Source organism: Nuphar pumila, chromosome 14, assembly GCF_984573655.1.
Source record: "Nuphar pumila chromosome 14, dmNupPumi1.hap1.1, whole genome shotgun sequence".
NCBI lineage: Eukaryota > Viridiplantae > Streptophyta > Magnoliopsida > Nymphaeales > Nymphaeaceae > Nuphar > Nuphar pumila.
Window position 1 is genome coordinate 72,230,261 of NC_143262.1, and position 72,089 is coordinate 72,302,349.

General features: G+C 37.6%; 2 protein-coding genes across 6 annotated transcripts; one reads left to right on the plus strand and one right to left on the minus strand.

Annotated features, from left to right (window-relative positions):
• Positions 1-13,695: 13,695 nt before the first annotated feature.
• LOC149816952 (phytosulfokine receptor 2-like) lies at positions 13,696-15,971 on the plus strand. The gene is made up of 2 exons (XM_089987443.1): positions 13,696-14,107; positions 15,073-15,971. Exons 1-2 carry the CDS (start codon positions 13,757-13,759, stop codon positions 15,817-15,819), a joined length of 1,098 nt encoding a protein of 365 aa, XP_089843569.1. The 5' UTR covers positions 13,696-13,756; the 3' UTR covers positions 15,820-15,971.
• Positions 15,972-20,701: 4,730 nt separating this feature from the next.
• On the minus strand, positions 20,702-52,093 carry UBP27 (ubiquitin-specific protease 27). Of its 5 annotated transcripts, none has more exons than XM_089987626.1 (11): positions 51,697-52,093; positions 51,338-51,461; positions 49,160-49,260; positions 48,833-49,066; positions 48,168-48,236; positions 47,925-48,056; positions 47,634-47,771; positions 47,428-47,490; positions 47,154-47,331; positions 46,905-47,035; positions 20,702-21,338 (listed from the first exon to the last, which is right to left on the minus strand). In XM_089987626.1, exons 1-11 carry the CDS (start codon positions 52,012-52,014, stop codon positions 21,054-21,056), a joined length of 1,773 nt encoding a protein of 590 aa, XP_089843752.1. In that variant the 5' UTR covers positions 52,015-52,093; the 3' UTR covers positions 20,702-21,053. The 5 variants fall into 5 exon arrangements, with proteins under 5 accessions (XP_089843752.1, XP_089843750.1, XP_089843751.1 ...); XM_089987624.1 differs by having other exon boundaries at positions 20,702-20,880; positions 21,029-21,338; positions 48,833-49,260; XM_089987625.1 differs by having other exon boundaries at positions 46,905-47,029; positions 48,833-49,260.
• Positions 52,094-72,089: the final 19,996 nt, after the last annotated feature.

The following is a 72,089-nucleotide window of genomic DNA, read 5'->3' on the forward strand; positions in this document are numbered from 1 at the left end:
TTTCATGGTTCAGTAAGAAACAAAACTGTGTATCATTATCTACTACTGAAGCTGAATACATAGCTGCTAGCCTAGCATGTACACAGGTCATCTGGATGAAACAAACTTTGAAAGATTTTTGTTTGAAATTCGAAAATACAACTATTTTATGTGATAACACAAGTGCAATAAATTTATCAAAAAATCCTATTTTACACTCTCGAACTAAACACATTCAAATTAGACATCACTTTCTAATAGAACAAGTCCTAAACAATATAATCAAACTAGAATTTATACCCACTAATAAACAATTAGCAGACATTTTCACTAAACCTTTAAAAAATGAAGACTTTATAAGAATTAGGAGAGAATTAAGGATATGTAAATTAAGTGATTTATAAAATCAATTCATATGACTAATTAAAATTTAGAAAGTTTAGTCTACTCGAGTTCACCTTTACAAAATATTAAAATATAATCCATACGTGACAAAATTTGTCTTAACCAAAGAATAACAAATAAAAATGATAAAACCATTTTATGTGAAATACTGTTTTGCAAATTTGTGTAATAATCGAGTGTTTGCTTTTTGTACTATTTTTATTTTGTCATCATTCCATTCACCACCTTTTTCAAAGTTGAAAAAGAGTCTTTCATATTTCACGTACATTTTTACTATTTAATGCTTTATGTCATCTTTTATATCATATCTCAAGTACAATCTACTTTTTGTCCTATCATCTTTCACACTTTTTTATGAAAAATTATTATAAGGACTCATTCTCGATAACTTGTCCTTCATTTTTTTAATTATTATATGTACTATTAGTACCATCTTTTTCTCTCTCTATCATATGAATTAAGCCTCCATTCTTGACTTTGACTCCTTTACACATTTTTTTTTAAAACTATGGACTCCCTCCAATCGAGTTTCTCTACAAACATCGATTCATGTCAATCATGACATTGCTTTATGTCACTCATCTCATATCAAGCATCAAGTTTTTTTTGTCCTTTTTTATCTCACCCTAAATTCGTATAGAACATCACCCTTTCTTTATGTCTATTCTCACTCCTTCCACGCATATCCATAAAATACTTCTTATATAAGAAATCATTACTCCTCACTCATGTATGTCTTTTGTCTTCTTCTAAATTTATCTTTCACGAATTTAGAATACTTTCTCATAAAGTAAAAGATCATTTAAAGTTGCTTGTTTTATTAGGCCATTATTCATCTCACATGATATGGATCTATAATACTTCTACACCTTCTTTTCATGAATTGCCTTTACTCATCACAACATCCCGTGGATATCTTCAAAATCTATCAAAGAACACTCCTCTTTAGGCTTACTCTTTCATCCCATCTTATTCTCATTTTTTTACTACTTCCAATAAAACACTCCATACTCAAGTTGTGTCTCACATTACAACATCAACAGACTCTCACACTATAAAAATTTCCCTAAGTAGAAAAATAATGTTTAAAATTATTCTATCAACACTATCCTCCAAATAATGATTTGATCTATCATTCACATGAGCTTTAAGTTACAACTCATGTATTCTCTTTTCAACTAAAATCTAAAATTCAAATGTCACTCATAATTATTTTCTTCTTTCTATTTAATAGATCGATTCATCCCTCACCAATTTACTCGAAAATCTCTATCATCCTTCAAGCCTTTACCCTCTCCAAGTCCTTATTTTCTTTCAAAAGCTTTCATTCTCTCAAACCCTTTGAAAATGACCTCCTTTTCAAGATCATCCGACATCAACATGATTGAAGCTTCGGATCTGAGATTTCCATATCTCATTCACACATATCATTCCATTAGCACCATGCCCATCCAAACCGGCAAGTTAGTTCATCTTGAAGCTTTTCCATCATTTGATCTACAAACTTCAATTTCCGAATTTATTCATGTCCTAGCCTCTCCCCAATCTATGACCATTTATCCACATCTCATCAAAGTTTTCTACACAAATCTTTCAGTCGACCACGACCACTCCACTATCACTTCCATGATTCATGGAAAAGTCATCTCCTTCAACATTTTCAGTTAGGCTGCATTCTAAATATCTCTTCCTACGACATTGAGCTCTCTAACATAGTTCCTATCGACCGAACTGTGTTTAAGAAAATCCTCCTCTCCACTCGCTCAACCCATCTTCCGTGGCACATAAGCAACTTGAAGTCTCATGCTCTGTTGTTGTCATAGATCCTTTCTTCAAATGTAGTCCCTAAGTTGCCTTCTAAGGGATTTATTGCCAATGAAATCTCACTCCTTCTCTATGCAATCTTCTGTGCCTTTCCAATAAACTGGTCCAGTGTAATCTTTAATAACATGATTAACTTTCGATCTTTTCGCTCTCTTCCTTTCAGGTACCTCATCACCCTTATCCTTCAATACTTCCAAATACATCTTGAAACCGATGTCGTCTACTACTCCAACCGCACTTTTGATGACTCCTCCCTCCCTGAGGAAGAGTCCCCTCAACTCAACTCTGACGACGAAGGCCTTCAAGAAGCAGATCCAGCAGCAACTTCTGAACTCGACATCTTTTCAGCAATTGTCGATGTACAGAACACCCAGGATCTCCTTCTGAAGAGTCAAACATCTCTGCATCAAGCCTTCGAATCTCTGAAAATCGGCCAAGATGCATTGCTTCAGAAGTTTCACCCCTCATCCGGCTCAGAATGAACTGTTTTATTTATTGGTCTGTAATAACCTTTATAATCTGATCTCCTCCTTTTTGTCCATGACAAAGGGGGAGAAAAACCAGTCTCCAATATTGGAGAAAAGTACTCTGACATTTTCTATATTTTTTATGCATGTTTTATGATATTATTACTATGCATAATGGCATTTTTGACAGAGGGAGCATATTTTGTCATCATCAAAAAGGGGGAGAATGTTGAGAAATTATATTTTGATGACACACAATATGATACACTATCATATGATAATATGCCTTCATGAATAATGTTATATTATGACTGGATATGATTTGTCATGTATTTAACGAGTATTTGATGCAAGGTTAATTCACCCAAAAAGGATGGAGACCTCTTGCTCAAGTACAACCTTGGTGCAATCATACTCTGAAGAAAAAGCTTGATGGGCCATTCATTCTTAAAGATCATCTAAAGAGATCGGCTACTTCAAAGATGAAGATTTTTTTCTTCTTTAGAGTCATATGTAACAGAACCTTCAGAAGCATGCATATTGCATATTACATGCTTTTATCATACAAGTCACTCTTTCACAAAAGCTATGTTTCATAAAAGCATACGACATTTTCAAAAAGCACCTTTTTGAAATCTAATCATCGTACCTTCTTACAAACTTTTATGAAAATGGTATTTTGACAAGATATAATAGCTCATGATTTCAAAAGCATTAATTGTACTTTCTATCATGTACAAGACAACTTGAAAAGAAATAAAAAGTAATGATTTCAAGTATGTAAGGAAAAGACAATCATAAAAATCGGTTAGTTGAACTAAATAAAGAAAACTAATATTATTATAATATGTTTAGAAAAAACTTTAGTTACTTTATACAACTCAAGAAAGTCGACTTACTTAAAGTTATCATTCTTTCTGTAAAACATTAAATACCACCTCAAAAACTTTTTAGAAATGACTATCTTAACCCCACTCAAGAATGTTGACTTGCTTAAAGTCCTCATTCTCTCTGTAGACATTAAATAGCACATCATAAAGTATTTTTTAGATATGACTATTTACAAAATAAAGAACTCAAAGCATTTATTGTACTTACACCCATTTAAGTAAAGAAGTGACGATTTCTAAATAAAATACTAAAGTACTACAAATCATTAATTTGAATAAAGATAAAACTACATGATGATTTACAATCCAACGTTCAATGTACTACACATCATTTATTATGAAAATAGACTTTTTACATAAAATATATCATACCTAAAATACTACAACGAATAGTGTACCCCAAATACTACACTTATAGAAAGAAGACTTTTTCAAAAAATACATAAAGTTGTTTTTGAAAATGACTTGACATCTCACATCCCAAAAAGACATTCATTTCAAAAAGGCAATGACTATTTTTTGACGGCTATATAAACACAAACAAAATAGTTCTTCAAACAAGGACATGTAAGCTTACAACGAGAAAAATTCCTATTCGATATTTGAAAAAGAGAGCCTAGAAAAAGAAAGAGAAAAAGTCAAGAATAACTCTTTGACAAAGAGAATTATCTAAGTGAAAAGAACAGAACATTCTGAGAATCCTTCATTCGTGCATTCATATCATTCTGAAGGTTCTATAGGAAGTATTGTAACTTTCTGTTATTCACTGTATTCCTTATTTGTTGAAAGAAGAAGACCTCTGTGGAAGAGGATTTTTCCCTTCTCTGTTGAGAGAAGAAGACCTCTGTGGAAGAGGGTGTTCCCCTTCTCTGTTGAGAGAAGAAGACCTCTGAGGAAGAGGGTGTTCCCCTTCTCTGTTGAGAGAAGAAGACCTCTGAGGAAGAGGGTGTTGTACTATTTATCCGGTAACTCGGATGTTATAGTGAAAAGCTCAAGTGTTTTGCTTGGGGACTGGATGTAGGTCAGTGACTCGACTGAACCAGTATAAATCTTGTGTTTTATGTGTTGTGCCTTATTGCATTTATTTTTTAATTTATCGATCTATTTCATATTTCACTATTCCCACCTCTAGTGGAATTTCATATATCATAGCTATGATTAATATCAGTTCACTTATGGCTTTTCAACTTCATTGAATTTTTCCTTCGCTAATCATATCGAGGATTTTTCTTCCTCCTTTTGGTTGACCAACAGAAAAAACTTGAATTTTCTTCTTTCGCAAAAGCTTTACCCTTTTGGAAGGAATACTGAAGGTAATATGAGGTAAAATTTTGTGCAATAAAGATTTTGAGATCAACAATTATTTTTTATAGCAAATTGACAAAATATCTTGAAATCCTTGGTGAAAGAAAGTGCTTGTCAATCGATTGACATATCCGTGGCTAGATTCTCCCTTGAAAATACTCGGCATTTGATAAAAGATCAACTCGAAAGTTGAATTCTAAAAGACCAGCACCAGACTGGATTTGGTGAGAGGACCAGCACACCGACTAGATTTGGTAAAAAGGACCAACATGAAGCTGGATTTGATGGAAGGACCAACTTGAAAGCTGGATTTTGTAAAAGGACAAACGCGAAGCTGGATTTTGTAAAAGGACCAATGTGAAACTGGATTTGATGGAAGGACCAACTCAAAAGCTGGATTTTGTAAAAGGACCAACGCAAAACAGGATTTGGTAGGATCAATTCAAAAATTGGATTTTGAAGGACCAGGGTAAACTAGATTTGGCAGAACCAATTCGAAAATTGGATTTTGAAGACCAAGGTAAACTGGATTTGGAATGACCAATTCGAAAATTGGATTTGATTGAAGGACCAACTCGAAAGTTGGATTTTGAAGGACCAGTGCTAAACTGGGTTTGGAAGGACCAATTCAAAAATTGGATTTGATTGACTTGGCTTGTGCGAAGATTAAATTTTGGAGTAGTTCGACCAGTGTAAAACTGAATTTAGGATAGGCTTAACTTGAAGGTTAATTTTGATATGACTGGCAAAAAAATGATTTCGATAAAAGACTCGACCTGAAGGTTGAATTTAAAAAAGATTGGTGTTTTGAAAGTGCCTGATGATTGTAATGAAAGATTTTCATTCTTCACCCTCACGATGACTTGGGTAACTACCAGGAGTCTTAGGATTATCCCTTATCATGAATGGGTAATGAATTTGATGCAAATAAATGTGAATGAATGCAAATAAATACAAAAAATACAAATAAATGCAAATGAATGCAAATGAGTGCAAATAAATGTAAATGAATGCAAATGAATAGTGAAAGACTTTGTTAGATCCTGTCTGTATATAAGACGTTTTGAGGTAAAAACAAATTTTCAAAAAAAAAATGTCCCAGTATAACTAGGGAGTAAGATATTGAACGAAAGGATAAATAATTGATATTTGACGAACACTCTCTGAAGATAAAAAGGAAAAGATTGACGATGTGCTTCTTGATTGATTCAGGAGGCACTTTGAAAGAGGTCACTCCTCGCAAGAAGATATTTTACAAAAATAATAAAGAAGATAACACCAAGCTATAAGGAAAATTGATAAATTTATTGATGCATTGAAGAGACATGATAAATCAAGGAAAGAATTGGGACTACATCATCTTTTCAAAATGACAAAAGCAAAATAAAAGAAAGGAGAAGATATTGGCATTGTCATTTTCTTGAGTGATCAAGGAAAGGTTTGGTTAAGATGGTCGACTGGTCCTCTTCTTTGTCTGCCACAAGAAGTTTTTCGTCTATGCAGTCTTGAATGATGTTCTTGAGGATGAAGCAACATTTAGTATCATGCCCCATTGTTCGGTGGAACTTGCAGAAATGATCTTTTCATTTTTCTAGGGTGACTGGAGGATCAACAACTCTTGGAAGTTTGATCATATCTTTTTTGAGCAGGTATTCAAGAATTTCTTCAAGCGGTTGATCTAAAGGAGTGAACTCGCAGTCATAACCCCAACCATCACACTTTATCTTTTCTCGAGTGCTTGGTTTTTGTGAGGAGCTAGAAGACTTGTTATCATGCTTGAGGGCATCACCCTTTTTGCCTTTCATGCTGCTGCTACTGTTTTGGCCCATGGTGTTGGTTGCGTAAGTGGCTCACACTTTTTCCTTAACGTCTGAGCTATTCTTTGAGAGCGCGAGGCTCTCATATACACTATTTTCTATCCCCATTTCGAGTCATTCGGCTTGTTCTATTAATTCGACAAAGGATCACGTCGGGGAGATAGAGATCAGGCCCCTCAGAGGTTGGAAGAAATTATTAAGGATCACTGATAATCCATGCCCTTCTGATATTGGATCCCTCATTCGATTGCAAGTGGATCTCCATTTGTGAATGAAGTCTTTGGCCTTTTCGTCTTCTTTCTGTTTCAGGCCGCAGAGATGGTTCAATGTGGGCAAGGCCTCAGTATTGAATAAGAATCATTCGATAAAAAGGTTGACCACCTTATCAAACTCTCGCAACTCGATTGGATTGATGTGCTCAGAATACCATTTGGTTGTTGTGCCTTCCAAGTGTAAAAGTATCTTCATCCAAGCTGCGTGGAAAATATTTGAACAAAGCTTGATTGTCTCTCTTGAATCGGTTGCACTCCACAAAGAACATGGCTAGATGAGCCTTGGAATTGCCAGTCCCATCGAATTTGACAAATTTGTGGGGGAGATCTTTCAGACTATCATCCCCTTCTAGGTCATCATAGAAATCATCACTGTTGTAGACTTTCTTGCCCTTATCACAAGCCTGCAGGTCCTTGACCATCTTGGTCATTTCCTTCAGCTGAAGATAGATCGGATCATCGACTGTTGGGGTCTGCTTCTTCAACTGGTTAATAGATTCAGGCTCTTGAATGAACAACTCTTGTACTTCTTTAGAATCTTCTTTCGCTGAACATGCCCCTTCAAACTCGCTATCCTACTGAATCTTCTTTCGAGCGAATTTGATATGTTTCCTTATGGTTTTGCCATTAGTCTTTTTCCTGGATGACACCTTTCCTGAGCTAGACTTAGCTTGCTCTGATTGCATCTTAGCCATCATCTTCTGGAATAAGGTATACATGGCGGGATTGATGTCATTGCCACCTTGTTGACCCTGTCCTCTAGCCGAACTTGGGGAACTCATCCTTTATTGCTTGCTGCTAATATTGCTGATGCGCTGATATGGTACAATCTTCTTGCCTAATCTGGTCTGAACCACTCAACAATGTCGATACTCTCTGTATGACAAAGGGGATGGTTAGAATGAGGAAATTTTTTTAGGGCAATAATTTGAATGAAAAGGATAAGAGAAAAATCTGACGATCAGGTTGACAATTTGAAAGAATATCCCATTACCAGAGATTGGGTCGTCATTGATATTATGACAATTGCGTTGTTACTCCGACGAAGGAAGTACACAACTAAGGTAAACCCAAAAGGGAAGGTGGGCAGATAATTTTCTACTGCTATGATCAGAGAATTCACTTGAAAATAAGATGAAGAGATTTTGAAAACGAATAACAAGATTGAAATCCATAAGAAAACACACGATTTTTCTTGAGGAAAATAGCAGGCAGGATCAAAATAAAGCTGAAGATTCAAGATTTAGAAGAAAGGAATGATGGAAAATCTCTTGGAGCTTTTGAAGAATAGAGAATTTGAAAAATCATCCAGAGTTTTATAAAATCCTTATAAAAATAAAAGAGAATGCAAGAAATAAGTGGAAAATAAGAAACTTTGAAAATTGTCCAGGATTTTTAGAAAAATTATTGAAAAATATAAGAAAATAAAGGAAAATAAATTCAATCACATCCTGCACAAACAAGTATGTGTATACAACATTTTCTAAAAAGTTGACTCTAAATGCACAAAATTTTGAAATAGCTGTAGGACCCTAATCCTAACTCTAAAGCTCAGATCATCTGTGTCCAATCATGCTATGCTGATATACTTGAGCCGAGGCTCGATGTACGTGGCATAAAAAGAATTTCTCTAATTCTAGGCTCATATTTTCCAGCATCCTTGAGCATCTGCTGATATACTTTGGACTATGGCCCTCGGTACGTGGTAGGGGGAATCAACCCAAGTAGGTGGCCCAATTGTGAGGCTTTGTCCCAAACTATGGTTCTAGAAGAAAGCTCAGCAACGTGGTATGATCAACATGCAAGAAAACAGAAGGCTCTAGTGACCTAAAGAAGTAGAATTTTAAAGATTTTTTAGAAGCAAACATTGTTTTCAATCAGATCCTAGATTGAGGAGGATTGTATTAGACCTAGGTCTAATTGAGCATGAATAATGCCTCCTCAATCAATCCTACCAAACCATGCCTAAGTCTATATGAAATCCATGTCAGTTGGGTTTGATTCTAGGCTCCTAGGTTCACATGAAATAAAGCTAATATTATAGAACACAATTTTGACAAGTTGAATAAAGCAAAGCACTCGATTGATCACGCAAAGACATGTCCCATCACGATCTCCAAACTTGTTATCATTGCAAAATTTTACTTTTGCAAGTCAAACTGACATTTTGAAAATAACTCGCCTCCGTTTTAAAATGCGAGAAAATTGTGAGGAATGGGACTTGCCTGTCGGTACGAGGTTCAACCGTTCCAGGTGCCATAACCAAGGGTAATCAAACCAAGGGTCAACCTTATGCTTTGCTTTGCTCAACTGTCTAAATCGATGTTCTATTCCTAAATGCATGAAGAATCAAGCATGTGCTATGACTTAGAAAAATGCAGATTGAAAACCTAATGCATGCTTCGAAGATTTGGAAAATATCAAGAAAAAGTGGACACTTTGAAAATCATGAATTACATTGAGAGAGTGCTTTGAAGAGGAGGAAAATCGATTTCTTAAAAGATCCTGATGTTTTGAGAAAATCGATTTTTGAAGAAAATCCAAGTGTTTTTAAGAAAATCAGTTTTTCTCATATTTGAACTTTTGAATTAATCAAAAGAATGGGTGTGTGGCCCTATGAAATCCTTTCAAGATGCAGTCTAAACCTAAATGATGCATGAAATGCATTTTTAGAACATATTTTTTAAAGAATTTTTTGAGAAAATCATTGAGAAAAAGGATTTTTGTGCCTTATAGAATTTAGATGAAATAAATTCATTACATATCTTTGACTATGGCCACGAATGTGTATTGAATATATCTCATTTGATTATAAAAGGAAAAATACTTAGAAAACTTTTGAAAATATGCCATGATTTCTGAAAATAGCTTAAGAGTATAGGCCGTTTGTGGCTTAAAAGAAGATGATAAATCTGGATATTGTTCGTATTCTGACTATACCACAAATACGAACTCATCGAGTTTATTAACTCCTTAGAAGCGAGTGCATGTGCCATTGGTGTAGACCATTGTGAATTTGAATATGCATGAATTATCATCCATCACGCATTGGTATCATTAAAAAAAAATAAACTATATGCAATGTAGCCCTAATCTAAGCAGAAAAGGAAATTTTTATTCAAGGGTTACAATTGAATTTACATCAATAATAAATTAAAGAGAAGAAAAGATAAATAAAGAAAAATCTAATATTAAACCTCCCTATAAAATTAGCAAACTTATTCGTGAAAATATGTCAACTTTTCAGGATTTATCCAACAATATCTCAAATTGAAGGATTTATCCAGATATAAGCCTTTTTCCATGCTTCCCTTGTGGCTGCAACAATGGAGGAAGAAGGAGCTTGAGAGAGAGGCTGCTAGAGGAGAGAGAGGGAGCAAGAAAGAAGCCAGAACACAATGAGGGGGTCGACCCTTATGGCCCCCTTTTTATAGAGTTTCCAACTCTTAATTAAAGAGTTGGAATTTTTCAAAATTCTTTAATTAATTAAGATAGGCCAAGTAAGGGGGCGATTTTTGGTAGAGTTTTAACCTATCAAGGTACTACCTAATTAACATTAGTTAAGCCTAACTAATACTCCTAGTGGTTTAAGAAAAATCTCAAATGTGGCACCACTTATGCGGGCCCACATTTGTTTTTTAAAGCTTTATTTACAAGTTAAAACCAAGGTTTAAAATACTGGGGTGAAAATGGGATTTAAAATCAATTTTAACTTTTTTCAAAGTTCTAACCTGAGTAGGACACTAACTAAACTTAAACTGACCTAAACACTTTCAAATGTGGTGCCACCTAGTGTGGGCCCCACTTGTTTTTTAAAAAAAATGGTTTTGACAATAAAGGTTTTCAACAGAGGTTAAAAATGAAAGATGAGTTTAAAATCAAAAGTTTTAAATCAACTAGAGTTTTGAATGAGTTGACACTTTTTCGATTGTGGTGCCAACTGTGTGGGCCCCACTTCTGAGTTTTTGAAAAGGTTAGAATAAAGATTTAAAAAGAGTTTTTAAAACAGGTGAAAATAAAAGCAAAGAATAAATTTGAGAAAGTTAAAGTCCTGAACCAACTGAAACTCTGACTAGAGTCCTGAAATTTTGAAACTCTTAAATTTGGGTTTTTGAAAGACAAACAAAGACGTTTTGAAAGATCTTTTTCAGAGAATAATGAAAATAAATAAAAGATGAAATCAGGGTTAGAATCCTAATCAACTGGAACTCTGGAATAAAGTCCTAAAATTTTAAAACTCTGAGAATTTGATCTGTTTTCGAAAAATAAGTAAAATATGAGTAAAAGAATGAAATCAGAGTAAAGTTCTGAACTAACTGAAACTCTGGGGCAGAGTCCTAAAATTTTGAAACTCTAAAATAAAGTCCTGAAATTTTGAAATTTGATTTTTTGAAAGATAGATGAAGAAATTTTTGAAAGATTTTCCCAAAAATGAAGTCAGGGTTAGAATCCTAATCCAACTGAAACTCTGGAACAGAGTCCTGCTTGGACTAAAACTCTAATTTTTTTGTTTCTTTTGAAAGATTTTCTTGAAAACAGGTTAAAATAGAAATAAAAGATAGCGTCCTAATTCGACTGAAACTCCGGAATAGACTCCTAGTTTGACTGAAACTCTAAAATTTTGGCCAAAATAAAAGAAATGGGCAAGGGGTAAGGCTACCTCTGATTTAAAACCAATAAAATGAAAGTTTGAAAATGTTTAAAAGGTAAAAAGACAGAGTCCTAAATCAACTAAAACTCTGAAATAATAAAAATTTGATAAATAAAATAAGTGATCCAGAAAAGACACCACCTAGATAGGTCCCATCCGAGAATTAAGATTAGCTAAAAATTGAGTTTAAAACGAATCTAGATCGCTTTCTAAGGAAATTGTTTTGAAATAAAGGAATCTAAGATCCTGGGAGTTGATAAATGACAAATATCGATCTAAAACCCAAGTTTTTGAAATTGATTTCGAAAGAAAATTTTTAAAATCGAATATGGATTGAAGATTTTGAAAACGAGAATGCTGGATCTAAAAAATGATATGCAATATCATGCAATACAATAAAATGATATGAAATGACATGCAATGATACGAAAAATGCAAAACCCTAGATAATGGATTTGAAACCCCCAGATCCCTGGCAAAAAAGAGGAATTAAAAATTCTCATGTGAGGATGATAATTGATAACTGAATTTGAGCCAAAATAAAGATTAAATTTTAAAATATTTGAATTTGGGGCAAAATTCGAGCTCTGAATAGCCTTGGCTCAGATGTCGACCAATTGATTCCCTCAAGGATTTAGAGAGCGGGCCCCAGTGGCAAGCGGAAAGGATTTGTGAGCGAATGTGAAAAAATTGGGGTGTTTACAGTGGGCCAGGTTCAAATCTGTCTGTGGGCTATCGGGCCGTTCTGACGAGGCTGCACTATTTATTAGTTTATTAATTTTTTAATAATATAAAAATTAAATAAATTGATTAATTACATAGTAACTTGGTAACTATTATTATTTACCTAATTAGTTGCATTAATTTTATGAAAACTAGAAAGATAATTAGTTGAGTACACTGGAACTTGTTAATTATTTACTATTTACCTTGCACTAATTTTAAGAGAAAAAGAAAAAGAAAGCTAATTTTATGGGACTGGATTTATTTAGGAATTAGGTTTTCTTGAATTTTTTCTGTCACCTTCATCGTGTAAACTGTAAGTCCTCGGTCAAGTAACCAACAACCACATCCCTGAGAACCGATGGAGCAAGTGGAAATGGTTGCAAGCATACTTGAGCATGAGTAACTATATTAATGAGGCATAAAGCTAGAGATATTGTCAAAAGGTTGGTGAACATGTTCTTTTTGGTCGTGTAGTATCATGTTCTTAATAGTTTCAACGTATATAATGGTTTTGTTTCAAAAGTATTGGCACAAGCAACAGATGTCACGTGTAATTGTGAAAGAGTTGTTCATGAAAAATAAAGGAAAAAAAAAGTACTCATGGAAATATGCTCCTACCATATGAGCGGGTTCCTTGTAGGCCAAGTGTCTTTGTTCAATAGAAACCAAGAGTCATGTTTGTCTCTTAAGATTGTGGTCTGTTAGTGGTTTATGTTTGTTACATATAAATATATGGAACATGTTTGTCATTGTTTTGATTGGTTTTTTCTTATAGATTTTAATGAGGTATATTTGCCTTTTATTTTATAACGGGGATATCACTAGTGTCCATAATAGCGATAGCTCATCGGATAAAGAAAATGATAAATCTAAAAGAAAAAAGAACTTCTAATTGTTGAGAGCAAGATCATGCCCAAATGTTGTATTGCATAGTTGGACTAGAAATCAAGATCGTGTTCTATGTTATTTTGAAAAATTGGTGTTGATTTATTAGTTCAAATATTATGCAGTAGAAGAAATATTTTTATGAACTTTTGATTTGGATACTTTGACAGATGTGAAAATTTGAATTATATATTTTTTTATTAATTGTTTTTGCATTTTAAAAAATAAATTATTAATTTTATTAAAAATAACCTACAAATGAGTTTAGGCTGGGTCACGGGCTGCTCTTCAAACCCAAGCCGTATTGACTGGACCTGTGTCATCATTATCATAATATGTGCGACCAAAGACAGAGAAAAGCAGAGAGAGAGAGAGAGAGAGAGAGGAAACGACAACAACAACGACTCTCGAAGACCCAGAAATATCAGCAGGGTTTACTTCCCCTCGTATCGAACACGAGAGAGAGAGAAAGAAAAGAACGTCTCTCTCTCTCTCTCTCAGAGTGCAGAGAAGGAAGAAGGGAGTAGGGCGTGCCATGGTGAGGCTGGCCCAATTGAGCCCGCTACTGCTGACCGTCGTCACCGTTGCCGGTGGCTTGGCGGGTGTGGCCGTCGTCTATGTCGTCCTGCTCCTCCTCCGCTTCTTCTGCTGGAAGAAGTCTGCCAATTCTCGGAGTCTGCTGCCGCAATCGGCCACGGAATTCGGGAGCACAACCTACTTCGATGGGTCACTCCACCGGATCTCGATGCCGGACCTGATCGCTGCCACCAACAACTTCGACAGATCCGGCGTCATCGGCGACGGCGGCTTTGGCCTCGTCTACAAGACCCGGCTCGCCGACGGCCAGCTCGTCGCCGTCAAGAAGCTGGGCAGCGACTGCTTCCAGGTAGAGTCCCCGTTATATTCATTCTATCCCGTTTTTCACGGGTCATTTTAAAATTCGGCACTTGATATTGGTTATAAATAAAAGGCTTTCTTGGTGAAACAAATGATAATGGCCAATGTCTAACCTTTCGCTTCTAAAATTTCTCAGAAATATAACCCGTTATTTACAGTGAGTCGTTCTTGGTAGAGTCGCTCCTTGGAACATTAGGCAAAGAGTTTGGTTAAAAGCGATTGAACGAACTCATTAGAAAATTATTTTTCAACGGCCACTTTGACGCCTGATCAAACAACGAATGTTATTTTCGAGCCATTCTTACTTTATCTATTTCTAGAATTACCAACATATATTTTCTTGGATAAATCTAGAATCTAAAAATTTGCGGGACAAAAAGAAAAACATGCCTTTGATCTTTGTATAGAGTTAGCATTAAGCGCTTCTTTTTGTAATATAATCCTTCAAGTAATATTGATTACCATCGAAAATTGGGGTAGAACACTCAGACCACATGGACTTGATTATCCAAAAAGAGAAATGGTGCTTTGCATCTAGAGTTTTGTAACTTGGGACTATGGCACCCCCAACATCACCGTATAATTGGAGAACCATATTACCAATGGGGGCTCGGCTCCAACCATCTGGTATGGGACCAAGTTTCACTATTGAGCTTTAGTACCGTTCTTTCTTTCTTTTCTTGATAGGCAACCTGCAGACCCTCACCAGTTATACAATCATACCATTAGGATTTGAACTTGCAACGTCCCAACACAAAGTGACGTGCACTAACTGTTCCTAGCCCCCGTCGGTTTAATACTGTTCTTTTAGGCAATACCAACCAATGGCTTTGTTACTCTGAAATCTCTTGCTTGGCACTTTCAATTATCAGGCAGCTTTTAATATGAAAGATCTCTCTCTCTCTCTCTCTCTCTCTCTCATGTACATTGAGTCCCATGCTTATAACTTGTTAGGGCCGGCGTGAATTTGAAGCTGAGATGGAAACTCTGGGCCGAGTCAGCCATGACAACATAGTCAAGATCCTTGGCTACTGCAAGGACGGGCCGGACCTAATCCTTATCTACGAGTACGTAGCCAATGGCAGCCTTGACCAGTGGCTCCACACCGAACCACCAGATTCGTTATCGGCCAGACTCACTTGGCCCATCAGGGTCAAGATCATCAAAGGCGTTGCGGCCGGGCTTGCCTTTCTACACGATGCGTGTCACCCAAGGATCATACATCGCGATATCAAGGCCAGCAATGTGCTTCTTGATGAGGAGTTCCAAGCTCACATTGCTGACTTTGGGTTGGCTCGGAGGATCAACCCAAGTCACTCTCATGTATCAACCCAAGGGGCCGGCACAATGGGCTATATGCCGCCGGAGTACAAGGAAGGATTGGTGGCGACCATGAAAGGTGATGTGTACAGCTTTGGAGTGCTGATGTTCGAAGTGGCCACAAAGAAGAGGTCAAATCTTGCTGTGGAGGAGGTGGTGGAGAATGGGAGGGTGAAGTTGGTGTGGCTAGTGAACTGGGCTAAGCGATTGGTGGATGAGAAGAGGGAAATGGATGCCATTGATCAAGTCCTCAGAGACGATGCCTTAGAAGCCAGTGTCAAAGAGTTCTTCAGGATTGCTTCTATGTGTACCAATGATGACCCTAGAGGGCGACCTCTAATGGCTGAGGTTGTGTCTATGCTGGATCAAATGCAGATATGAACACGTCCCCCTTGATGAGGGATTTAATGCATTATCAAATGCATCCGTCACTATTTATTTACTCTCTCTCTCTCTCTCTCTCTCTCTCTCTCTCTCTTACAAATTAACTGATTGAGAGAATCATAGCTGAAATAAAACTATATTTCCTAGAACCTAGCAGGCTACATGGTGAGCAACAAAAGGGTTTTAACCGCTTGAGAGTGGGCCATACAGCATAAATCGCACCTAGACCCAACCACCTGAACTGGGATTTCCCCTTGACAATATATATATATATATATATATATATATATATATATATAGAAAACCCTGTTTCTTAAAAACATCGAGAGATACTGAAGCTGACAAGGTGAAGCCACTCTCTACTCTGGTAACTTTTATTATTCTCTAGTCTAGGCCATCCCAACATGCTATATACAAATGCTACATCTATCACTTGACAAATACCGGTGTGCACTGCACAGCAATGACCGCATGCAGTTCGGTCTGTTCAGACCAGGGCTACCAGAAACTCCACAAAAATGTGGGGAACTTGTTTACTGGGAAACTATTTTAGAAACAGGAAATCATGTGTTTCAGAAACTTGTGGAAAAAAAAAACATAGGAAACCAGTTTCCATCCTGTGAGAAACCTATTTCACATCACATGGGAAACCTACTAATTTTATATGGGAAACTTATTTCCCTTGTTTGGGAAACATGTTTCCCTTATTTTTTCTGCGAGCTTTTCTTAAATAAGATTTTTTTTCAATGAAAAAGTTGACGTGTGTTATTCAAAATTTTAATTACTAATTTTAGTTGCAATCAATATAATAATATATTTTATAAAAATTATTAATCTTTATTAGTTATCGTAATATTAGTAAAAAAAAGTAAAGTTTACATAAACTTATAATATTCTTCATCCATATTGTCCACATTTGCACTTTTACTCCACACATACAATATATATATATATATATATATATATATATATAATGTTACTTGGATACATGCCCGCCGCTGATCGCGCACACAATCAGTTAAAGGGTAAAGTACCCATTTAGCAGTAGTTATATATCACATTTCTTGTTTCACATGAACTTTAAAATCTTGCTTCCAGTTTCCAGTTTCTGTTTCCCAACATGTTTATTATTCTGTTCCCTTCCTGGCAACCTTTGTTCAGACTTTTGTTCATGTTCCTACAGAATAACCCTGGGGCCAAGTGGCACATCATAGGTTTACATAACCGGGACAGCAACCATAAGTACGGCAGGCATAGCCAGCGCAACTAGGTCTCTATTATGGGGTTGGTTTCCCTGTTCCTCGAGGAAAAACTTAAGGGCACTTCAGCATGTGAAGTAGCTAAATAATAGAGCCACATCTTTTCAAGAATTTGTCGTGTGGAGAAGGTTGGACACTTTCGCTTGCTTTTGACCATGAGCTGTATATTCCTAAGCATTGCAACATTGAGCTAGCTGTGCCTGTGAGGTTATATGTCAAATGATAAAGATCTCATTTCCATGCCTTTGCAACGTTGGGTCCTACCCACTTGAAAACACAATGGAACCCACAATTCGGTTTAAGTGCAATAGTAGGTCCTACCCACTTGCATTCATGATGGAAACTCTTGCTTGAAGGCCGACAGAATGATTTACAAGATGATGCATGTTTGCATGGTCAAGATTGCAGATGATTATGATCACAATTGCAACCAGTTTTGGAATTCGTGATCCTAGTCAAGTTTCATGAGAGAGCATCCAACACGCCCTATGTATCATCTGTAACATTAAATGCACATGATCAAGACCATAAACCCCTCAAGATCATCATATCCAAGAAGAAGGGCCAAACTGCTTGTCAATGTTTGGACTCAGACAACTACACAGCAGCAAGAATCCACTCCCTTCTACATCCAGCACACAATAGAGGTCTGTACATGTTAAGATCCGAAAGTTGCACATTTATTGATTGTAAAAGGAAACTGTAAAAATGTTGGCCCTGTTCATATTTTATCTGTAATACAATGATGGAGCCACCACCTAGCTGGATGGCTGTTGTAGCAGGCCAAGTAAACCTTAGAGACTATGTCTGATCTAGTGGTCCAGGAAAATAGCATAGTTTTTTCATATTTTACACAGGGAAACCACAGCCTGAGGTATGGAGACTTAGTCGCCGTCCCCAGGGGCTTAAAACACCATGGTATGCCAGCCAAGGCCCACTCCAACTACGCTAACCCTTGAAATTCAAGTGCAAGTGGTTACCAATGGGAACTTATAAATAACCCATTTGAAACAATTTTAACAAATTATGAGGCCTCTTTAACACCTATAAATTTATATTTAACAGGTTAGTAACAGCTACACCAACCAACTGTTTGTTATGACAGTGGAAGAGTGACATGGTATTCAGAAAAAAAGATGATTCTTAGTAGCATCCTTTGACTTTAAATATAAAAAACACGTTTGAGAACCTTACTAGCTTTAGAGAAAATTCTGGTCGGTTATTTTGAAGCTTTCACAAGTTCTGAGGAGCAATATCTACAAAATGCTTCTTTGAGAAAGGCACCACCGAATCAAATTTGATCCATGAAAGACAGAAACAACAAGAATTCTTGATCTCTCAATAAGAAAAGATAGAATTTGATTGATGTTGTATCATTTTTCTGATGGCAGAAGCTGTTTCATTGATTTTTCCTAAGCAAAAGATTTTATTTTAGTTGAAATTCAGTTAAAGACAACCATTTGTTGATGACAAATCCATGGCTAAGTGATTAAAGCACCCAACTAATAATTACCCAACTAATAATTGGCAAATCACAATGGTTCAATTCCTGTTGAATGGGCGCAGATTAGAATATTGAATAATAGAATCCACTCCATATCAACCATGAGCTTTCTTATTTGAAAATTTTATGGATTGAAGGAAAAAAAAAAACCGTAGCAATCAGTTGCATTTTCCAGCTTCTACTTAATATCTTTATCAATTGTTGTACTTATTCCTTCATTCAACAAGTACTAATGTTTGTTCTATGAATTTTGCAAGATTTAGCCCTACAGCTTCTTGCACTAACAAACCATGTTACTATAAATATCTAAACTTAAAATTTCTTTTCTTTTACTAACATCAAGAACATCCCATAGCAATAAAAAGTCAGTATAATAACTTCCATTCTTCCCGTTATCATAGTTCAAGTGATCTTGCTAGTAACGAGGTACACGCACGCGCACACACACATACGCACAGACAGAGAGGTTACATTAAAAAGTAGATCAAACAAGACAAACATGATCTACTTTAGTAAAGAAAAATGCAACATGGTGATCTGGGCAGTTTATATCGATTGTTTGAGTGATGGTCGGGGAGATCTCGACCCAGATTTTGCAATTCATAAATATAATATAGTTTGTACCATTGATTCATTGAAAGATGCAGTCCATATCGCATGACAAGATGAACAAATTTATAAGAACGGAAAAAGCACCAAGCATAAAATCTTTTGGTCACATGCAGCTTTGTTGTTGCCTATGTCACATGGGTGCGGGGATGCGGCACTTTAAAAAACCTTGGGTGTGGGGGTGCGGCAGGGCAAAAATGTAAAAAATTATATATATAATTTTGAAGTTTTAACAGTCCAAATCCATTCATTTGATCAAGCTCCACAAAATCCATTTTATTTTTTAGCATAGAATCAAAAGCCCCAAAATCAAATAGTCAAAGATACCCAAAAACTAAATACAAATTTCATTAACTATTATACCTCTATAGCATCATCAATTCATCGAGAAATTTCGAAATGCCCCAAACCCCCAAATAACATTATTGAAAAATTTTCGGAATGCCCAAAACCCCCAAATAACATTATTGAAATTTTTTTGAAATGTCCAAAAAATTTATTAATAAAAACCCTAAATCATGCTAATGACACACGTATAATACAAATCAGAGAGAAGAGAGACTGTGAGAGTGACGGAGAGCGAGAGAGAGTGAGAAAAAGAGCGACTGAGAGTGAGAGAGAGATAGTGAGAGTGACAGAGAGAAGAGAGAATGTGAGAGTGACGGAGAGCTAGTGAAAGTGACAGAGAGAAGAGAGAGAGAGAGAGAGAGTGAGAAGAGAAATTGTGAGTGATGGAGAGCGAGTGAGAGAGAGAGAGAGAGAATCAGAAGGAGAGAGGAGGAGCGGCCGGAAGGAGTCGGAGACCATCGGCGTCGGAGACGATGTCGGCGTCGGCTTCAGGAGGGAGGCTCGGGAGGATTAGGGCACCTCCTCTTAACCAATAAAACATCGGGCGATTTTTTTTTCAGTCCTAAATTTAGACACAAATGACCCTGGGTGCATTGACCACACCCAAGGTCTGGTTGACCGCACCCGCACATGCACCCGCGTCGCATCGTGTCGATGCGGGTGCGGCACCCGGTTGGCCGAATCCCTGTGACTTAGGTTGTTGCTAAAGTAGATCTAATCCACAGGATGTGTAATTAGTGATTATGTAATCATGGTTTCAAAGTGATGTTTCCCAGCAGTTTTGTGAGAAAAAAATAAATGAGGTGACATTTTCATCTTCTCTGTTGAAATATGTAATCATGGTTTCAAGTAATGTTTCCCAGCAGTTTTGTGAGAAAAAAATAAATGGAGGTGACGTTTTCATCTTCTCTGTTGAAAAAACTAAAATCACTCATAAATTGAGAAAAAAGCAAATTCATGAATCCCCACAAATGTAGATCCAAAGAACAAATCCTGCAAGACCACAAACTTCCACTGTAGGAGGGACATAACTACATTCAAGCCTCGACATATACATTTTTCAACAATGCAGGTTGACAATCATCAATCAACCTAAAGGTGTTTCCTAAACAACTATGTCAGTTGAAATGGAATCCAAAAGATTTGGAGCCATCAAAATGCAAAACTGGAACTTAATCTCTATTAAACATGCACTTTGGTACATCAATCTCTGTGCACAAGAGATGATGAAAAAATTATTCATACAACTTGAAAGATTTAGAGATGAAGTGTGCAAACCATGGGCAAACCGCATGACTTCAGCCTATGAGCTCAAAGAACCTTCCATAACTAGCTAAACTGTCAGAATTTGTGAGCTTAGATTCAGCTGATGTGGCTCAAATTATCGGGTAAGTGTGCCATAAGTGTTGCAGCAGTCAACCACTTTCACCTAGCAGAATGACCAGCTAAAACTTTTACAAAATAACAGAGAGAGAGAGAGAGATACCAGTAGTTGAGATTTTACAGCAGATTTATACTGTCCCATTGAGTCGCTCATAGAAGAGTAAGCTTGCTTCTGATGCAAGAACAATTTCTTCTGGCACCATTGAAACATAAGAATCTGAAATTCTGAGCCACGTTGTCTTTAAACGACCACCATTCCTCAAAGTATCAAATGAAAGGTCATTGCAGATTGATTCTACTTTTACTCTCCTATAGACTGTGAAATGGCCACTACCGGATCTTCCATGGTGTTGTACAACAGAAACAAGACTATAGATACAGCTTTCTTTACCCATATAAGAGCTATCGCTTCTCTGCATCCAATCCAGGAAATATATCAAAAGGCACATTTATAAGAGGAAATGCCTCAACATGAACTCTAGGATCATGCAGATTGCCTAACAGGCACTGGATCCATTCTAAATGTATCCTCGTACCATTCTTGGTGATATCTTGGAGGCAATTTGTTGAGATACAGCAGGTTTTCTATAATCTCCACAAATCTTTTGCAGAAAGAAAATAAAGACGACATAAATAAAAAATTGCTAACAGTATTTTTTTTAATAACATAAAAAGATGAATAAAAGTCTTGAAATATAAAGGAATAAGGAATGAGAAAAGGAACCATGTTTAATTTAAAGAGGCAACTGAAAAGCACAAAAAATATCAAGAAAATACAAATTTTTAAAAAGGCAACTTGGGATTTGGGAATATCATGATATTTTACCTTGCCACAATATCATGTTATATTCAGGATAACACTGATATTTGTGAACTATGGAGGAAGACATATCTGGTGCTCGAAGTGAATTCACACACTTCCAATCAACTATGGGCAAGATCCCTAACAACAATTTCTTGAAAATTATGCCACAGGTATGAGTGTTACTACATGGTATAGCGCAGATATGACTCGTACAACATGGTTCTTTTCTAAAATAAGGGTGCAGGGATGCGGTTTTGTGTAAATTGCAAAACATACATGCACCTGCAAATGGGAAGCCATTCTTTGTATGTTTTTTGGAACATTTCTTCTATAATAATTATAATTTCATTTACGAGACTCTCTCTCTTGTTGCATGTGTTATTGTCCTTAGTGGCTTCATGTATTGCCCTAGTGGCTTGTATTTGGGCCTAGTGCCTATTCTTATTTCTTGTATTGTTCCTTGTTTCATTACATGGTATCAGAGGTGGGCAATCATATTACTCGACTGTTCATATTAGTGCATCTCTTGCTTAGAGTACTTGCCAGAGCCTCAAGTATCTCTCACTCCTCTTCAAGCCATCCTTCCTTCTGCTTACTGTGGAGAAAGAATTTGTGTTTGTCATGCCCATCAAATTGAATGGGTCCAGTTACTTGACTTGGGCTACCACCATAGAGAATCATATTTTGTCCAAAGGATTGATCAAATACATTAAAGATTGTCCGGAACCTCAACTCTCCTTCACCAAGATAGTGAATGGGAACATAAAATCTTTACATGAAAAGAGAAAATTGTGGCTACTCTTGAATATGAGAAAAGACATGAATAATGCGAAAATTTTTATTTGGATTGAGCAGTGTGAATTCTTTCATTCTTAATAGTGCGGTTAGATTCAAGATAGCCAAAGAAACATGAGATTTCCTGAGAGACATACACTTTAAAAGACATTGCCCATTGGTAGAATCTACACAAAATAATTATCTCCATAAAGCAACGGGACAAGACTGTTCGGGAATACTACACGAGCAGAAGTTCAGTGGGGCTCTATTATGGAGAGAATTAGCCATCTTGAAACCTAAATGGGAGGCGTCTGGAGAACTTCGTCTTCGGCAAGAGCAAGTCGAGAGAACAATTTTTTACATTCCACAACAGCTTGAGACCCGAATTTGAAGCGGTAAGAATGATGCTCCCTTATAGATAATTCATTCCTACCCTTCATGAGACTCCCACCGAGTTGAGTATTGGGGAAGAAAGATTGAGGGAAACAAGGAGAATAAACTCAACGACTTTGTGCTTGCAGACTCCAAACCTGGGACCTCTACCAAGACATATAGGCCTCCACATTTCAACAAAAATAATAGTGGAGGCCCTTAAAGGTGAAATCAGTGATATTAGACCAGAATGCCCCCAAACTTAAAAAGGGCAAGTATGTAGTTGGAACAAGCCAAGAGGAATCCAAGAAATCCATTGGAGAATGGAGCATGGCCAAATTAACTGAGGCTATTCATCAAGTAATGAAAGAATCCACTGTCTCGAGAGCAACAGTCTCAACTAAAACTATTTCAGGTATAGACAAATGGCTTCTTGATTCTGGTGCCTCCTTCCACATGACACCTAACTCCTCTTACTTATCCAAGTGTAAACCAATTTCAAACCCTTCTTTTGTTTCTATCGTGGATGGAACCATTTTAAACATCAAATGAAAGGAGAATTTTGAAAAAATAATTGAAAACAATAAAAAAATTGATTTCAAATATTAGATTTATTTCAAAATTGAGCTTCAACCTTCTTTCTGTTTCTCAAATTTGTGGTCATGGGTATGTTGTCGCCTTCTTATCTAAATCTTGTTGGGTGTATAATCACCAGTTAGGGAAGCCAACTGGGAAGGGCATAAAGAAGGATTACATTACATGGGACTTTTTTAGTGTACCTACAAATGTAACATGTAGTGCTTTTGAAAAGGACTTGTACTTATGACATAAAAGACTTGGACATCCTTTTGCACCCAAAATGAAACTCATTCTTATTTTTGGAAAATTTTGTAATTTAAAAGAATTTTCTTGTAATGAATGCATTCTTGGCAAAATTAAAGCCTTTCCCTTCAATGATAGAACTTTCCTTCCTACAAAACCTTTTAAGTTGGTTTACTCGGATGTATGGGGCCTTCTTTTAAGGTATATATATATATATATATATATATATATATATAGAGAGAGAGAGAGAGAGAGAGAGAGTAATGGGTCTGTGCTAAATGAGTTTTTCAGATTTTTTTTGTTTTATTTTTAAATTTTGACTATACATATGTGATTTATGTACTTGATTTTATATGGATCAGCTCTTGAAGTGTTTGATTCCGACACATGGGTGGGTTTTTATAACGTTCGAAAACTCAACGTTCCAAAATCTTTGTAAATTTTTGAGGCTCCAAATATCATTTTTTCATCCAAAACACATGATCGAGGTGTGGATTCCTCGTAAATCGATCATGCCCAACACATTTATGGGGTCAGAACTGCGAAAAAACCACCAAAAGAGCAGAAAAACCCATTTAGCACGGACCCATTTCTCTCTCTCTCTCTCTCTCTCTCTCTCTCTCTCTCTCTCTCTCTTATATATATATATATATATATATATATATCTTGATATAATATGTAATAAGTAAAACCCATTAGGGGTATTTTAGTATTTTTTTATTATGTAATTAGTTGTGTTCATTAGGGGCACTTTAGGTTTTTTTGTTTTTTTAATTTATTATTTTTATCAAGGGCATTATAGTCCTTATAATGCTCTTGAAATAGAGATGTTGGGAGTGCTCCTAACAACTATATTTTTAGTTGTTAGGAAGTGCTCTAAACAACTACAATGGCTCTTTTTTGCTTCCTTTTGTGTATAAATAGGCAACCCCTCTTGTATGTTAAGCTTGTTCTCAAGCATTCTCTTAATAAGATCTTATACTTTTTTTATGTTTGTGTTTGGCCCATAAGTGGCTTATGTGATTGTAATCTTGTGTTGACCCATAAGACGTCATTGTATCATTTGTTATTATGTTACTTTGTCCATTTCATTACATGGTATAAGAGCATTGCTCTTGAGTTGTAACGTGTACATAAATATCAAGAAGAAGATCGTGAGGTTGGTAGAGCATTAGTTCGTTGGTTTGTTGTCTCGAGAAGTATGACATTAAACTTCTTCAACATATTTCTTGCAATCTTCGTCTCTTCTCTCTATCTATTCTCTTCCCCTACTCTTTCTTTTCTTAGAACAATGGCAAAAAAAGTAGTTACGGTTGTTCCCATCAAATTTGATGGAAAAAACTATAACATGTAGGTCTTGCTATGAAAAGAATTTTGGTGGGCAAAGATTTGTGCGACTATGTTGATGGCTTCATATCGAAACCTCAACCTATTCTCATAAAATCCATTTGTGGGGAGGATGGTGTTACAAAAGAGGAATCTCTTAAAGACAAAGAGAGAGAAAAGGCTACTCTTAGATTACAAAAAGGTCATTAAGGCAAGGGATGTGGGACATGCCAAGGTTTTATCCCTATCTATGGGGAGTATGTGAAAAGAAGTCGTACGGTACATGGGTTTCGATCTAAGACCCAATGTTGTTTGACGCACTGTTTATTGTTATCTTGTAATTCTGTTTTTTATCCGAGGGTATTTTCATACCCTAATTATTATAACCCCTAAATATATATTTCTGAATGTCACATTATGATAGTTCTGAACGTGACTTTCTGCAACCCCTTCTCTCTGTTGTTCTTCTTCCCTGCACAGGTGAATCTGGACGGCAAATTTTAACATGGTATCAGAGCAGTGTTAAAGTTGGACCTGGGATTGTTTTTCCAAAAGGTATATATACAAGGAGATGATCTTAGATTCCAAGTTAAGATTGTTTTTCGATCCTTGATTCTTTGTCTCTTTCTACTTTCTCTTGTTTCTTTCAAACCTGGTCTTCTTCTTCTCTAAAGAAACTGCTTAAAGTTGTTTTTCTTCATAATCGTCTTTTCTTGTCATCAATCTGAAACTTATTTGTCTTGAAATATCGTTTCTTCATCTGATTTTTTGTCGTCAATCTGAAACCTCTTTTTGTTTTGAAATAACGTCAAGAGTTGTGTTCCTTTTTTCTCTATATTCAATATCTTTGTTGTTTCAAACTGAAAAATTCTTTGACGTCTTTGCAATCTGAGTTTTTTTTTTAATCCAGTCCCTTGACGTCTTTGTCTTCTTGACCTGATATTATTTTTTTGTTCAACAAGGGATTTAATCCAATACCTTGATGTCTTTGCAATCTGAGTTTTTTTTTAATCCATTCCCTTGACGTCTTTGTCGTCTTGACCTGATGTTATTATTTTTCTGAATTGAGCTGCTTATAACATGTGATGCTTGTTGAGACCTCTTAAACTTATATTTGATTTGATTTATGTTAATTTCCTTACTGTTAGACTTTGAGAGGGTCTTGTACGAGAACTTCGGTCATTACCCCATTTTTAAAAATGTTTTTCGGGTACTAAGGCTCAATGATGAAGGTACCGGCTTGTTGGAGAGAGCGACAATTATAATATGATAACTCAGGTTTGATTTATTCTATGTGTTGGATTGTGTATATTAAATCTGTAATGTGTCTCGGGTCCCTGGGATATCTTTCTGTAATATTTTAAAATAATTTATTCGTTAAAAAATAATTCCACAAAATTTTCGAAGGTCAATTCGGGGTCGTTACACTATAGGATGCCGCTTGTGGGCTTTACAAATACACAAAAGTGTACACAACAAAAGATCACTTATGGGTCAAGATCAGGGTTATCGAAAATGCTATAGGGGAAGTGTGAAACATGTCGCCTTCGAAACGTGCATAGAAGTGACCTTTTTAAATGGGAAGCATGCTTACCATTCGTTTCCCACTCGCTTCCCAATATCATGAAGTAAGTTTTTTTGTTTTTTTGTATTTTTTTTTTTTTTGGGGGGGGGGGGGGCTTGGAGCCTTTAACAAATTTTATTTTGCCTAATATCAAGAAAACTCGATTCCTATTTGCTTTCCACTCGAATCCTAGATCGTTTCCCCTTCGCTTCCCTTTTCACTTCCGAGACGATTCCAGGTACTTCCTAAAGTTTTAGAAGTGCCTCGCTTTCCGCTTTTGCTTCCTGAATCACTTCCCGCTCCCACTTCCTCGACTGGTCACTCTAGTCAAGATACAAACACAAACACAAAACCCACTAGTGGACAAGAGAGAGAACATAAAAAATATAGGATCTTTATTTCAATAAGTGTTTGAGACAAGCATACATACAAGAGGGGATTCATCCTCTATTTATACGCAATAGAGGGACCCAAAGGGCCATTGGGACTGCTCCCAACGGCTATATTTCTAGTCATTGGGAGCACCCCCAATGGCGCTTTGGATCAAGGGCATTATAAAGACAATAATGCCCTTGATAAAAAGTAAAAAATAAAAAATAAAATCCGTAAAGTGTCCCTAGTGAACACAACTAATTACAATTAGTAAAAAGACAAAAAATACCCCTAATAGGTATTACCTATTACATCAATAGAAATATATATACTATAACGCAGACTTGTTCCAACCTTTATTTAACATCACTTTTATTTGGATCCTTAGCTGCCCCAAAATCCTCTAATTCCAACACAGTTTGATTATTTAAACCCTATGTCACATGGGTGCAGGTACGGGTACGGGTACGGGTGTGACACGGGTGCAGAGCAATTTCAAAAATTTTGGACACGAAGACACGACTATATATATATATATATATAACAATAATAAGATTGTAAATTTTAAAGCAAAAATAAAAAAATAATTCTACTAAAGTAACAACACAAACTTACCAAAATATTGTGAAAATATCTCAAGAGAGATAGGGTGCTAAATACGCACAACCACCACAAAGGGAAAGGTGCACAAAGGCACAAGAACATTTAGAACAATGTACACAAAGGTACAAAAGAGAACTTAAATGCAAAAATATAAAGAGCTTTATTGAATAAATTGGAGAACAATGCTCCAAGCAATGGACTATCTTTCCAATGGGGGTTCACCCCTTTATATAGAAAGAGGGAAGCCTTGGAGGGGCTCCCACTAGTCGTTGGAGCCCCTCCAACGGTTAGAAATCTAACCGTTGGAGGGGTCCAACGACTAGTGTTGGACCCCCCTCCAAGCTTGATTTAGTCAACACAATAAAAAGAAAAAAAAGAAAAGAGAAAAAGAAAAAGAAGAAAAAAGAAAGAGAAAATAAATTACAAACATATTTACAAATGTAAATATGCGTAAAATAGAGCAAAAGACAAAACTATCCCTAGGGGTTACATAAAGGAAAAATATATTTTTATACATATATAACAATAGATACATATACATATATGTATCATACATATATGTATATGTATTTGTCATTATATACATATAAAAATATATGTACATAGGAGATACATTTTAACACCCGCCCTCAAACTTAGGGCGAAATGACCGAGAGTTTGCCAAGAAAAAGTTGAATCGGGGAGAGCATAAAGCCTTGGTGAAGAAGTCTGTCAATTGATATTCGGAGGTCACGTATGGAAGATCGATAATCCTTTGCAAGTATGCTTCTCTAACGTAGTGGCAGTCCATCTCGATATGCTTTGTGCGTTCATGAAATGTGTGATTTTTTGTAATGTAGATTGCACTCTTATTATCACAACATAACTTAGTGGGTCCTTGAACCTGAATCCCCATGTCCTGTAACAGTTGATGAATCCACAGAATTTCCATGGTTGTGGAAGTCATGGCTTGATATTCTGCTTCTGTGGATGACAAAGACACCTTCTGTTGTTTCTTGCATCTCCATGAGATTAGGGATTCACCTAAAAACATACAAAAGCCTGTAGTGGAGTGACGATTATTTGAGTCACCTCCCCAATCAGAATCAGTATATGTAATCAAATTTAATTCAGAAGATGAGGAAAGAAAAACTCCCTTGTTGATAGTTCCTCTTATGTATCTGACAACTCGGAGAATAACCCCCATATGAACAGATGTAGGAGCATGTTGGAACTGGCTTATAGTGTGCACGACATATAAGATGTCTGGCCTTGTGATACTAAGATACATTAGAGACCCCACAAGTTGTCGGTAGGGAGTAGGATCTTTCAAGGGAATCCCATCATCGATTTTCATCATTGATCCCACAACTTCAGGAGTTTCACAAGTTTTATCATCAGTTATGTCAGATTTGTCAAGAATCTCACATGCAAGTTTAGTTTGAGACAAAAAGTAGCCTCTATGAGAATAGGCTACCTCAATACCAAAAAAATAAGTTAGATACCCCAAATCTGACATTTCAAACCTTTCTTTCAAAGTGTTTTTAATACCTTTGATGCCTTTTGTGTCACTACCTGTTATCAACATATCATCAACATATAGCAGTAAAATCACAATACCTGCATCAGACTTTTTAACAAACAGAGCAGTGTCAGTGTAACCTGAAACAAAATCATTTTGAACCATTACTTCATTAAATCGATCATACCAAGCCTTAGGAGCTTGTTTTAAACCATAAAGAGCCTTTTGTAAACAAAGGACTTTTCCCTTTGGAACATCCAAGCCGAGAGGAGTATCCATATATACTTCTTCATTAAGGTCCCCGTTTAAAAAAACATTTTTGACATCCATTTGATAAATGTTTCAGTTTTTAATGGAGGCAATAATGATCAAACACCTAACAGTGATCATTCGTGCAACAGGGGCAAAGGTTTCTTCATAATCAATCCCATATTCTTGACTATATCCTTTAGCGACAAGGCGGGTTTTATATCTCTCAAGAGTGTCATCACTCTTGGTTTTGACTTTATAAACCCATCTACATCTTATTGATTTCTTTCTTTTTGGTAGATCTTGAAAAACCCAAGTTTTTGCTTTGTTTAGAACTATAAGCTCGTTATCCATGGCATCCCACTCTATTCTTTCCTTAGCTTCTCCAAAAATTTTAGGCTCTTGGTAGGAGTGAATGGCACTAAGACATGCTCTATGCTTTGGAGAAAAAGACTCATAGGAAATAAATCTAAAAGGGTTTTTCCTAGATCTTTCGATTCTTCGAGATTGTTTAGAAAAATCACTAGGACCACTATATTTTTCTATTGCACTTCTAAAGGTACTTTTATCTCTATGTGCATAGATGATTGGTTCATTTATCATTTTTTTCTTCATGGTGGACGGGTTGTGGATTACTTACACTTCTATCCTCTTCCTCATTTACTTCATCATCACTAAAAAAATCTTCATTTCTAGATAATAGTTCAAATAAAAAAGAGTAATCGGCATTATCTTCATGAGTTTTGTGTTCTTTAAAACCACTTATGTTTTTCAAAAAGGTCACGTTTCTTGAAACATATAGTTTGTCATTTTTAATATCATAACACCAAAATCTTTTTTGTGTTTCCGAATATCCTAAAAAAGCACAAGGAATAGCTTTAGGAGATAATTTATCATTTTTGTCGGTGAGGACAAAACATTTACAACAAAAAATTCTTAGTCTATTGTAGTCGGGTTCCTTTTTATATAAGGTTTCAAAAGGGGTTATTTGGTTCAAATTTTTGGATGGAAGTCGATTTATGAGGTAAACCGAAGCAAGAGCCGCTTCGGCCCAAAATCTTTTTAGAATTTTTTGAGAAATGAGTAAGGTTCTTGTAGTTTCTATTATATGTCTATGTTTTCGTTCGGCTAATCCATTTTGTTGAGGAGTCTTAAGACAAGACCTTTGATGAATAATTCCATTATTTTCAATATAACTTTTAAAATCATTTGAAAGATATTCTCCCTCAGAATCGGTTCTAAAAATTTGTAATTTACTATTAAATTGGTTTTGTATCATATGGAAAACCTTAAAGGTAGCGAACACCTCATGTTTATGCTTGAGGAAATAGATCCAACTATATCTTGAAAAATCATCAACATAAATAACATAATATGAAAACCCTCCCTTAGACACAACGGGTGCCAGTCCCCATACATCCGAATGCATAATTTCAAAAGGCTTAGTTGAAAACATAGTTCTTTGACCAAAAGGTAAGCTTCTCATTTTACCAAGAATACAATCATTACAATTGAAGTTGTCTTTACATAAAGTTTTGGTAAAATGCAAATAAGAAAGCTTGACAATATTTGGATGCCCAAGGCGTTTATGCCAAACATTTATATCCTTATGTTGGGCAACATTACAAAAAGAGTGTTTTGGAACCTGAAGAAATTCCATAAAGTATAGATCTCTCTTTCTAGAGTCTTCCCCAATCAACTTCCCGGACCGATGATCCTTATCCAACATTTACTTGATGAAAATTTGATATCACACCCATGATCCGATAGTTGAGAGACGGAAAGCAAATTTAAATTTAGTTTTGGAATAAGTCTAACTTTAGGAACAAAAAAACCTTGACTTTCAAAATCTCCAATTCCTTTTATTTCAAGAGAGGCCTCATCCGCCGTAGAGACAAAAGAGTGTGACAAATTTTTTGAGTATTTAGAAAGAGCAAAAACATTTGGAGTCATATGGAAGGATGCACCCGAGTCTAAGAGCCAAAGAATCTTACCGGAATGAGAGAAGGTGGACATGGCGGCTCCGGAAATAGATCCCTTAAGGAGAGGTTGAAGAGCTTCAATTATTTGATTTAGAGACAATGTAGCATTGTTGGAAGTTGATTTCAATTATTTGATTTAGAGACAATGTAGCATTGTTGGAAGTTGATGGTCCCTCCTCCTTGAATTGTTGGAAAGTTGTAGACATAGCCATCTTTTTCCATTTAGGACAAACTGGTTTAATATGACCCGGTTCTTTGCAAAAGTTACATATGATCTTGCTATAATCTCTTCTTCCATATTGTCCACCATTTTCTCTTCCTCCTTGATTTTTGTTGAAGTGAGGGGGGTTTATATGTTTTAACATTATTCCTCGCTCTAGATACGGCATATGCACCCTCATCTTCATCTTTAGAGGGAACGACCAACACATTTTGATTGGTTTTATTCATTCCCAATCTAGTTTCTTCTCCACTTAGCTTGGTAAGAACATCTTCCAACGGAGGATAAGAGAAAGAAGACAAGAGAGAGGACCTAGCTTGCTCGAATTTGGGTCTAAGCCCGTTTAAAAAGTTGAAGAAGTGATCTTCTTCAAGTTGTTTGGTCCTTAATTCAATAGTCTCTCCACTCCATTTAGATTCTTGAAGAGAAAGTTCATCCCAAATGGCGGATAGCTCGGCAAAATATTCTCTAATGAACATTTCTCCTTGTTGAAGGGCTAATGCCTTCTTTTGGAGGTAATATTTATGGGACAAATCTCTCGAAGTATACATTCTTTCGAGATATTCTCATACTTGAAAGGCTTTCTTGAACTTCAAAATATTGGCATTTATTTTCGTTTCAACGGAAGAAAAGAACCATGAGAGAATTTTGTAATTTTTCATCTCTCATTCTTCATGTCTTTTGTTATAGTTTTTCATCTCTCATTCTTTATGTATTTTGTAATTTCTTCACCCTTATCAATAATGGTGATCTTAGGTTCGGGTTCGGGAATGATTCCTTTAACATATCCCCAAAGACCTTTCTCCTTAATGTGAGCCTCCATATTGCCGGCCCACACATGGTAGTTTGAACCATTTAATTTGAAACCAAGAGAGAAATGGGACTCTTTCTCACCCATTAGATAGAGAAGAAGGTAGAATAAATACGTACCACAAAGGGTTCTTGAGTTTTCCTTGTTGCAAGAATCTTCCAAAATATTGATGGAAGAGAAGTCCCTACTTCAAATGCGAGAGAGTCGAAGGCATGCTTTTTGAGGCACTCGAAAAGAACGAAGAATCACACGATCTTTAATCTCTAACCTTGCTCTGATACCATGTGAAAATATCTCAAGAGAGATAGGGTGCTAAATACGCACAACCACCACAAAGGGAAAGGTGCACAAAGGCACAAGAACACTTAGAACAATGTAAACAAAGGTACAAAAGAGAACTTAAATGCAAAAATATAAAGAGCTTTATTGAATAAATTGGAGAACAATGCTCCAAGCAATGGACTATCTTTCCAATGGGGGTTCACCCCTTTATATAGAAAGAGGGAAGCCTTGGAGGGGCTCCCACTAGTCGTTGGAGGGGTCGAACGACTAGTGTTGGACCCCCCTCCAAGGTTGACTTAGTCAACACAATAAAAAGAAAAAAAAGAAAAAAGAAAGAGAAAATAAATTACAAACATATTTACAAATGTAAATATGCGTAAAATAGAGCAAAAGACAAAACTACCCCTGGGGGTTACATAAAGGAAAAATATATATTTATATATATATATATATAACAATAGATACATATACATATATGTATGATACATATATGTATATGTATCTCTTGTTATATACATATAAAAATATATGTACATAGGAGATACATTTTAACAAATATCACACATAAAGAAGGAGGAAGACGATCGAAGATCGATTTTTTTTATAGTTTTTATACGTCTTTTGCCTTAAAAAATGGACAAAAATAGACTCGATCAAAGTTGACCGAGTCCAAAATGTAGACAGACTCGACCCCGGTGCGTTGACCGAGTCCAACATTTAGTTTACCGTGTCTTCCCCGTGTCCGAAGCCGCACCCGTGTCGGGTACGGTTGGCGCGGGTGCATCGACCTTTTAGCCGAATACGTGTGACTTAGCTTAATCCATATTGTCGACTCAGATTTGATCCTACACCCACAAATATTGATTTTCTACGACATAAACACTAATATTAAACCCACCTAGATCAAGCCAAACCTGTGGGTACCTAAACTTGTATAAACATGGTTTAACCCAAAGCAGAATTACACTATACCCACCTAGCCAAGTCATGGACTAGTATGTGGATCCATTTGCAATTCTCGCATATCAACCCTTGAAAGATCAGATCTATATACTTGGCATTCTTGACTCTTCTAAAGATCAGATTGCACCACTACTAGACCCTCACGATCTCCATATTTCAGATATGCATGCAACGAGAAGTTGCAATGGTTTATGGGTTCAGAAAAGTCAAACACAATTAGAAGAAACACATGCAAAAGATCCAAACTCAATGACGAGTCATTTTCCAGCTTGAAGAGGATGATGCAGATTCGGAGTGAGGCACATCTGGGGCCTATGGGATCTGCTCTTGTTATTTGGATTTTTTATGTTTTGGATATTGGATCTTTGCATTGGATTTTTTTATTTTAGTTAGGTATATCCATCTTGGTAAAAATCGTGATAATGAGAATTTGGAGAAGTATATGATAGCAAAGAAGGAAGCTAAAAAAGTAGTTCGGAACGCGAGGGATAAGGTATATAAGGAGGTTTATGACAAGTTGGATACCAAAGAGGGTGAGAAGGATATTTATAGGCTTGCAAATATGAGAGATAGGAAATCGAGGGATCTGGGTATGGTTAGATGTATCAAAGATGAAACGCAAAGGGTTTTAGTCAAAGATGAGGAAATTAAAGAGAGATGGAAAGATTATTTTGATAAGCTATTTAATGAAAGTCATGCTCAGGCTCTTGGAGACTTTTCAATTCCTTTTCATGAGATGAATCGTGACTTCATGCGCAAAATTCAAAAGAAAGAAATTGCAGAGGCTTTGAAGAAAATGAAATCAAGAAGGGCAGTTGGCCCAGATGGTATACCTATCGAGGCTTGGAAATGCTTGGGAGAGAAAGGTTTAAAATGGTTGACAAATCTTTTTAACAAGATTTGGCGGACAAATAAGATACCTAATGAGTGGAGGAAGAGTACTTTGGTGCCTCTATATAAGAATAAGGGTGATATACAAGATTGCACAAACTATCGTGATATAAAACTCATGAGTCATACTATGAAACTTTGGGAGAGGGTGATTGAGTCTAGGTTGAGGAAGATTGTCATGATATCGGAGAATCAATTTGGTTTTATGCCTGGAAGATCAACTATGGAAGCTATACATCTTCTTAGACAACTTATTGAAAGAAATAGAGAGAGGAACAAAGATTTGCATATGGTTTTTATTGATTTGGAGAAAGCTTACGATAGAGTACCTAGGGACGTTCTCTGGTGGACAATGATGAAGAAAGGTGTTTCTCTCAAGTACATTAGTATAATTAAAGATATGTATGAAGGAGTAGTAACCAATGTCCGCACTTGTGGAGGGGTGACAACCAATTTTCCTATAACGGTTGGGTTACATCAAGGATCTGCTTTAAGCCCTTTCCTATTTGCTATAGTGATGGATGAGCTTACGAGATCAATTCAAGAAAATGTGTCGTGGTGTATGTTGTTTGCTGATGATATTGTTTTGATTGATGAGTCTAGAGCTGGGGTTAATGCTAAGTTAGAATTATGGAGACAGACATTAGAAGCAAGAGGTTTTAAGTTGAGTAAGAGTAAGACAGAATACATGGAATGTCGATTTAGTAAGCAACGAAGTAGTGATGGGAGTGTAGTGAAGCTTGGTGAGCACGAAATACCGGTGGATGATTCTTTCAAATATTTGGGATCTATCATTCAAAAGTATGGAGAAATTGATGGAGATGTAAATCATAGGATAAAGGTTGGGTGGATGAAATGGAAGAGTGCAACTGGAGTGTTGTGCGATCGTAGAATGCCATTGCGGTTGAAGGGAAAGTTTTATAGGACGACTATTAGGCCCGCTTTACTATATAGTACGGAATGTTGGGCTGCCAAGAGACATCATATTCAAAAAATGAGTGTAGCTGAGATGCATATGCTGAGATGGATGTGTGGAAATACAATAAAAGATAAGATTCGGAACGAGGAGATACGTAAGAAGGTAGGCGTTGCACCCATTGAAAATAAGATGAGAGAGAATCGTTTACGGTGGTTTGGACATATTCGACGTAGGCCTAATGATGCTCCAGTTAGAAGGATGGAGAAATGGGAAAATATATTAGTTAAAAGAGGTCGGGATAGGCCTAGGAAGACATGGATGGAGGTGATAAGAAAGGATATGAATGCTTTAAACCTCACCGAGGACATGGCATTGGATAGAAATGAATGGAGGAGAATGATTCATGTGGAAGACCCATAATGATTTTCTTTGTTGGTTCATATCGCCGACCCCAATTGTTTTGGGATGAAGTCGTAGTTGTTGTTGTTGTTGTATATCCATCTTGGATCCAAATGAGAATCACAGTTTATTTTCTCTATAAATAGTCTTGTAGAGACTCTTGTTGGGGAGATGGGAGATTGATTATTGGTATTTTCTTTAATTTTCTACAATTTCATTTCGATTTTTCAGTAGATTGTAGTGTTTCTATAGTTTAACATACAATAGTGTAGATTGTAGCAAAGTTTTCACAATTTTGCTTTGGAGCTCACCTGCATCATTGATGCAGGGCAGGACCCGATTGGGCCCATCGTGCCACTCGATCCACCACACAGGGCAGATGAAGGACCCCGTGAAGATGACTCACTTGCAGGGACGGAGCCACGACGCAGGGAGGTACCCCTGCGCACCTACGTCAGGCGTGGTGGAGCTCGCACACCCCAGAACCAGCTGCAAAGACATACTGACCCGGATCGTGGGTCGGATCCAAATCTGGATCCACGACCCGGTCCAGTAAACAGTCTTTAAGAAGCCCTATCTAGGGTTGCGTGAGGGGGAGAAGATTAAAAAAAAGCTTCAGCCGACTTCTTTTCTGCAGTTTTCCTATTCTTTATTTGATTGCTATTTTCCTTTACGGGTCTTTACTGTTTATTGCATATTCCCATTTCTTATTGAACATTTCTGAAATAATAAAGAAGTTCAGCCACACCGATTCATGGTGGGCCATTAGTTTCACTCCTCCTCCAACGCAGCTGCATCAAAGTGGTATCAGAGCCGCACCCTTTCTTCACCAGCGAGATGGCTCTTGAAGCAGGGACCGATCCGGTACGCGGCGAGGAACGTGAGGAGGCTTGCAGCGAAGATCCGATGCTGCGTGTGATGGGTATACTTACAAAAATCCAAGAAAATATGTTGCGGATGAGCAGGGATGTTGCCAGTCTATCAAAGAGAATGGATGGTTTTGATGAACGACCGGTGACCCTTGAAGCATCCGGGCCACCAGTCGCCGGCGCAGATCGGGTGGATGGCGCAGCGACAGGCGTGAACCCTGTTCTGTCGTCAGTCTGTCCGTCGACCCAACTCCAGCACAGTCATGTTCCTTCGCTCCCAACGGCACCGATGCAGACTCCCAATCCGGGTACGTTCCAGCAACTTCGGGGCGTTCCAAGGGGCGACGTTTCCTCTGTAGGGGTACCGAACTCAAGGCAGTTAGCCACCATGGCTGCCTCGCAAATAAACTCGACCCCGCAGGGAGTCGGCGTCCCACTGGGTCCTTCCTCGGGCCCAGTTCTGGGGTGCCAGCACCCCACGACCACGACGCAGGCCAGCCCGAACCATCGGGACCCCAGCATTACGCTGGGCCCATCGGTAGGCCCCAGCTCGTGGCCACTGGGGGTACTACAGGCCGGGACGGGACGACAGGGCCCCAGCAGTTCTCTGGGTATTCCATCGGGCCCTGTTCCGTCGACCCGACCCGGTGAAGCAATCGGCTACCCCCCCGACCTAGCGCGCGGATATGCAGTCGCTGGAACAAGGGGGGCCCTGCGGTTTGGATTGAACCCAGGGGGATCCGATCCAGCCCTCTTGACTACAGGGCCCGAGCTCGTGTCACTGGGACCGTCCGTTGGGTCTTAGGGAACGGGCCTGGCGCCAGAACCCCTTCAACCAGCTTACCCCGTTGGGTCCGGTTCGCGGGCTGTCCCGAACCAGATCCAACTCGTTAGATTTTATCCCCATGATGGACCCCTTTCCGACCCAGACCCATATCGGACCCGGACGGAGCTCCAGTTTGGATTTGAGCCGGGTCAAAACCAGACCCATAATCTCTTGGATCGGGGATCGAGTTCAGACCAAGCCTATTATCCCCAAAACTCGAACATCGATCCTTCCCATCCATATCTGGGTCCGACGACTAGTGTAGGAGTGGGCTCGAACCACATCCCATCGGGCGAGTCAACCCATCCATATACCCATCAAGCCCCATACCCATACCCAAACCCAAACCAACCTGTTTACCCAAACCTGACCCAAAACCCAACCCAGTATTCGGCCCAACTCCATACTCCTAACCCACAACCATACTATAACAATTCTACCCGTCCGGAACCAGAACCTCAACCGAACCCTCCCCCGAACCTTGGACTTCCTGTCATTCCAGTACCACAATACCGACCGCAGATGGTACCCGCCCACGAGCAAACCCGACCGAGGCAATGTCAGCAGGAACCGGCGTGCCCCGACCGCCGACCCCCCATCGGGAGAGTTCGACAGCACCAGCATCCCGGCGAACAATACCGCCATACGAGCAATGAAGCAGCATGGGACGACGACATCTTCTGGAACGAGCATCCTGCAGGAATAGTGGAGCCGCGACAACAGAGACCACCAGACCACTCCTCCACCTATGGCGTGAAATTGGATCTTCTGGAGTTTGCGGGGCGATTCGACGCGGAGCAGTTTTTCGACTGGGCTTATGCAGTGCAGTTCTTCTTCGATTATCACAGAGTCGTTGAACATCGTTGTGTCTCGTTAGCTTCTACACGATTGAGAGGCCTAGCACAGACATGGTGGGTGGAGCTACAACGATCAAGGGAGCGGCAGAGATTAGAGCGCGTACAGTCGTGGGAGGAAATGCAAAGACTGATGCAGTCAAAGTTCGTGCCTTCGGATCACGCCGAGCGAGCCTACAAGGAATACCTGACCCTGCGCCAAGGTTCCCGAACTGTAGCCGAGTACACCGCGGAGTTCCATCGTCTTTTCCTGCGAGTGCAGATCGAGGAAACAGCTCGTCAGCAGGTCACGAGGTACATTTCGGGTCTCCGCCCTGCTATCTCTGATGATTTTAGTTGTGTCACAGTCGAAATATTAGATCAAGCCAGCAGTTATGCCATGAACATCGAGGATAAGCTGAAGCGGAGGCAGGAATATCGGACGACCCGTAATGAGCCCTCCAGCCGACCCAAGCCCAGTTTCCCAACCAGAGGAGCAAGCTCCCCTAGTGATTCAAAACCTAGGACAGACCTTAGCAAACCTGACCAGTCAGGTCCAGCTTCACACCCGGTCCAAAGCCAAACCTATGGAGTCGACCCTTCGTTGTTTTAGGTGTCAAGAGTTAGGACATGTCGCGTCCAAGTGTCTGACCATGAGCAAGAACACCCATCTGGTTGAAGTGATTGTCGAGTCTGCAAGTGAGAGTGATAGTGATGACAATTCACTAGTTGAGGTTGAGGATGAGAGGGGAGTTATAGAGTTCGACGGCAACGTCGAAAGTTTGTTGTCCATCCGTCATGTGTTGACCACACCCCGAGAATCGGCTCTATCGAAATGGCTAAAGAATAACATTTTTAGGACCCGGTGCAACTGTGAGGGTCACGCTTGTGATGTCATCATTGACACCGGAGCATGTGAGAACATGGTGTCTGAGAGTGTGGTGTCTACCTTGAAACTCAACAACGAAAAGTTGTCCCAACCTTATAAGATGGCCTGGTTCAAGAAAGGAAATGAGGTTCCCATCACTCAGCGTTGCCTAGTCCGGTTTTCCATGGGGGAACACTACCACGATGAGGTGTGGTGTGATGTGGCCCCTATGCATGCGTGTCACATTCTTTTGGGACGTCCCTGGCAGTTTGATCGCCAGACCACTCACGATGGCCGCAAGAACACTTACTCTTTTATCTTTAATGGCCATAAGATCGTCCTTCTACCTATCCGGGAGACAGGTTTCCCCACAATGGACAAACCTGAGCGAGTCCCCCGACTCGCCGGTCTCGCGTACCGACTTTTCCTGGACCACTGCCAGGAGGATGGTTATTGTTATGCCCTGGTGGCTAAGCCAGTGATGAGTTCGTCTGTGTCCATTCCCGCGGACGTTGCCCCTCTTCTCGAGGAATTCCGCGACATTATGTCGGATGACCTTCCTGATTGATTACCTTCAACAAGGGTGGTTCAGCATGCCATTGATTTTGTGCCCGGGTCGAGTCTACCCAACCTTCCCGCGTATCGCATGAACCCCTCCGAGCACACTGAGTTGTTAAGACAGGTTCAGGAATTACTGCAAAAAGGTTTTATTCGTGAGAGTGTTAGTCCTTGTGTCGTGCCTGCCTTACTCACTCCTAAGAAAGATGGGTCCATGCGCATGTGTGTCGATAGTCGTGCGATCAATCGCATCACAGTCAAATACCGTTTTCCCATTCCTCGTTTAGATGATATGTTTGATATGTTATCCGATGCCTCCATTTTCTCTAAAATTGATTTAAAAAGTGGGTATCATCATATTCGTATACGCGAAGGAGACGAGTGGAAAACGGCATTTAAGACACGTGATGGATTGTACGAGTGGTTAGTCATGCCGTTTGGGTTGTCTAATGCCCCCAGTACCTTCATGAACATGATGACCCAAGTCTTGCGTCTGTGTCTTGGGAAGTTTGTTGTCGTCTACTTTGACGACATCTTGGTCTATAGTCCTTCATTGTCTGATCATTTGAGTCACCTGCGTCAAGTCTTAGATATTTTGAGAAAGGAAAAATTGTACGCCAATGCCAAGAAGTGTGAGTTTATGACATCCAGCGTCGTGTTCTTAGGGTTTATTGTGTCTTCTGATGGCGTCAAGGCAGACCCTGCGAAAGTCCGAGCGATTGCCGATTGGCCTAGCCCAAAGACTATAGGAGAGATTCGTAGTTTCCACGGGTTAGCCACCTTTTACCGACGTTTCGTGAGAAATTTTAGTACCCTTATGGCCCCTATCACGGAGTGCCTAAAAGGTACTAGCTTTCATTGGACGCCAGCGGCTAGCAAAGCCTTTACGATCATCAAGGACAAAATGACCAGTGCTCCTGTCTTAGCCCTCCCAGATTTTAGTGCAGTCTTTGAGGTTGAATGTGATGCCTCTAAAGTGGGGATTGGCGCCGTCTTGAGTCAGAATCGTAGGCTTGTCGCCTTCTTTAGCGAGAAGCTAACTCAGGCCAGGTGTCAATACTCCACTTACGATGTTGCGTTCTATGCCGTTGTACAAGCCCTTCGTTATTGGAGGCATTATCTCATTTATAAGGAATTTGTCTTGTACACGGACCATGAGGCATTGAAGTACCTGAACAGTCAAAAAAAGTTGAGTGCTCGTCATGCCAAGTGGGTCAGCTTCTTGCAAGAGTACACCTTTTCGCTTCGGCATCAATCGGGTACCCTGAACAAGGTGGCTGACGCTCTTAGTAGGAAGAACAACCTTCTGATGACTATGTCGGTGCAGGTCGTTGGTTTTGAGCAATGCAAAGAGTTATACCCTACGGACCCTGATTTTCACAAAGTCTGGGAAGGGTGCACCTCTTCAGATCGCAACCTCGACCCCCGTTTTTGTATTCATAATGGTTACCTCTTCCGTGGTAACTAATTATGTGTACCCAATTTCTCCCTTAGATTTCAGTTGATTTCTGAATTACATGAAGGAGGGTTAGCAAGGCATTTCGGGCATGATAAGACGTTCGCTCTCTTAGATGAACGATACTTTTGGCCCAAAATGCGCAAAGATGTTGTCAAGTTTATCCAAGGCTGTCATGTGTGTCAAGTGTCCAAGGGTCATCGTCAGAATAGTGGTCTGTACACCCCGTTACCCATTCCTGAACGACCATGGGAGCATGTATCCATGGATTTTATCGTGGGCCTTCCCCGCACACCACGTTGTTTTGATTCCATTTTAGTAGTTGTTGACCGGTTCTCCAAAATGGCTATCTTTGTTCCGTGCAAGCGCACCACCGATGCCTCTTTAGTCGCTTCATATTATTTCAAGGATGTTGCCCGTTTCCACGGTCTACCTCATACAATCACTTCCGATCGCGACACGCGTTTTATGAGCCACTTTTGGAAATCGTTATGGGCCCTGTTGAAAACTAAGCTTCAGTTCAGTAGTGCATATCATCCCCAGACTGATGGCCAAACCGAAGTCGTGAACCGCACCTTAGGAAATTTGTTACGGAGTCTAGTGGGCGAAAATGTCAAAACTTGGGATCTCGTATTGCCCCAAGCCGAGTTCGCCTATAACAACTCCATTAACCGTTCTACTGGTAAATCTCCGTTCCAAGTAGTGTATGGTCGATCACCCACCCATGTCGTTGACCTAGCCCCTGTGTCAGATCTCTCAGCTCCAGCTCCGGATGCCTTTGATGCCGTTGAGTATATGCGTGACGTTCACAGACAAGTTCGGGCCAAACTTGTTGAAAGTTATGAGACCTACAAAGCTTTTGTAGATCAGAGTCGTCGTGATGTCCAGTTCGAGGTCGGTCAACTCGTCTGGGTGTATCTGCGTCCAGAGCGTTTTCCTGTAGGCACCTATAGCAAATTAAGTCCTAAGAAGTATGGCCCTTTTAGGATCCTTCAGCGATTGGGTTCGAATGCTTACCTCCTTGAGTTGCCCGATGATTGGCATATTTCCCCTATTTTCAACGTGGCTGATCTATATGCTTACTGTGACAACAACAAGTCGACAGAGCCGACTTCTTCCCAACCAGGGGAGAATGATGCAGGGCAGGACCCGATTGGGCCCATCGTGCCACTCGATCCACCACACAGGGCAGATGAAGGACCCCGTGAAGATGACTCACTTGCAGGGACGGAGCCACGACGCAGGGAGGTACCCCTGCGCACCTACGTCAGGCGTGGTGGAGCTCGCACACCCCAGAACCAACTGCAAAGAGATACTGACCCGGATCGTGGGTCGGATCCAAATCTGGATCCACGACCCGGTCCAGTAAACAGTCTTTAAGAAGCCCTATCTAGGGTTGCGTGAGGGGGAGAAGATTAAAAAAAAGCTTCAGCCGACTTCTTTTCTGCAGTTTTCCTATTCTTTATTTGATTGCTATTTTCCTTTACGGGTCTTTACTGTTTATTGCATATTCCCATTTCTTATTGAACATTTCTGAAATAATAAAGAAGTTCAGCCACACCGATTCATGGTGGGCCATTAGTTTCACTCCTCCTCCAACGCAGCTGCATCAATCATACAGACACAAACAAACATACACACGTGCACAAAGATATATATATATATATATATATATATAGAGAGAGAGAGAGAGAGAGAGTATGATTATGCTAACTCAAAGATGTGGCACTAAGTTTCATAACCTTCATCCAAGAGTGGAGAGGTTAAGAAAACTTCCAACGAACAGAGTCCCAACTCAAGCATACCCAGCTTCAAAATCTTAGGGGAAGGATATTAGTGACACATGTAAACCCTACCTAGCAAAGGTTTCTGACTGAATAGAATTACAAATTCACACCCATTAGATGATAACCTTACATAACATGGTTTAAATATACACTGATTTTAAAATAAGAAAAAAGAGCTACATACTTATTATGTCGAAGTATTTGCATAATATCACATAAAAAAAGATGCTTATATAGCTGCCATGTTACCAAATTCATTAACCCAAAAGTTCTTCTAGCGAGAAAATTGGCTTTCATGAACTTGTTCACATCTCATATTATGCCAACAATAAACTCACATGGCAAGCCTCTATGGCATCTACATATATGATTATTTCATGATTCTGGTGATAAGACTTCTCCAATTAGTCTTCTACTTGTCAATCCATGAGGACTTCTGTACGTCTTATAAAGATGGTAACAGATGACAATTTTGAACTCTAGGACTCTTAACAGAGCCATTTTAGAGTATTAATATCTTTATCAAAAAGCTTCAATTTGTTCTAAGGACCAACTTGGAATAAATATTTAAGGATGTTCCATGACTCCAACTCTTGCAAAAAATATTTATCAAATCTATGAACAAAAAATATTTGCATGCTTTTTTAAAATGGGATTTAGTGGGCTTGATAAGGTAACAAATTATTAACTGAGTTAACTAATAATCTTACTATTTACCTTCATTAAATTACTTTACATTGTTAACTTTTACCTGGAAAAAATGCATAAAAGTTAATAAATAATTTCAAATTTTTTGAAAATATTGTCACCTCTCAAATTTCTTTTATGAAGATGAACTAAATATGAACTGAATGGAAATATGCAACCAAACCATTGTTGTGTATTTTAGATCAAGTCTGTGTCAGAATCTAGGGGAAATTGGCATTTCAATATTTCTTAGATAGGAGTAAAACTGTAAAAGCAACTAAATACACAACGGGTTTAACCAAAGCATAGAGATAGGAAGATGTAAGAAACAGAGCAAAAGCACAAAAAGTTATGGAAGAAGCATGAAAACACCTGCTTGTTGGCAAATATCAATTGAATGAAGCAAGATGATGCCTAACCAGATACATAGAAATAAAATGAATGCTTGTTATAAGTTCACAAGACAAGAAACAACCTATGCAAACAAACTTCAGTTGAACTTTCCCACAGCAACAAAACATGGTTGATGATAGAAATAAAGGACATGGAAACCTTTTCATGAAATTTGTTGCTTCGCACTCATATTATCTAAAGTTGTTAACTGCAAATGAAGTAGCTTTGAACATGGCATGCTGCCAACAACTTTCTAAACTAGTACACAAACTTCTCACAATTAAGTTCTTTGAATATGTCATGAAAAAGAAGGCTTCAAAAATACCAAAATCTTTGGTAAAAATCAACTTATTCCCATGGATTAGAGAGAGCATCCCTCAACCATGTCCTTAGACACAGAAACTTCATTGACAGTGCAAAACAAAAGCTAGTAATGGACATTAACCACCTACACAGACAGGTGAGGATTGCCTTGGGCACTTAGGCTATAAATCCAAAGCTGTCACATGGGTACGGGTACGGATGCCGGGTATGGGTAAAGATGGTACAACACGGCAATTTCAAAAAATGTGGATATGGGGACATGCTATATATATATATATATTTATATCGCATCAATACAAAATAAATTCAAAATAAACTGAATATAATCGAAATATATATGTTATATCTAAAATATATATTATATACAGAAAATATAATTATAAATTATAAATTATAAATTATAAATTATAAATTGAATACAAACTTGTAAGTACGGAGGATAAAATGGCGTGCCCAGGTGTTGACGCGTGTCGACACGGGCACATGTGTGTCGACATGGGTACAGGGGGCAAAATGGAGTGTGTGTTACATAGATCCAAAACCTACTGGATTTGACTCGGTTAAAGACTAGTTCTATAAATAGACCTAAGCCAACCTACAGGTCTAGTTGGATCCTGACAGGATGGATCATCCAATTTGTTCTATCCTACTTGTGCCAATTGCTAAAGGATCAAAGCCACAGATTAGTGATGCAGCACCAGGAGTGGCCTTAGAACAACTGTAAGAGCTTAGGGATTTGTTGGAAGGGCAACCGATGTGTTCTAAATATGAATAAATTTAAAATAACTGAGAAGGGTGGAAAGGAGCTTTGTCAGGTAGGAAGGAGGAAAGAGAAGATTAAAAAGATGAGGAGAAAGGGGCAAGCAGAACAAGGGGAATTGAACAATCTGCACCATAGGAAGTCCTGCAAGGCTGGTTATTCAGAAGTGCTGAAGCCAAAAAAAACAAGTCCTCTTTGTAAAAAACAGAAAATTAAGTTTGTCTAGTTCTCTTAGGGTGCCTCCTCCAACATACTCTGGGTTTCATCCACTAATATAGATAAAGGACGAGACTGTAAAAGATGAAACTATTACCCTTTAAATCAGTGTCCATCTCAATAGTAATCACCTTTCTTGCAAGCTAAGTCACAGGGATACGGCATTTTTGCTGAAGAACCATACCAATCAGATACGGTGGGGATACAGTCAAAACAAGGTTGCCAGACTAGGAAGCAGAAGCGGGAAACAATACGGAAAGTGGAAGCGAGAAGCGATGCATTTTAAAATATATAGGAAGAGGAAGCGAGGAATTAAAAAAAAGGAAATATAAGAATTGAATGATAATCAAAATAAAACACAAATAAAAACTAAAATAAAAGTGACTAATATTAAATTTCATGATTTTTTAGTGTAAGAATTAAATCTTTAACAAAATCTAAAAATGATGACTACCAAATTTAGCGAAAGCACATGGAAGTGAGTGAGAAGAGTCAGAGAAAACACATAAAAAGCATGAAAAGTTGAGTAAGAGAACATATAATAAGAATAAATGAAGTGGAAAGCATAGGAGAAGCATGTGGGAATTGAGGTTCTCATCAAGTTTCGGAAGCGAGGAGTATCTCACTTCTGAAGCGAGTTTCCGGGAAGCGAGCTTCCCACCTATCTAAGAAGCTTCCGGTAACTCTAGGTCAATATCATACCCGATACGATTTTGACCGTATCCCACAACTGCAAACCAAAAAAAAAAAAAAAACTGTCATCTTAAATTTATATAGTTGAGGACTATTTTGACCTTTTAGGCCAAATTCATGGCTAAATGCCATTTAAAAAAATGAAATTCAAACCCACCATAAATGATCCCTTTTGTCCTTAAATGTGATCATGAAAATTAGAAATTGACAATATTGTGCTTGCTGAATTGCTTGTAAAAATGCATTTATGTATTGTTCTTGAGGACTGTGATATTCCTTTCAAATTAGAGACTAATATTGTTGTTTATATGCTTTAGAATGCTTAAATAAATTATAAATAAATAAATAATATATATACCCGTATCCTCGAATCCTATTTTTTGAAAATTGCCATTCATACGATTTGTACCCATGACATATCCCGTTTCTGTATCTGTATCTATGTGACATAGCTTGCAAGGGAGTAAAATTGTTGAAAACTAACACGTGTGTGTGTGTGTGCCCGTGGGCGCGTGCATGCGTGTGTGTGTGTGTGTGTGTGTGTGTGTGTGTGTGTGTGTGTGTGTGTGTGTGTGTGTGTGTGTGTGAAGCAAGAAATTCATAATGGATCACTGTCCTTGTTCTCTTCTCACATAAATGGGTTAAATACACTTTCAACTGAGAACCATAAACAGAGACTCATCAGAAGAAAGATGCTAACTTAAATGGGGAAAATAAGAAAAAGACTTAAAAGGTGACATTAGGTTTCAAAAACTTCCACGATTAGTGGAGATAATATCTGAAAATATGAGACAGAACATAAAAAAGTTCCAAGTATAAAATTAACCCAACAAAGAAAAAACTCAACTAACCTCCTTACCATACATATGAAATGAGGCTGTAACTTCAGATGAACCATTGTCAGTTCTCACTTTGGGAATATCAAACTGACACATCGTATCTGCTTTCCTTCCTGGGGAATGGACCATCATATCACCTGCCACTTGTTAAATCAGAACACAGCATCAGGTTCAGGTCTTTATCAAAAAAAGAAAAAGCCATCAGGTTCAGGTAAAGCATTCAAAGAAGCATGCTGTCAATTCTTTTGTACTTTTATATACCATGATCATAAGAAACTGCCTTCCCTTTCAATGGAGGGTGAAAACAATTCATCCATGGCAAGAATGATGGCTGCTTCCTTGGTGCTTGTGTGTCACTTTTGCATATGTTAAGCCCCATTTCCATTCCAGGTGCTGTGTATGGGTACAGGTCCAAAATCAAGGGAAACGCAACATGGCCCTGAAATCATATATAGCCCATAGTTAATAGAGAAAGAAGGCAGGATGCAAATAATCCAAACATAGAACAACTCTGCCTTCCAAGGTAGACACATACCAGCAGTTTGGTTGACTCACCATATGCACTCAACGAGGCACGCTGCAGGTGAATACACAAAATCTGAAACAAAATATTCAGACTGAAGGGTATGTTCAGATTTTAAACTTTTCAACCACATATATATATATATATATATATATATATATATATATATATGTGAAACAGGGCTAATATAATTAAAGTAATTGGTTTCATATTCAGACCTCTGGGCATCGACCAATAGTCAACTGCTTAACAGCAGAATGAAAGCCACTGGGCCAAGAGATTCCTTCTTGCAAAAGAAAATCCTTGCATTTACAGCCATCATACTCTCTGCAATTCATGAGAGTCTGAATAATTGCCTGAAAGAGATGCCAGCTAAAAAGAAATTATGGAACATTCAAGTCCAAACCCCTGAAGGAGTTGCTTTTCTCATTGATATGACTTCAAAAATCAAAACTAATTGCATAAATGTAACAGCTTTATGGCATTGATCAAATGAAAACACAAGATACCTCATCTTTCTCCATATTGTAAGACAATAATTTTATAGCATCCATATGACAACAACGCCCACATTGATAGCTTTCTAATTGTTCTGCATAAGTGAAGCGCTTCAGGCAATCTTCCAAAGTGCATCCATCTGACTAAGTTATTTAAGTAAAAACCAAAAAAATAAGAAATTAAGCAGAGATGTCTGAAAAGAAAAATGAAACATACAAAAACTGATAAAATAATGTTTTCTTCAGTGAACGTACAATAGTTGATTCCCCATCTAACAAAGGTGAGAGCGGTAAGCTAAAGAAAAATTCAAACCTCATCGAAAGCTGCGAATACATGAAAGGTAGAATAAGTATATAACTTTAGAAAATAAAAAATGAAACAAATTTTACATAAATTCTTTCAGATAAAAGTTATGCCTGCAGATGGCGAATTTCATGTCATAGACAAAGAGAATTATGCAAGGAATAGGTTTGCCAGGTTTCATCACAGATATGAAATACCAATGTAGTGATGTGCAGAACAGAGGATCATCTAAATAATTGACTACCACCAGACATCTTTCTCAAGTAAAGAGACTGAGACAAGTGAATAAAGCATGCAACTGAAACCAGAGGCAGAGAATCACATGTCTCGTCACTTTGGGCATGTTTGCTTTGGTCACAGGTGAGAAAGTAGAAGCTATTATTGTAAATCATAAGGTCAATCTTGTGATGTACTTTCACAAAATTCAAGGCAAAAAGAGGCAAAAACAATCACAACTTTTACTTTTTCATGTTCCAGTAACCTTGAGAAAATGTGGTGATTGTGATTTACAAACAGATCCTCTATTTGATATGAATGGCAGTCAAAGCTTTCACTATGATTTTGCAATACTAGGTTAACACATGATGTAGATAACATCTACGCAAGAAAGATTAACCTGAAGAGAGCAATTTTTGCAGGTTAAAATGCTGCCAAGGGTTCCATCAAAGGGTCCAAGGATGTGTTGTTTCCATATTTGCCGCTCCCTGTAACCTTCTCTCTCCTTTGGATTGAATATCCTGCAAAGATGCATTGCACAAACATCTGCCAAAGAACCATAGTGTGACACATAGTTGTCTGCAATTTCTTCCTTCAATGAAGTCAGAAGATGAAGAAGTGCTTCCGCTGCATCCTGCAGATGACACTGCAATGTTACTGCTGACAAGATAAGCACTTGAAACGTACTAATTAACTTCATATGATAAAACCTTGCAAAGAGATCCACCTGCTGCCTTGTCAAGTCAAAGCTTGTAACATAGGACTCCAAGGCATGCATCACCCTTCGTGGACTAGCTGTTACCCTTTTGTCTCGAAGTGCTGACAAATCTATAGCAAAGGAGGATCCAATCTTATAACTTGCTTGGAATTCAATAAGTCTGTGAGTTGCAAAAAATAAATAGAGCAATTTTCAACACCGCACCCAAGTTTTCAGCATAATTCAAAAATGCACCTAAATCTTGTCACGGTTAATCAAAGAATCTATTGACAATCTTAACGTTAAATTTATAGCAAAATCTAAAATATGACCTTCAAAAATGTATTAATCACTTTTTCTCTCTTCTCCTCTAAAAGTTTGACTGCCCTTTTCTATAAGTTAAACCATTTTTTTATGACAAGGGGACAATGGTGATCTAATACCTTTTAAGGCTAAATTATGCTAAAAATCAAAATGTGAGGAGGAAGACGTCAAATCAAAACCCACCTAGTTCTTAAGCCTCCTAAACCCAGGTTGGCATATACGGCCAAGAGTATATTCTAATTGTTAGAGGGTAAAAAGGTAATAATATCTTTGTACTAAACCAAGATATTGTTAATTTTAAAAAGTTGGTTTTGGATCTAAGTTAACAGAATTTTGGTGCCTCTTTGAATGTTTCCAAATGTTAGGTGCATTTTTTAATTATGTTCAAGGAAACTCTCCATTGGAGGTCACTGGAGAGGTTCCGTGGAATCCACAGCATCCTCCTAAGTTTGGGAGGCATGGAAATATGAGAGAAAGAGGAACTGGTGCAGCAGTTGCTGATGACAGTTACTCAAACCAAAGTACCACCATGAGGAGGTGGTAATTGACAGCTGCTACATCAAGACCTCTTCCGATGGGCATTATCCACTTTACGGTGATCCCTCCAGTTATGCAGGAGCTGAACGGTCCCCATCCCAAAAAGTATTAGGTGGGAGTTGGTGAAGCCATAGCTGGTACTCCCAAACAAGCTAGTGGGAGCTGCTAAATCCACCACTTCCTCTTGTTGTTCTGGATTTCACAGCTGCATTTGTGAAGGTAAGTTTCCAAACAGAGCTCGAAGTTAGGTGTAAGTTATACTTTACATTCAGTTACATGGTCCTAAATAAAGATAAGATGCAAGAAGGCAATAACTACAATACATTTGCAACTAAATAAGCAAAGCAAAAATTTTGATGATTAGCATCATCTTGTCCAGGAAAATGATATCATGATAGCTCTAACCAAAAGCATTGGCCTAATGCACAACCATTATTGCATTTTGATAAGAATAACGTCATGAGCCATCTGCAGTTATCATATTATAGTAAAACTATGACATGTCATATAGATATCAAAAAGTAACAGTTACATTAACAGTGTTGCTTCTTTATTATGTTTTGAAAAACACATTGTATGCCTCTCAATGTTATACCAGCCCACAAAGACAGAACTGCTTTCTTCCCTCACCAAAGGTCTGCATGTAATGGGTACATGCATGTTTGCATGCATCCACGTGTGTGTGAGATTGTGATTCCTCCATCTACAGAACTGGCTGCTGTTCCAGGTTATCAATTTAAAGCACCCAAAACTGTAGTTACACAATTCAAAGTTAAGTTTCTTTCTTAGTAAAGAGGAGTAATATAACCGATGGAATTCCCACACCTTCTAATGTTACCTTCGAAAATTTCAAATGTTATACGGGCAAGAAAACCTATAATACGTGTTCTACTTTTGGAGACTGTTGCAAGGCGCAAAAATAAATCAACAAGCACAAATTCACCATTTAAAGAAAGGATGGCATATATTATATCAGAAAAGGCTAAAATGTGATACTTTCTTTTACCCTCTACGCTAAAATTTCCATTTCCAGAGAACAACAAATTTGCCATTATACTCATAATCTCAGATAAGAGATGCAGGCTTCATCTAGCCACATAGCTTCATTAAAACAACATTTTCACCTATAAATTCTAACACCAGCCGTTCGTTTTCGGGAACCCATTATACATATTGGGGATGTCCACAAGACATATCTGTTCCCAAGAAATTGTTAAGAACACGCACAGCACGCCCAAACACGAACTACTTACATTTGATATCCTCAGCAAAACAGAAAAAATGGGTGCATGTAATGATCAGAAATGGCAACAAAAGTTATACGAAGATGCCATAGCAGCTAATTACCATTCAACAATGCATGCAAGGCAGTCGTAAGGGGCATATTTTCGAGCCGTTCTTCCAGCGAAGGATCATCACCATCGACAAGATTTCGGAGGAAAGCACGGAAGGGACCACAACTAGCCAAAGACTGCATCAAGAATTTCAATTTCTCAATCTTTGAGTGGGCAAACTGATTCAGGAAAAGCCTTCTCAAATAACGCAAACCAATGACTAGTAAATGTGCTCTTCCAACCTAACAACCCATTAAATTTTGGACCAAAACCTTCACACCTAATTAAACTCCGACCGAATTACCCCCAGAAAATTCATTCCAAAACCCAATATTTGCCGCCAAGATATCTAAAAAGGTTATAGAAAAATACCTGCAAAATCACATTCAGGAAGCAATTGTTGCCGAGATTCTGCAACCCCGGCACCAATTGCGAATCACCGTTAGCATCCGACTCTGCAGACGCGATGAACGCTGAAATCCGAGGGAGATGCACCGGATTTCCCTCCTTGAACGCCAGTAGAAGACCGACGATCCCCACCCCGAGAATTCCACACAATTGGGTCGGCGAGAAAGCTCTGAGAGGGCGGGGTACGAGGCGACCATGCTTGAACGCGTACAGCAGATGACGCAAAGCCGCTCGGTTGATCTTCTTCATGGCTCCACCATCGGAACCATAAAACTGCGTCATGGACGAAACCGAGAAACGTCGTCTCAGGAAAACCTAATAGTCATAGACAACCCTGATATCAATTACAGACGATCATAAGTTGCATGATCTACCAAGTTTACTGGAAACCCTTTCAACGAGCTTTCTTTTTTTGTATCTTCTTTCAACCCTATAAATCTCCTTAAACCCGCTTAGAAGCACCAGTACGAATGCGTGCGATAGCACGGTACGGGGAGATGGAAAAACGTCATCTTACTATTTATGCTACATGGAACGTGGTGTATGTTGTTTGCTGATGATATTGTTTTGATTGATGAGTCTAGAGCTGGGGTTAATGCTAAGTTAGAATTATGGAGACAGACATTGGAAGCTAGAGGTTTTAAGTTGAGTAAGAGTAAGACTGAATATATGGAATGTCGGTTTAGTAAGCAACGAAGTAGTGATGGGAGTGTAGTGAAGCTTGGTGAGCAAGATATACCGGTTAATGATTATTTCAAATATTTGGGATCCATCATTCAAAAGTATGGAGAAATTGATGGAGATGTAAATCATAGGATAAAGGTTGGGTGGATGAAATGGAAAAGTGCTACTGGAGTGTTGTGCGATCGTAGAATGCCATTGCGGTTGAAGGGAAAGTTTTATAGGACGACTATTAGACCCGCTTTACTATATGGTACTGAATGTTGGGCTGCCAAGAGACATCATATTCAAAAAATGAGTGTAGCTGAGATGCGGATGCTTAGATGGATGTGTGGAAATACAATAAAAGATAAGATTCGGAACGAAGAGATACGTAAGAAGGTAGGTGTTGCACCCATTGAAAATAAGATGCGAGAGAATCGTTTACGGTGGTTTGGACATATTCGGCGAAGGCCTAATGATGCTCCAGTTAGAAGGTTGGAGAAATGGGAAAATATATTAGTTAAAAGAGGTCGGGGTAGGCCTAGGAAGACTTGGATGGAGATGATAGGAAAGGATATGAATGCTTTGAACCTCACCGAGGACATGGCGTTGGATAGAAATGATTGGAGGAAAAGAATTCATGTGGAAGACCCAAAATGAATTTCTTTTTTGGTTCATATCGCTGACCCCAATTGTTTTGGGATGAAGGCGTAGTTGTTGTTGTTGTTTGTTTGTACTATTTATGCTACATCTGAACCATTATTGATTAGATGTCTTTATCATTGCTTATTTAGTAAAAGGAAGTTTTGTTTGGAATTTTTTTTTTTTAAAGTCCAGCTGGGGTTAGGCAGACCCACCAATGGAATAATGTACCATTGGGTTTTGAACCTGCAACGTTCCACCGTTTTGTTTGGAATTGATTTGACGTGATGAAAATATTTTATCATCAAATTTTAGTACAACAACGACCAATGATTTTTTTACCTCTTCAAAATACACATTCAGCATAAAGATGTTTAATTAAAATTATATTTTTATTAAATAAACAGTGATAAACAAATCTGACGGTTTTATCCAGCATAAAACACCAAAAATTATGATTTTTGAAGAGTCCTAACGAGACCTAACAAAAAAAACATCGCAGCATTTTTCTTATCTTTTGTAATTTTTGGAAAATAACAATAAAGATGAATTTTTGTGCATTTTATGTGTCTAGTCATGTTTTTACAATTTTTTTGAAAAAAATGATCTTTATTTCATCAAAATCTTAGTTGAAATGAGTTTAAAGTGTGCCTGACAAGTCTCAGGAGCATTTGAGTCAATTATGAATTATTTTGAGAGTATTTTTGTCTCGAACGATTTGATCGGCTCAATCAACTGCACGAGGGACATATCCGAAATTAATTGGTTTGTTAGAGTGTCATTCTTGTAATTTTGTTTTAGAAAAATGCTTGAAATAAGCTTATTTGGCTCATTTGACCAATAAATTTTTTAAGGTATATTGATCTTTTCAGCTAGGACAGCAGTTGCAGTTGTCGTCCAGCTCAGCCAACCCCAGTAGGTCAAACCTCTCAGGGTCAGTAGGATCCAACCAAGTGGCAAGCCCTTGCTTTTGACTGTATTTTCCCTTGGTTCGACCAACTAGGTTCGGATTTAGTTAACCCAACTAGTGGGCTAACCCACGATTTTGGCTGGTTGGGATCTGGTTGGAACCCAACCAAATTTTGATCTTTTTGGTTTCATTTTTGCCTAGGTCCATACTTGTGATGTGTGAGACCCTATTTAAACCCCCCTCTAAGGCCACAATTTTCTCTTTTTCCCTCTATTGGCTAACTCTCTTTCTACACACTCATTCTTTCTCTCCCTACACTCTCACCTTCTCCCTCCCTTGGTGGATGACCAACCAGCTTCACCATCACCTTGTGGTCAAGTTGCATCCTTACTGAAAGGTTGCTGCAACTAGAACGGTGTCTAGAGGTACCTCAGTTTGTGTTTGAACTGTGCTTCAGTGTGGACGACTCCCTTGCTCGTGAGTTGTAGATTGGGAATTCATGTTGTGTGTAGGAGCTGTGTAGCGTATGTTGAGAGGTTTATGTTATGCGTTTTGAGAACATATACCTGTTGGATTTAGCAATTAAAGGTAGGTGGTCAATTTTTCTTTTCATAGGTAGTGGAAATGCTAGGACTACATATAGTGTGTGATGCCTTTTGTGAAATAGAATGCATATGATCATATTTAAAATGTTCTAAATATGTTGAAGATTTGATTGTTTATGTGATGTTTGTGTTTGCTGACATATAAATTGATTTGAAATGCCCCTAGTTGTGTTGGGGTTAAGTTTTATTCGAGTTGGGTGCTTCAAACCCCAAGATTTCAGAGTTTGGAAAGAGTAGAACCAAACTAGGTCTTAGAGGTCAACTCTTGTTGTTTAGGGATCAATTCTTGTGAAAATTGTATGTTCTATTGACTTGAGGATTGACCTCTATCTTGTGCTTTGTATAGTATTGTAGAGAGGTTGTGAGTTGATTCTTTTGGGGGTGAGTCGACTCATTGTTGTGAAAGAGTTGACTCATTGGTTTGAGTAAGTCAACTCTTGCACCATTAAGAGTCGACCCATTTTGGGTGTGAGTTTACTTCTTAGTGAGTGAGTCGACTCAAACATGCTTTTTAAGTATAGTTTAGCTCAAGGGTTGACTCCTGAACTAGGAGAGTTGACTCTTGGGCATTGTGTATGTTTTGTTTTGTTTAGAGTCGACTCCAACAATTTTTTAACTGTTTGATTGGGTTTTGGTAGAACTAGCCTAAAGCAAATGTGCATTGGTTGGTTATCATTTATCTACACTCATGTTTTTCATGGATTTTCAATTTAACTGTGTGATTTTCTTAAGAGACTTCATAAGTTCATGGACTTGAGAGTGAGAGACGAGATGGGGCAACTCAGTCGTCTCACGAAACGGGATGCAGCAATATTGAAGAGACAATTATCTCACTTTCAAACATATTTGGGTGGTATCAAATATATGACGGGGTTACTCGATATTGTAATCATCATTGAATTATGAGATTTCTTGCGAAGCAAAATTAAATTAAATTATGAGATTATGAAAGTAAATATACTCGCATTTATTGCTACTGCGTTGTTCATTCTAGTTCCTACTACTTTTTTACTTATCATCTACGTAAAAATAGTCAGTCAAAATGATTCATTTGACTAAAACTTGAGTTAGTCTTATTTTATTAGTTTAGTTCTTTTATCAATGATTCAATAAATGAAAGGGATTACAATTCTAAGTCTTAAATGAAATGAGTAGACTGGATTGAATCCGCGGTATATGTATCCAATAGATGAGAGAGTACGGTGGGAAGAACTATATGAACCTTTCTATCGTACTATATATTGTATGAAGATATGGAATTGATAGAGATCAATCTACAATCAATCTTACAATATGTATCTACGTACATGTGGATGCAAATCCATAAATTCATTATCACATATTATAATATATATATATATATATATCACATATTATATATGTTAATATATATGTAGAATGTAGATTCAAATAGCACTCCCATTCTATCTCTTCGCTCCACCCATCCATTCATATTTTGATGAATCCGAAATAATCCAATGTTAATAACTTAATTGTAATTGCTCTAATTCATAGGTTTCTCTTTAATTAAGTTGATGACTTTCATTTAAGTATTTAAGTTAATAACTTTCAGAATTATAATCAGAAATCAAGATAGATTTTAGTATTGATTAAGTAGTAGAACTAATTAATTTTACTATTGTGAAAGAGTGGAGGAGTAGTATGTGCATATACAAAAGAAAGGCAAGGTAATTTTTGAGAATTCAATTCTGAAGAAAAAGAAATAATTGTGAATTGGATTATTCTTACTAGATGATCCAAGGAGTTCTATGGTAAGTTATTCATATCTTAAATAAATAAAATCCCAGAAGTCTAAGGTAAGTATATGTGTATCACTTGGCGCTCTTCTTTTCTTATGTGTAGCCTCTCTTTATACAACCACTAGGTTGGGTCGCCTACAGTATAAAGTAGATATTGTATCTACATAATAGCAGAACGACTCCCCCTATGAACAGTAAAGAGGGAAACAAATAAAATAGGGTTTGTTGCTCTTCATTGTAATATCCATAATGATGTTAATGTTATGGTAAGAACGGGTTCATCAAAATGAAATGGAATATTTTGGAGGAATGAATTTGATTAAAAAAAATCAATTTTCTATCATTATCCGGTGAGTGCTTTGATTTTCTAAATATGAACGTGGGAATAATTGAAATAGCGGATCCAAAGGTTAAAGGTAATTAATTACTAAATTTCTGTGGAATTTTGAGATGGAAGATATGTTTATTTAAACATAAAATGATCTAATTAATCTATAATCTATTAATTATTATGGATCAAGATACAATACATATTCGTTATGTTAATAGTCTATATCGTGTAGTTATTCATCGAGGTAACTAGAACATACATCCTGACCCTTGTGGATCGGCAAAGTAATAGAATATATTCATTCTTCTTTTTTGTTTGTCCCTACTGCCCTTCCTTTCGCTCATGTTAATACTCCATACATATCTGAAGTTGTCTGAAAGACACAGAAGTCTAGTCTGCCCAGAGGGTTGAGGGGTAGGAATAGAAAAGATCATTTCTGATCCAGTACAAATCCAATATGATCCCTTTTCATTTCTTAATTTTCAGATTTTTTTTCCCCTTCCCACATTTTTTGCTTTTCGGGGCACATCTAAGTGATGTGCACGGTACATAGTTCATGATGTATCTTTTGATTCCTCCTATTGGCTCCGCCCATCCCCCAATGGATATGATACCTTCCAGATTGGGTAATATTAATTTACTCGAATTAATTATATATTATTTATATATATAAAGAATGACATGAGAGTACAGTTACTCTATCTAGACGAGAAAGAACGTAAAAATATGCCTTGAATATCTCGAGTCGTTTAAGCTAAGATTAGTTTCCTATCATTTAATGAGCATCCTGTAGTCCATAGAATTTAGGGGCAATATGATCCTTGCATAGGGGCCAACCAACCCAACTTTTGGGCATCAAAATTTGTTTCATGCGTGGATGATTATCATAAGAGATTCCCAACATATCATAAGATTCTCGTTCTTGAAAATTGGCACTTTTCCAAATCCAAAAAACAAACGGGATTCTAGGATTACTCCTTGGGACAAATATTTTTATGCATACCTCTTCTGGTTGGTCCATGCCATACTGTATTCTCGTCAGATGATACATACTAGCTAACAACCCACCCGGTGCTACATCATAGGCACACTGAGAACATAGATAATTGTAACCATATACATATGAAATGAGAACAATGTAGTACCAATCCTCGAGCTTTATTTGTAAAGTCTATATTCCTTGGTAATCAAAGCCCAAAGATCGATGAACTAGCTCGTGTTTAACTAGCCAAGCGGATGAACGACCCTACATCTTCTTGATCTCCCCCACATATTTGTATGAGTATTTTACATTGACGATGAAATTTATGAAGATTGATCCACCTCACCGTTTGTTATGTTATTCTGCATAAAAACATCCTATCTAATTCACTAATTTGTGAGAAGATACTGAACTCTTGTATTTGAAAAATGCTTCAGAGGGTATCTCTGAAGTCGATGTCGATTTATAGAGTAATCCTTAATCATAATTTATAGAACGAGTACTACGTCCAAGATGAAACTTGTGATTAGTAGTAAAACATCGATTTTCCTGTTGGGACTCCGTTCTATCTTCATAGATTTCTCGAGATACTTTCTTACGAAGTTTTGTTATAGCGTCTATAATTGCCTCTGGTTTAGGTGGGCAACCTGGCAAATAGACATCGACAGAAATTAACTTATCGACTCCTCGAACAGTACTATAAGAATCAGTATGGTGTGGACCAAGATTTTAGAGTTTGGAATCAGTCTTTGCTTAAGTTATATTTTAAGTCAAAAAACATGTTTTTGTAACTATTGAAATTTGTGTATATGCAAATCTTTGTCATTTGATACTATATAAGGTGTTCACAAACTGGTTTTTTTGTAACTATTCTATGAACTAAAATTTTTGTAGCTCCTTATTTTCAAAGTGTTTAAAAATCTGACTTTGTATATGTTAGATGAATTGAAAATTTTTATAGCTCATTTCTATTGCAAAGTGTGTTTAAAATTATGATTTTTGTTCACCTACATGAATTGAAATATTGTTTTAACATGTTGGCTATTTTTTAGTGTGTTTCTTAAAAAATTAGATTGTTAGTTTTGAAGAAATATCTTATTTTAAAGATATTGCTTTAAAAAACTGAATGTGTAATAGATTTTATGTGAGAATGGATGTATGAGCATGTTTCTTGGATTTACATGCTTCTAATTGTGTTGAGGTTTTTGTTTTTTGGGTAAAAGCTAGGTTAGAATGAATAAAATTTTGAGAATAAAAGTTGTATTTGAAAACTTGATACATATAAAACTTAGGATGAAATATGCATATGTGCTAGCTTAAGTAACTCAAGTTCATATCTATGTTATGATTGCCTAAAATTTGTTTTAAGCTTGAGATCTTTATGAATACTGTATTTGAAATTTATTTGTAGCGTGATTGGTTTGGAGTTGGATGGGGTAAACCATCATTTGGTCGTCTTGCAGCTCAAAATGAGGTTTTTGGGTTCTGCAAAGTGTACAAATTGACTCCTGTTGAATAGAAGTTGACCGTTGTTGTTTTGTAGAGGTTGGTAGACCTGAGGGTCAACCCCTGTTTTAGTTGTTGATTCCTGTCTCTCTAGACAAGATCCACCCATGTTTTTAAAACAAAGACTTTGACTCTTATTTCTAAAGAGTTGACCCATTTCAAATGACTTCGTACTCACCTAGTGAGCAAGTTTACACCAATACTGTAAAACCCATAAATTTTTTATGTTTTTTGAGAAATAACATTGAATTAAGGCTAAAACCTTATTCAAAATTAAGTTAAAAATGTAATTATAATTTGAGTATTAATTGGGATTTAGAATAAAGTTTGAGTTGAAAATTTATTTTGATTTAGGGTTTTGATTTTTATCGGATCTAATATGAGTTTAAGTTGAACCTAATTGGATCTTAATTTGAGTTTTAATATTAGTTAGGATTCAAACTAAGTATGTATTTTAATTTGAAATCTTATTGAATTTTGATTTCAATTTCTGAAGTTTTATCAATCTGAATCCTTATTCGAAAATTCGAATTCTGATCGAATTTGGATTTGGATTTGAATTTAATAAATATATCTCGAACATTATAATTAGATTTGAGACTTAATGGAATGTTAATTCAAGTTTGAAACCTAATGTACGAAACCAAAATGAAATCAAATAGTCAATACGACAACAGGTCCTGCCGACTCAGATAGGAATCATTTTCGAAGTGCATTATTGAGAAAATGATATTTTCAGCAGAAAAACTTTATAATGATAATGCTATAGGGTTTATAGGGTTTAGAAAATATTATTAATATGTGAAAGAAACCCCTACATGCCCCTGGGTCTCATCAACCCCATTGAGGTTTGATTTTTTCAAAAATTATTTCTGAAGAATTTGAATTAACCCATAAGAAATAAATGAATGTTTACATTTGAATTTATAAAGATTTGAATTTGAATTTAATTAAAATTCAAAGTTAATCTAGGCTTAAATGACATTTAGAATTTAAGTACAATTTAAGGTGAATTTGAAAATTTAAATCATATTTTTTATTTGTAAAATTCAGAGTTAACCTTAGGAGAATTAATTGAAATAAGTAATTTAAATAATTAAGATTTTAAAAATGTAATTACTAAAACTTAGTTAGAGTAGACTTAATTTAGATTTCATGTGAATTTACATTTCATGTAAATTTACATTTGTATTTATGAAAGATTTTATTTGAATTTAATTTAAATTAAATTAGAATTTCGATTAGTGGAATGAAATTCAAATATTAATTATATTATATAAAATGGTAGGATTCCATAGGTGGGCCATCCCATCCTATGTGGCATCCTAATTTAAAGTTTAAAACAATAAAAAAAACTTTAAATTGAAGTTAAAAAGGAAACTTACCAAAAGTTAAAATCAAAAGAGGAAAAAGTCAAAGTTTCCATATTTTAAAAATAAACCCCAAAAGTGGGGAACCCAACATCTCTTCCGGGTGCCTGGCCTGAATGCCCACTCCTCTCCAAACCAATCAAAAAATTCATAAAAGGAAACTGGAGTACCTTGGCAGCTTGGGCAACATCAAGGTCAAGCTGCATAAATGGATCATAATGGGCATTCTTCTCCTCCTTGGTTTTATGATGGCGATGCTGCTGAGGGCCCCTCATGAAGGCACACTTCATCTTAATGGCTTTCATTACTCCCCTTCACAAAGTAAGCACTATTTTTTGTCAGTTCATGGCACAAAACTGTGGATGAGAGCCGAACCCTTTTTATTTTTTAGGGTTTTTATTATTGGGGTTTTTATTTTTCAAGTTTGATTTGGGCGGATTTCAACATCATCATCTAAATCTGCCCATTTCAACACCACCATGACATTAGTACCGTTAAAATAGTAATTTGTAATTCTAGAGATAAGCATGGTGGCATGAATAAAATGTCTTTTTAGCTTCTCAAAAAATCTTGAATAATGTAGAAATGCTTAGAAAGTATGAATGCTCCTTGAGCTAGAAAGTAGGAATGCTCTTTGAGCTTCCCCAAAATCTTAAAGATTGTAGAAATGCTCTTTGAGCTTCCCCATGAATCTTGAAGACTCTAAAAATATTTATAAGAAGGAATTTCATATTTCTAAGCATTTAGTTAGCATTTAACTCCGCCTCATCTATAGCCTATATAAAGGGTTAGATGCTAATGTTTGAGACTGTAACGCCCCAAAATTTAACCCAAAATTTTGATTTTTTATTATAACAGCGGAAAGATTCAAAATAACCAGGTTAAACATTTTAGGCACACCACAAGAATCATCAAAGCAACTAACATTCATTTTATTTTCAATAAAAGTTTAAAACATAATATCAGAGTTTGGAATAACTGAATAACATAATTACAATAACTAAATTTGAATTAATATCTCGGAAACATAATAGATTATATATTCTGATTTGCACATCATCCCACAACCGCTCTTTATCTTTTACTCTTCTCCTAAAAAATAGTAAAATAATTTATGAAATACTATATTTGCTCAGAAGTTCAATATACAAGGAAATATGATACCATGGGTTTTCAATAATTGAAATATGGAATCTTATGATCAACAAAAAATTAAGCCCATCAATTATTCTCATATATTAACTAACTGCATATCATAATAAACAATCAAGGTCATGAATAGTTGCAAAAATTAAAGCATGACATGTTTTTGCAGGTAACATGGACATATTCAATTCTATATTAAATTTTTTATTCATGAACTAACATATAATGAATTATCACATGTTCAAGTAAATCACATGCTTAAGTAACTAAATACCATGTTTAAATAACTAATAACATGTTTAAATATCTAGCCACATATGCAGATGTAGACTCTCAATATCTTTTGTCTGAGTGACATGCACAACATGTCTTATTTTTTTTTTGAATTATCTCATGTGTACTTGCAGGCCAAGACAACCATAACAGAAGAGAGCATTTAGGGGTTTATTATGCATTGATGTTTTATTAACCCAAACGTCTAACTGAAATTGAAATCCTAAGGCAGCGGTTAATAACTGAGAGAACCTCCCAAAGGCCCAAACAATAGGATGCATCCCTAACTTTTGCAGAAAAACTTAGAGCTATCACCTAGGACAATTTGGTAGTCCGGGTCTCTTAACTCCGAGAACTGGGGACCAACGATCCATTGCCGCTCAAAGCAAAAGGCACACGTCCCTGGAGTTATGTATCACCTATCCTCTCTAAGGTAAGCCCGAATCTGAGTGGGTTGCTATCTTATTCATCTATATTATCCAATTTATCAGAGTTTTCCCCTGATCTAAATCCAGTAGCTTAAAGACACTAGAGTTCTACAAAATTTTTAATCATACCACAGTAGTAGATCCCTAACCCTTCATACCTTAAATAGATATGTTGACCATTTCATTCGTTTACTTGAGCAGTCCCACCCAGAGTGCTCTGGTACCTTTAAACCGTCGAGCATGAGTGCCCCAGTACTTTTAAACCATTCAGGCGATATTATTACATTTACATTTCTTGGGTATTAATTTTTGTAGGCTCGGGCACTAGTGAGAAACTCACAAATCCCGAGCTTGGCAACTCAGGTACCAGCAACAACCGACCCGCAGGCTCGTTCATGTGTTCTTTATTTGAAAATTTTAGGTAAGTTACCTTTCCAGGCAAATCACAAAAGATTGAGTATAAGGCTTCATACCAATATTCATTTTATCAATCACCATATTATTATTATTACCCAATCCTGGACCTAATACCCTATATGAGCATGGCACATACAATCAGTCCTTTGTATATTAAGTGTTTATAAGTAGTTGAATAACTTTAGAAAATACACAGTTTTCCCGTTGTGTGTAACACAATTTAGTTTCTTTATATGCACGATAACGAGTGTAGTACAAGCATATCACCACTAAATGTGTGTGTACTACAAAAATGTGCAGAAAATTTAAGCACGATAGTATATATATATATATATATATGATGTATACTGGTAATGATATAAACATGTACTAATGCAGATGCATAATCTCATACACTTTTAGGTATAAGTGAAATGCAAAATTTCAGATTTATTAATGTATAACCTCATACATTTTTCAACACAGATAAAGTGTAAAACCCATACTTCCAGACAAAAAAAAACTATTATATCTAGATGCATACACAACAGGGATTGCCGAACCATGAACATAGCTCTACAATTTTTTTTCTTTGCATATTGGGAACACAACTTCTCTCATATGTATATTAGAAATGCCACACCGGTTCAGGCGTATACTGAAAATCTAACAACTCTGAGTATTTCGCTGCTGTCTATTAACATTACAAAAATTGCAAAGCACAATCGTATGGTTGTTAAAAATGCAGACACTGAAATTAGATGAACATCATAAGAAAGCTTAGCAAAGTGCATCTTGCCATCGTCTATCATTATGCATAAATTCATTCTGATGCACATCAAAGAAGGATAGGCGTATTCAGACGTCTCTTAATAATGTAGACATTCCATTCAGATGCATCTCATCATAACACATATGTAGACACAGTTGGGGTTAACATACAGGGATACATGTACAATTATAAAATGCAAGCTCATTCATTGCCCCAACAAATTTCTAAACAACTTAAGTTAGATGCATACCGAAACATGTAAATCCCACTAAAATCCCTATGCTACACATATTTCAATAACCCATGAGGTGAAGTTCCAGAACCTTTATTAAATTGTTCCAACACAGAATTCAATAGCTATAGTTCACACGCATGCTCTGTTAAACAAAAATAATACCATATACGACTTTCCAAAGCATAACTCCTTCCCAGAAATACCTTTTTCTCAAAATCACCACATTCATATCATGATTAACGTGCTGACATCCCAAAATTAATAATTTCAAACATGATTTAACATATTTATTTCCCCAAAATCATGTAATAGGACAAAAATTACACAACATACTAGACATGAAACATTGAAACTTAAATTGTACAAATTAATGTCAACCGTAAATATCAAGTGACTGACTGAAAACATTAACATACGCTGAATAGCAGTAAAAAAAAAATGTTAACATACAGACAATACTTAATATAACCTAAGTCACATAGACTCGGCTAAAAGGTCAATGCACCCGCGTCGACATGCCCCGACATAGGGGTAGCTTCGGACATGGGGTAGACACAGTCAACTAAGTGTCAGACTTGGTCAACGCACCAGGGTCGAGTCTGCCCACATTTTGGACTCGGTCAACTTTGACCAAGTCTATTTTTGTCCATTTATTAAATTAATTTGAACTCGGGTCGGGTCTGAATTTGGACCAGACCCGGATCCAAGATGGTATCGGGGTCATATATATATATATATAGTCATGTTCCCGTGTCCAAATTTTTTGAAATTGCATCGCACCTGCACCCGTACCCACACCCATGTAACATAGAACATAACCCATCCACAAGTGGTATCATGCTAAAACAAGTATTTAAAACTACATATTCGGTCCACATACCTCACACCCACATACACGACACTCTAGCATTTGGAAAAAAAAACTAACCCTAACATTTGTATTAGAGAGCATGCCAAGATCAAATTGTGCAGGTTACCAGTTTTTCCCTCTTTTGGTTTCCGATATGTATCAAAAACTCAGGGTAACACACTTCTGACATTAAACCCATGGTAGGACAAAGATCCTACTTTGGTTTGTTGCGATAGATCAGCCTTCCTTGGTTTTTATAGTGAAACCACGAGCAATCCCACCTTTTTTGGTCGTGCGACAGAGAGAGAGAGAGGAAGGGAGAGAGACAGGGGGGGTTGGTTAAATAGAGAGGGGATGGGGAGGCGGTTACAAAATCATGGGGAGAAGGGGAGGGTTGTGGTCGGCTGCAACGTGAACGGAAGTTTCATGCAACCGCCCCTCTCTCACCCCTTTCACTTTTAAAAGAAATCGCAAACCCCACTTAGGGTTTGAGGTTTCTTTATATATATATATATACATATATATATACATATATATATATATATATATATATATTGTGATTTAATTTTAATGCACCATCGGGTGTGGGTTTGGTTCAACCGAACTCGTGACTCGCTTATAGTTGGGTCCACACTTTTGGGCCATTCAGATCCATTCAAGGATCCAAACCTTTTAAAATTTGAACCATCCTCTAATGGGTGTTAATGTGATATGGATCCATAGTTTGATTTGTTCATGGATTCATGTAAGCAAATTCGGATCCAAGGATTCAAAAAATTTTCTCCTTATTACTAGGATTTGAAATTATGGATCCAAATATAAAATTTCAATTAGTATTGAAGTTTTGATGTCTTAGATCCAAATAATGTGATTTGGATCTAGCTTTTTCGACCATATGGTTTTAGGTTTAAGACATTTGGTTGATTGATACAAATCCAATTACAATGTTATGGGCTCTAAACATATAAGTTTTTTTTTCTTTCAAGATCCGCTTATAAAGTTGTGGATCCGCCTAATATATTTGGATCCAATATCAAATTTAACCATGATATCGAGGATTCAATATCAAGGATCCAAACCAAAGATTAAAATCTAAAATTAGATATTTATCAAGATCCATTATCGAAGATTCCAACAGTCTATTCAGGATCAAACATTAAAGATCCAAACAGAGTGTCCAAGATCCAAATAAGAATAAAAATTAAAACAATGAAAATATCCTCGTATCAGCTTATGAATATGAAATTCAAGTTTATTTATCCCATAAAATTCATAGGTATTACATCCTTTCCCCCTAAAAAGAATTTCATCCTCGAAATTCTCGTACAAGGACTATTAAAAAAGACTAGGGTACTTTTCTCGCATACTGGCCTCAGGTTCCCATGTGCTTTCGTCGATACCATGATGTTGCCATCTAACCTTGACAAGAAGAATTGTCTTGGATCTTAGTACTCGTTTGCTTCGTTCCAAAATTTTCACCGGCTTTTCTTCCATAATCAGGTCTTCCCGTATATCCACATTCTCGCACTGAATGACATGGGACAGATCTTGAATATACTTTCTCAGCATAGACATGTGAAATACATTATGAATTTGAGCATACTGAGAAGGTAAAGTTACTCGATAGGCTATTTCACCAACCAGTTCCAAAATCTTGAAGGGTCCCACATATCTGGGACTCAATTTTCATTTCTTGCCAAATCGGAAGATGCTTTTGGTTGGTGACACCTTCACGAAGACCTGATCTCCCAGTTTAAAAGTAAGTTCCCTGCGCCTTTGGTCTGCATAACTCTTCTATTAGCTCTGAGCTGTCAACAATCTATTTTTTATCATATGCACCTGTTGAGTATAGTGTTGTAGCACAATTGGTGATTCCATAAATCGTTCACCAACTTCATCCTAATATACAGGCAGTTTGCAGGGTCGTCCATATAGAGCCTCGAAAGGAGCCATGCGGATACTCGTATGATAACTGTTATTGTAAGCAAATTCGACCAGAACCACATGCTTATCCCATTCGCCTTTCCAATCCAGCATATAGGCTCGTAACATATATTCTAGAATCTGTATGGTCCTCTCGGACTGCCCGTCGGTTTGAGGATGAAAAACAATACTTAGTTTTAACTTTATACCTAAAGCATGTCGTAACTGTCCCCAAAATTGAGAAGTAAACCATGGATCTCGAACAAATATGATTGAAACTGACACTCCATGAAACCGAACAATCTCTCTGATGTATAAATCTGCTAAGCTCTTAAGAGATTGGTTGATCCGTATGGGTAAGAAGTGAGCGGATTTGGTCAACCTGTCTACTATTACCCATATGGCATCATGCTGTCTTTGAGTTTTGGGTAAACCCACCACGAAATCCATGGTGATTTCCTCCCATTTCTACTGCTGAAACTCCATTTGTTGCATCATTCCTCTAGGTTTTTGATGCTCAATCTTGACTTGCTGACAAGTTAGACACTTCAAGACATAACTTACAACCTCGCGCTTCATTCCGTTCCACCAATACCCCTGTTGTAAATCTTTAAACATCTTTGTACTTTTTGGGTGTACGGTGTACTTGGACTTATGTGCCTCACTCAATAGTTTTTCCTTTAACTTAAGGTCGCTAGGGACCCAAAGTCGTTTTTGCAATCAGATAGTGTCATCTTCCTTTAGTGTGAACGACGAATCTTCTTGTTGAGCAAGCAACTTAAGCTTCTCGTATTGAGGATCCTCCTTCTGCTCCTTAATGATTTTGGTGAGAATTTTTGGGCAAGCAGATAAACTAAATAGCTTAATGATTCCTAGTTCGTCTTTGAACAACTTTCAGTCCATAAACTCTTCCACCAACTCCCATCCCTTTGCCACTAAACTAGACAAAGTACAACCCGCTTTGCGACTAAGAGAATCTGCTACGATGTTTGCTTTTCTCGGATGATAGAAAATAGTAAAGTCATAGTCCTTTATGAACTTCAACCAATGCCGTTGTCGCATATTCAACTCTTTTTGGGAGAATAGGTATTTAAGACTTTTATGATCTATAAACACCTCGAATTATTCTTCGTATAGGTAATGTCGCCACATCTTCAGAGCGAAGACTACGCCTGCCAACTTAAGATCGTGAGTTGAATAATTTCGCTCGTGGATCTTTAGTTGACGAGATGCATATGCTATCACTTTGCTATTTTGTATTAAGACACTTCCCAACCCTGTACCTGATGGATCCAAATACACCACAAAACCACCTTGACCTGATGGTAAGGCCAGTACAGGAGCAGTTATAAGCCTATTTTTTTAGGATTTGGAAGCTCTCCTCACACTTATTTGTCCATTCAAACTTGATCCTTTTTCTAAGAAGTTTGGTCATAGGCATGGCGATCCGCGAAAAGTCCTGAATGAACCTTTGGTAATAGCCTGCCAAACCGAGAAAATTTTGATATCGCTGATGTTTTTTGGTTGTTCTCAGCTCAATACAGCGTCAACCTAGCATTTGACACCAATTAGTATGATACTTTTATTGTTTTATTTACATTATTCTTGGCATAACTATGAAAAGGTAGTTACCTTAGCTGGGCCTACCAACACTCCATCTTTCGATATGACGTGGCCTAAGAACATGACCTTCTCAAGCTAGAATTCACACTTGAAGAATTTAGCAAACAACTGTTGTTCCTTAAGAGTCTCTAACACAATTCTCAAATGGTTTCTATGTTGCTTCATGCTTTCTAAATATATCAGGATATCATCAATGAAGGCAATCACAAAAGTATCCAAGTATGGCTTGAATACTCGATTAATTAGATCCATGAATGCAGCTGGGGCATTTGTGAATATGAATAGCATCACTTTAAACTCGTAATGTTCGTACCTTGTTTGAAAGGCTATCTTAGTAATATCATCGTCATTGATTATGAGTTGGTGATACCCAGATCTGAGATCGATCTTTGAAAACACCTTAGCCTTTTGCAACTGATCAAACAAGTCTTCGATGCGAGGCAGTGAATACTTGTTTTTAGCAGTTGTCTGATTCAGCATCCGATAGTCTATGCATAATCTCATAGACCCATCTTTCTTCTTCATAAAGAGAACTGGTGCTCCCCATGGCGATATGCTTGGTCGGATAAAACGTTACTTCATTAACTTATGTAGTTATTTCTTTAGCTCCTCCAATTCCACAGGTGCCATACCATAAGGTGCTTTAGAGATTGGTGCCGTTCTGGGCACCAACTCGATATGAAAGTCCACCTCACGCTATGGAGGCAGTCCAGACAATACTTTAAAAAATACCTCCAAAAAATCATGAACTACCTCAAGTTCATCAAGTGGTGTGACCCTCAATTCAATTAAGGATACATTAACTAAGAAATCTCTGCATTCTTGTCGCATATACTTCTGAGCTTTTAGTGTCGATATTACTCAGTCTTTCATAACAGGTCTGGAGAGTTTGAACTCTAGTTTTGGCAAACCTGGTCTGGATAACATCACTTTTCTTTGACGACATAGAACATTGGCGTGATGTTCATATAACCAGTCCATCCCCAATATGACAGCATACTTAGTCATATCGAGTAGGATCAAGTGAGTAGGTAAATTCTGCCCGTCCAACATTATTTCTATGTTCGATATATAGTTTACACATATCGAGTTATATCCAATAGGATTATACACATCTAATATATGTTTCAATGGTTCAGTGCTTGCACCTAATTGTTTAGCAAAGTTTATGAATATAAACAAATGTGTGGCTCCACAATAAACAAGAATAAGTGCAACATGACAATCAACAAACACCGTACCTTGCACCAGATTTCCCTTCTCTAGATTCTCGACAGTAGTTGCATAGACACATCCTGGCACCCTCTTCTGGACATTTTGTTGTTGTGCATGTTGTTGTTGTTGCTACTGCTGAGGTGGTTGCTTTTGTGGTTGTCCTTCTTCGATGTTCTGCCTCTGCAAGTCTGCTGTAACGCCCCGGATTTCCAAAACAAAGCTAAGTTAAAATTTTCATGAATTTCTTTTTTTTTCTTTGCAGCGGAACTTATAAAAGCTTTTAGCAGCGGAATAAGACGATAATGAGTCGTCGGTTTTAGAAAACTCCGAACACGTTGCAGGTATGTAGCCAAGCAACTCATTGACCACCAAAGTGTTCCATTTTATCGAAAACCACACGTTTATTACAACACTACTGCTTAGAAAAGTAGTATAGGTTCAATAAAAGGGAGCAGTACAACTCTGTCTAGAGAAACCCTGGAACTCGATGCCGCCTTGCTCCACATATCGTCACGCAGGTCCAACACCTGAAATCCCCATTAAACGGGGTCAGAACCACTGATGGTCTGGTAAGCAAGCAATCACGCATCCATTCAACTCAAGTACAAATAATGACCACTCAGGGTCGCAGTTTGTAATAGCGACGCTCAAGCCTTCAAGACTTAGCGTATATCGCAAGAGCCTCCTCAGGGCTATGAGTTGAACATTTACGCAAGTCTTCATGACTTCGCATAAGCCTCTTCAGGGCTGTGAGTTGGAATAATTTCTTAAGTCTTTACGACTTAGCTTTGACCTCTTCAGGGTCTCGAATGAATGTCTAGCTCAAGCCTTCATGCTTGGCACATCCGTATCCTACGAGTCTAAGGACAACTCTCTGAGTTTCATTTAGTCGTACAGATATCAACGAGGTTCTTTCCCAATCGGTCCAATAGTATACCGACCATGACACCTTCACAAAGGTTATGCAGGACTGACTCAACAACGTCCATACACGCATACATTTCAAGTATCGTTGTACCTAAGCTAATGCTTTGTTTCAATAATTGCACCTCCCCCTGGGCTTAGGGGACTCATATCTGGGCGACAACGCGACGATCTGGGGGTTGATTATTCTATGTATTTTAGATACCTCAGAGGCCTGTTGACCCCATCCCCCTAGTAGGACGGTACAACATACCAGAAGAGATTCTTACTAGGTATCCGAATGCATTCTGCTACTGCAGTAGTTGGGTTCAATCCTTAGATATTTAAGGATAACCATGACCTCCATACCTCTGAGTGACGGAGGCCATCAATGAACTCTATCAGGTTCGGGTGAAATATATGTCACTTAAGGTTGCGCCATCACCGTCTTCCTCGGTGAGAAATTCTGAAAGGGGCCTGCCGGTCTTACAATTACTTGACGAACATTGCATGCCTATAGGGCAGCCTTTGAGAAGTATGTACCCGACCTCAATCAACCACACGGTTTTTACCGTGAAACAAAAGTCTTATTCATATGCATGCTTAACTCTACTCTCGGCACTTCGGCCTTGACGAGCACTTCACCTCTTTTGGTGGAAACAACACACTCCGGCTCAGCGGCCCTTACGAGTCTGGTTGTCTGATAATTCTCAATGAGCATGCACATGACTCGATCTCTACGGATCGGCTACTCGGCGTATTTTTACGCAACGAGCTCAGGACCTTATCAAGGCGCTACCACTACTTTGACGCAACGACTCTTACAAGTATGGTGCCCTTGCAGGTGTCAGGGAGACGAGTCATTCTGACTTCGTTCCAACAAAGGGCATCGTTGTGCCACTTAACTGGTTCTGGCAGCTCTTTTGCCAACCATTCTGTCAGCACCTCCTCTGCTCTACTGGCAGTGGTGTGACGAACCCTTTTACATCGTAGAAGGCGTTCCATAAACTGGGTAACACTCCTGCTACGTTCTTTCTGAGCTATTCTTAGCTCCTTTAGAAATTTCAGCAGCACTTCCTCTCTTTAACGGAGAAAGCGTGCGTTTCTTTTATCCATTTCAGCGGCATCTCCCCTCTTTGGTGGGAAATCACTACGCTTAGCTCAAGAAATGGATGCACACCGTTGTGCGTACTTTGCATCCATCCAGGTTGCAAGAACCCTGGGCCATAGCCAGGCCATACGTAATTTATTTTAGTCTTTACGTAAAGAAAATTTTGCCAAAAACCGAAGCCTTTCCCATAGGGGCTTCATTCGTCAAGCAGAATCTTGAACGAGGAGCGGTAAGGGAATCACATTGGCGATTTGGAGTTTGATCTTCATTTGAACGCTCATTTACGCGCCATATATGTAGTATAAGCAGAAGCATGTGCTTTATACAGCGGCGACGTAAAGGAAATGCATATACTATTGTTCAGGGTGTGTAACTGAACGAAATATTCTACATATATAACAAAATAGGAGCCTTGGCATCGTTCGACGCGACGGCGTAAGTAAATACATAATCGGAAGTACAGAAAGTAGGGAGCCTTGGCATCATACGACGCGACAGCAAAGGTAAATTACATAGCCTGTGCGATATAGGACGCGTAGGCAGAATCAACAGATATACACCTAGATCTGTATCCAACGATAGTTACGAGGCGAGCGAGTGAATACCGAAGTGTCCTAGAGGGCTCAACCAAGAACTAGGGCGAGATACTATTTTTGAAGAACACATATACTGCGCATTCGAACATATATATCTGACAATAGTTACGAGGCGAG

Excerpts from the sequence above, each read along its gene's own strand:
- LOC149816952 (XM_089987443.1), top strand. The coding sequence starts at position 13,757 with ATGGTGAGGCTGGCCCAATTGAGCCCGCTACTGCTGACCGTCGTCACC. Across the intron at positions 14,108-15,072 it reads TGGGCAGCGACTGCTTCCAG|GGCCGGCGTGAATTTGAAGC; the intron begins GTAGAGTCCCCG and ends ATAACTTGTTAG.
- UBP27 (XM_089987624.1), bottom strand. The coding sequence starts at position 52,014 with ATGACGCAGTTTTATGGTTCCGATGGTGGAGCCATGAAGAAGATCAAC. Across the intron at positions 48,237-48,832 it reads GCAAAAATTGCTCTCTTCAG|CTTTCGATGAGGTTTGAATT; the intron begins GTTAATCTTTCT and ends ATGTATTCGCAG. Across the intron at positions 21,339-46,904 it reads TTCATATGTATGGTAAGGAG|AGAAGCGATAGCTCTTATAT; the intron begins GTTAGTTGAGTT and ends GATTGGATGCAG.